Here is a 72,089-nt window from a genome sequence, read left to right on the forward strand (position 1 = left end):
AGGGATAAGTTGTGGTAGTAGAATAATATTGTGTGTGATTAAAAGCTCTTGTTATGCAACAAAACCTTACACGGTGTTATCCCTTTATAACCCCTCGTGAAAAAGAAGAAGCGAAAGTCATGAAAATAACTCCAATTAATTGCAAGACCTTGAGAAAAACGGGATCTTTCTTCTTTGAAGAAGCTTCCAAAAGTCGTTTTCTTCTGACCAAGCATTATGTTGTTCAATTCATCCATCCACTTTGTAAAACAAAACTATTTCTTGGTTACAAACGAAGGCATGAATATTGAATATGAATGCATGATGCTCATGTCATCTTCATATGTCATACTATACTTCCGGACGCTGCATTTAATTTATGGATCTCCTAAAGTCATCACCCAATATTTAATCGAGAAAATCTTAGTTTATCTTTATAATAATAAATAAAAGTCATTTATCTAGTGGCATTTCTGTAACTAACTCAACAAAATATCTCAGTCAGGTTATTATTTTCGTAAATAAATCAATATATATGGTACCCGATTTTAATAAAAGTTGTTGATTTAATTATAAAAATATTACTAGATCAACATTTTTTTTTTGTTAACCGTGAAGATAAACTTCTCTATTAAATCAAATGGTCATATAGACCATTCATATAATCGTATTATTCATGAGTTTGTGATCCCTTTTTTCAACTTTTCCACTCTTCATTGTCATGTGATCGTGTGATCAACTCTAGTTCATTAATTTTGATTTAAATTAGATTATTCATTAATTGTTACCACCTATAATAAATGGTTTATTTGTAGTCAAAATTCTAGATGCTAGTATGTCACGCCTCACGCTAACAATTTCACTAGGTAGTTGATAATCAATTCATGAAAAAAATTAGTTGCACAACTAAACTCTTACAATTGATTTTACTACAAATAGTAAGTGTTTGCCAAACAACACTTAAACTAGTAATTAAACACACAATTTGTAATAACCAACACCACATATTTTGATTGTAAAAAAATAAATAAATAAATAAAACACGTATTTACAACTGGGAATTTAGTTCCAAATAAATCATGACTTTAGCTAGCACATACAAGTATTACTATACAAGTTTTGAGTTAATTAGAGTGTTCAAAGTAATTTTTTTTTTTTTTTTTGAGAGAGTTCAAAGTAATATCTGGTATAATAATATTTGAACTCAAAACTAATAGTCCTTATAAAATAAGGAATAATAAATAAATATGATAAATTATACAATTATAGTCCTCAATTTGTCATTGATGACGTAAATGGTTAAAACAAATAAACTTTGACAAAACTATATAACTATAATTACATTGATATGATTTCTCCTACTTCCCAACTACAAAAATGAAAAAAAAAGGAAATTTCTTTAGAAGTAACATTGATCAATATAGGTAGCGTGTTTCATGCCCAAATAGAATTATTCAAATAAGGAAAGCAATAAAGTCAAAATCATGAATGTCATTTATAAAATTACCATTAATTATTACGTTTAAAAGGAAAAAAAAAAATATTAGGTGGGGTGGTGAAGTTACCAATATGGCAGATTGGCAATACATCCTTATAAATAAATAAATAAATAAATAGGGTGAGAACAAATCTAATTTCTATGTTCATTCTTTACTGCTTCCATATAGTATACTAGTATATACGTTCATTCTATACTGTTGACCAGTTATTAAGTCTTCAATTGTTGGCTTTCACGGAACTTTCCTGTGCCAGTTTTCTTTTCTTTTTGTTTTTTATTATTAAGTCAAGAAATTTTTCATTATTGGAAAAGGCAAAAATGACTAATTTTGGCAATTTCACTATAAGTTTATAAAATTTATACTCGTATTATTTTGATATGAATCTCTTGTTATTACAATTTATATATCTGTTATCTTTTAATAAGTACATGTTTTAAAATATACTTGTGTTCCTGCTGATTTCTGCTTCCGTTGATGTCCGAGGGCTGGTAATGGTTTACCGTCCAATTGCTCACCTACACAGCCAATACAGAATAGCTAACCCGGGGGTTATCCGGGAATAACCTCTCCGATGTTAAAGTCAGTACCTTTGTGAGAAGAAAGTGAAAGAAGAGAGAGAAAGTGTTTTTGAGAGAGAGAGAGAGATTCTACCCCTGAAGTGAGGATTTGCTTGGGTATTTATAGAAACACAACCAAGCAGGTGCCACCTATACAGATAGGTGGCACACCGACCTTGTAAATAGCAGGTGCCTACGCGGCACCAAACAGCTCTCCACGTGTCAGAGGGACATGCCACGTTCCGAGAAGCAGCTCTCCAAGTGACAGAGACTGATGCCGGTAAGGACATGAATTATTCAATGATTAACGAGGGCTTTAAACTGCACGACACTCTTTTACCGGCATATTGTAAATTCTACCGGTATATCCCGTACAACTAGCCCCCCAAGTGAGGACGTTAGTAAAACTGACGTGCTCACTTGCAATCGAACACGGTGCTGGTACACAATATACCATACAAGAATGATTAGAAAACGAAAAGATCCACGATTTTGGCCCTTAAGTGAGCAAATTGACGATAGGACTGTGCTCAATGTAAGACGAAGAAAATCTACGATTTGCCCCCCAAGTGAGCAAATTTGCCGATAGGACTTTGGTCAATGTAAGACGAAGAAAATCTACGATTTGCCCCCCAAGTGAGCAAATTTGCCGATAGGACTTTGCTCAATTTAAACTAAAACCGAAAATATTAGTGAATATGGTTTCACTTTATTTGAATTTTGCCCCCAGGATTTGGCGGGAAACTTAATAAAATAATGGGGCACGTGTCAGTCATCAAAGTAGGGTGTTTTTGAAAAGGCGTTTTATTACAGCCGTTGGATTGCATGCAGTAAATGTCACATCAACCGCTTCATTTGGACAGTATAAAATAGTGAATTTCGTACTTTTGACCCTTCATTTCTTTCGCTAAAAAAAAAATTTGAAAAATTTCTACTTCATTGCGCTCGTAGTACGCACATATTTCTGCGATTCAGGGGTCGATTTGTCAAGGGTTTGTTCAGTTGTGTTGTGATCGGTGGTTGTAAACGGAGGACACTTAATTCCCGAGTTACGCTTTCAAGAGTTGAGTTCAAAAGAGGTAAAAAACCCTAACTTTGTTTTCGATTTCTCACTAGTTTGTGGTTAAGTAAATTTTGCGTTTATTTCATTATTTTTGAATGTCTAGTTTTGGAATGCGTGCAAATACGGGTAAAGCCAATGAGGCTGAACTCTGTACACCCTTAACTTCTATAGAAGAAAGAGAAGCTTATTACCGCCATAAGTTTCTGGCTGACGCCGAGAAGGCTTTGCGTCCTACCAACCCCGATATTCCGGAGGACACAAAGATTGCCGGTGTTGAGCCTATTAGCGTTCATTATCATTTGAGGTCAAATTTGGATTTATTTAATCAATACGGCACTAATATTGACAGGATGCCGAGAACAAAACACACCAGTTACCAACCTGAGGTTGGTGAGAGCAGTAGACGCTCTAGTGGGGGAGAAGATGATGATCCTAGGCATGAAGCTTCGGATATCAGAGAAGAAGATATCCTGTCAGTAGAGGAAAGTCTGGAACGACAGGGAAGTAGGGGTGAAAGCATTGGCGATGAGGAAGAAGAAGAGCAATCAGAAAGGCTTGGGGAGGGAGAAGATGATGACGAAGAAGACGAGACCGACGAGGATGTTCGGGCCGACTTCAATCTTGCTGCTCAAATTGCTGAAGAGGAGCGGCTCGACGAGGAATACGACTCAGATCAAGATGATCCGAAGTATCTAGAACCCCAAGAAATTCCCAACAGCTATGAGATAACTGAGTCAGATGTGGATCCGGTATGGTTGCAGACAGCCACCGAGAAAGACTATTGCCAACATGGCAAACGCTTCTACCGTCTTCCTGACGGCTATGAACTGAGACTACCAAGCGAAGGTCAAACGGCTTTGGATTTCCCTGCCGGTCACATTGTCGTGTATGCAAAGCATTTAGAATTTGGTTTACGGTTTCCACTCCATCATTATATCGAAAAAATATTCAGGGCTTGGAATGTTTCAATTGCACAGTTAACGCCTCCAACCATCCGAAACATAGTGTCTCTTGTCTGGGTTATGATATTTATGGACTTTCCCCTTAACCTGAACTTGTTTCATAGATTGCACTGGATCAAGAGAGATAGCCAGTCACCCGGATGGTGGTCCTTTTTACCGCTCCCGGTAAATGCACTGTGTGGCCAAAATTGACCAGTTGCAAGAATTGGAAGAATGAATTTTATTTTATGAGTGTTCCCGACGATTTTACTGTCCGTAGGACATTTCACCATCCATACAGCATGTTCGAGACCATACGGTCGAGAGCGTTAGGAAAGATGGAGAAAAAAGCTTTTAAGTGGTTTAATTGTACATATGTTAGGGCTGGTAAGAAGAATAAAGTTGTTCCGGGGGTGTGGCTTCCCCATTGTAATTATATACTAGGCAACGCCCCTCTTTCTCATGTCGGTCTCTGCCATACCGATGCTTTTGGTATGGAAACATTTATAAATTATATATATTTATTTATATTTATCTTTACTGTACTTGCACTTTGCATTTGGCAATAAATTGACAAGTGCTTTGCCTGCTTATTTTCTTACCTGCCTGCGTATATCTTACTTAAACTTGTTTCTTGTTTTTTTTTGTTGCTTTGTTTACAAAACGCTTATGTTTACCTTTATGATGTTTGTTTCTGATGTTTCCACCGCCAGGTATTGACAAACTTGACTTCAACCGGCTAGGGTTGTATTCTGACGGGCGAGTTAAGCAACAGTGCCCAGATCGGCCAAAGAAGTCATACGACACCCTTCTTGTCTTTGCCACCAGAGCCTCTAAAAGAAAAAGAACGAGGCAACAAGATATGGCTCCTACCGAACGTGTTACCAAACCCCGAACTCTAGCTGTGAAAAGGGGTGGAGGGAATGCGTCTAAGAGGACATCTGAGTCCTCCGACCGAGAGCAACAGAAAAAGCAAAAAAAAACATGATGGTGATGCGGCACCCCTCGAAAAGGATGCACAAGGGGCCTGGCCGGAAGGGGTCGTTAATTTGGAGGACGAGACCGAAGCCAATCCGCCGAAAAAGTTGACGGTCACCTTAAGGGAGCCGAATGTTCCTGGGGCCGGCAGTAGCGGGGCCAAAACCGACCAGCTGGCCAACATCGACAAGCCTCCAAACAAGGAGACTCCAGCGGTCCTCTCGACGCGCTCTGGCGGTCCCAGCAAGAGCGCTTTCATCCCTGCTCTTGTCGGTGACTTCATCGAGATTCCGCATGTTAGGATCCCGGAAGAGGTCGCCGAGGAGTTGGTTGTACCTTTCGGTGCTGCCAGTGACCCATGGCATCCCCGAATCAACGTTAATCGCGGGGAGTCCGTTCTCAGTGACGACCCTAGCACTGGCGGGAGCATGGGGTGGAGGATGCTCAAGGACTTGGCAACTCCAGCCGACAGGCCCGCCAATCGCGTTGCTGCTCCCTGCGGCCAACTTATGAACAATATGCTCCAGGTAAGGCAGTGCTCTTACCTGTAATATTAATTTTATAGATACGTATTTATTTCTATTTTACATTCTCTGTATTATTTATATGTCGACATATATTATTATATTTTTTTATTTATTTTATTAACGACAATATCTGTTCATCGTAAACTAGACCGTCAATTCTGCTGTTGAAGTGGTACACATGTACCAGCATTATCAGCGCGCCGCCGATAAAGCTGAGACCAAGCTAAAGAAGGCCGACGACGCTTGTAAGCTCGTCATCAAGGAGCCCGATAAGGTTAAATTTGACATGAAGACCTTGCAAAAGCAAGTGTCTGAGCTAAAAAAGAAGTTGACAGACCAGGAGCAGTTAAAAAAGAAGGTTGCCAACCTCGAGCAGAGTCTGAAGGACGAGAGGGAGGCTAAGGCAAAGCTGGCCGGCAAAGTTGAGGAAATGGAGCGTGATAAGTCGGGAATCAGGTGCCGAGCTGTTAATCGGTTCCTGCAGACCGACCTTTATGCCAACTTGCTGGTTGACCGGTACACTTCCGATTGGGTCTCTGCGCATCGCTGTGTGTGCAAAGCTGAGGGGTGGGACTCGACGAAATGGCAGGCCGTCGGGAAGGCTTTTAATGAAGAAATGAACCACTCTCCTACCAGCTATGAGAGTGAATACTTTGACGAGCTCCCACCGCATGCTGTGATAACAAACTTAGACCCACGCGAATTGCCAGAAGTAGAGTTTGATGACGGCCTTATAAGTAGCCCTGTTACCACTCATGCTGGTAAAGATGGGTCTGCCGGTCCCTCCAACAAAGATACTGTGAAAGAGCCCGTTAACGCGGCTGAAACAACAAAGGAGGCCGACAAGAATTAATCAAGGAAGGCAGTCATCGTTGGGCTTTTATGTTTATGTTTGTCTGTATCTGTTTCTGTGCTCAAACAATTATATTTGTCTGTACTATGCAACCTTATCTGTGTATGTCTGTATTTAAAACAATTATTTCTGAGTAATTAGTTTATTTACTTCTTTACCATAATTCTTACTGTCGTGCATATTTTGTTTATGCGATGGTTGTTACTTACCTTTTAACTAACACTTAATGATTGCATTCCTTGAATCGTTTTTTAGTTATTCTCTCGGTTTTTAACACGAATTTACGTTTTTTCGGCATTTTAAAGTTACACTCTTCGGTATTGTATTTGTAAATAAAATTTTGGAAAACCAAATAATGCCTGCATTCAGCTTTGTTATCGGTATTTTCAAGTTACACCTTACCAATAATACTTTGTTATCGGTATTTTCAAGTTATACCTTACCAATAATACTCCCCGAGTTTTTCGACAAAATTTATTCGTAAACAAATTTTGGGAAAACTCCGTAATGCCTGTCTTGAGTATCGGATGTGAAACATACCGAGATAAAGTATCCAACCTTTGTCAGGCTGAGCAAAGGCAGTGGATCAAACCGCACTTTCAACTCCCCTTGAGGTCCATTATTATTTTATTTCATTATTTTTCCCTCACTTGAACGACCGAGTCAGCTAGCTAGGTTGTGATCAGATCGTATCGAAAGTAGTTAGAGTGATTGTATTTCATAAGTATTGAAATAGGTTACAATGCTAGTAAACGCCATAAACATACGTATGACAACATGTCATTAAAATTTATACTACATAAAATAGAACACATTTAAACTTCACATGAAATACTTCTTTAACACACTAGCGTTCCAAACATTCTTCAGGGGTACTCCTTCAAGGGTCATTAGCCGATAAGACCCTTGACGAAGTGTTTCATATATTTGGTAAGGCCCCTCCCAGGTTGCACTAAATTTACCCTCTGCGTTCCCTTTGCCGGTTGCGGCCGTTCTACGCAGAAGTAAATCACCATCTTTCATGGGCCGATAATTGACGCGCCGATTATAAGCGTGGCTCATTCGGTTTTTGTATGCCACAGATTTTATGGCTGCCGTCAGCCTCACTTCCGGTAGAAAATCCAATTGCTGTCGAAGCAACAAATCATTTTGACTTTCGCAGAAGTGTTGTACCCGAAAAGTAGGTAGTCCCACTTCCGCCGGAACCACTGCCTCTGAGCCGAAAGCGAGGTTGAAAGGAGATTCCCCCGTAGTTTCTCTTGTTATCGTACGGTTCGCCCACAAAATCTCAGGTATCGGATCCGCCCACAAGCCTTTGGCGTCTTCTACTTTTTTCTTAACTGCCCCTATTATCTGCTTGTTAGCGGCCTCAGCCTGGCCGTTTGACTGTGGGTGACATACCGCCGCATACGCAAACTTCACTTTGTATATGCTTAGCAAGTTCTTTACCGGGCTACAGTCAAATTGTGATCCGTGATCAAACACCATTGCTGTCGGAAATCCGAACCGTGTAAAGATGCTTTTCCAGATGAACTTTTTTACCTCATTCGCTGTAATCTTTGCTACCGGTTCTGCCTCTATCCATTTGGTGAAGTAGTCTATCCCCACAATTAAAAACTTACGGCCACCTGTTGCCGATGTAAACGGGCCGATAATGTCCATTCCCCACTGAGCAAATGGAATTGGGTTAAGAATAGGTGTTAAATCATTTGGAGGTTGATTAATCACCGGTCCGTACTTCTGACATTTATCACATCTTTTAACGTATTCCATGGTATCTGCATTCATTGTCGGCCAATAGTAGCCCCGCTTCATTGCTTCCAAGGACATTAACCGACCCCCCGCATGATTACCGCAATCACCCTCGTGTATTTCTTCTATTAATCTTGCCGAGTCATAAGCTGTTATACACCTTCGCAACGGTAACGAAAACCCCCGTTTATACAACAAACCTCGGAACATGAAAAACTAGACGCTATCTTTCTGGACCTTTCTTGCCTCCGTATTATTGGCAGGAAGGACATTATATACCTTGTAAGCCAAGATATTGTCATACCATTCCCATCCCGCAGTTGTACAATATATATCCTTAAGAGGTTGTTCATCAATACTTCTTTCTTTAAAAACCTCTACCATAACCGTCCTCTCTAAGTCGTTGAAGCTTGAACTTGCGAGTTTAGCCAATGCGTCTGCCTGCGTGTTCATTGCTCGAGGAACCAACTTGATTTCGAAATATTCCAGACTAGATCTAACACTCTTAGTTTTGCCAAATATGCCGTCATGCTCGGCTCTCGAGTTTCGTAAGTGCCATTGAACTGATTTGCTACTAGTTGAGAGTCAGTTGTCATCTCAATACGCTTTGCTTCCGCAGATATGCATAGTTGTATCCCTGCCAACGCTGCTTCATATTCTGCCTCATTATTCGAGGCTTTGAACTTGAACTTGACAGCATACTCGAACACATCTCCCTGGGAAGAGATCATAATTACTCCTTCCCCTGAGCCGGTTGAAGCAGACGAGCCGTCAACTGATATCTTCCATGTGCCGGTACCATCCTCCTCTTCACAATAAGACGTTTCTACAATGAAGTCAGACAAGGCCTGGGCTTTGATTGATACCCTTGGTTTATACGCAATAACATATTCAGACAATTCAACCGCCCAAAACGGCCAGACGTTTCCATCTTCTGCAAAGACTTCTCTAACGGCTGATTCGTTAAGATATCAATTGCATGTGCATCGAAATAAGGACGCAACTTTCGTGCGGCCACAACTACTGCGTACGCGATCTTTTCTACTAATGGGTACCGTCTCTCGGCAGCATTTAAAAAGTGGCTCACAAAGTAGATTGGCAGTTGGGTTTTTTGTCGTTCCACTAGGAGCACCGCTGCCACCGTCTTTGCTGACGCGGAAATATAAATCTGCAATGTTTCTCCCTGTTCCGTCCTTGCGACGGTGGATAAGGACCTCAAGTGATTTTTCACAGCCTGGAAAGCCTTGGATTGGTCCTTCCCCCATTCAAACAGCTTGTTTTGAAGCAAGATCGCGAAGAATGGTAAGGCTTTGTCAGCTGACTTGCTGATGAATCTCGTTAATGCAGCCATTCGACTAGTGAGTTTTTGTACATCTTTTATGCACTTTGGTTCTGGTAAACTAAGAATCGCCACAATCTTATCGGGGTTAGCGTCTATCCCCCCTTTCGCTCACCATGAACCCGAGAAACTTTCCTGACCGGACGCCGAACACACACTTCTCCGGGTTTAACTTCATCCGGTAGCGTCGAAGAGTTTCAAAAGTTTCTCTCAAATCAGTGACGTGATCTGTAGCCAAACGGCTTTTCACAATTGAATCATCCGCATACACTTCCACATTCCTTCCTTTCTGATTCGCAAACACCTTGTCGACTAGCTTCTGATACGTAGCCCCTGCATTTCTCAATCCAAATGGCATAGCCCTGTAACAAAAAACTCCAGAATCGGTAATGAATGCCGCCTTGGTTCGATTTGGCTCATATAGGCTGACCTGATGATACCCGGAGAAAGCGTCCATAAAACTCAATAGCGCGTGACCGGAAGTTGAATCTACCAATCTATCTATCCTCGGCAAGGGATAGCAATCTTTCGGGCAGGCTCTATTCAAGTCCGTAAAGTCCACGCACATTCTCCATTTCCCTGGCGGATTTTTTTACCATAACCACATTTGCTAACCATTCTGGGTATGTGCAGGGTTTGATAAACCCTGCCGCTAGCAACTTATTCACCTCTGACTGAATAGCCTCCATTTTCTCTGTTGAGAAGTTCCTCTTCTTCTGTCGAACAGGTCTCGCTCTCCTGTCGACATTTAACTTATGCACAATGACGTCGGGATGTATCCCGGGCATCTCGTCTGCCGAGAAAGCAAACACATCAGCACTTTCTCGTAACAATTCCATCAAATGGCAATGCGTGTCGACATCCATATCGGACCTAACACGCACTACCCTCCCGGGAACCCCGGGCTATAATTCAATCTCTACGGTCTCGCCTCGTGGGGAAGGACGTGGCGCAGTTACCGGCCGAGTATCGAAATTTTCCATGGCCAAATCGTGCGCGGAGGGAACTCGTTCTCGCTTGGATGGTGTCTGTTCACAAGTTGGCTGTCGGCTAGACTGCTTTAGTGCTGAAACATAACACTCTCTTTCCATAGTTTGACTTCCTCGTACGCACTCTGTCGTTCCCGCGTTGGACACATATACCATTGTTAAATGGTACGTTGAGACCACAGCTTGTATGTCATGAATTAAAGGCCTACCGACAATGGCGTTGTAGGCGGATGGCACATCAATCACCAAAAACTCCGCCATAACATCTCTCACTGTCGGCCCCTCTCCCATTCGAACCTGAAGAATTATACTACCCTCAGGTCTTACCGTTGTCCCGTTGAAGCCTATCACGGGATAGGACACTGGCGTTAAGTATTTTCGGCCAATTCTCATGGCGTTTAAAGCTCTAGCAAATAGGATATTGGCGGAACTACCGCCATCAACGAGAGCCCGCTTGATATCTGCTCCATTTACCGTCAATATCAGCACCAACGGATCATCATGAGGGAAGACTATTCCCTTAGCATCCTCCACCGAGAAAGATATAGAAAACATAGGAGAAGGTCGAGGTCGTTCCTCCACGCTCAATGCATTCACTAGATGCCGGTATTCCGACAAACTTTTCTTCGCCCCACTTACAGAACACCCGTATACCGGTCCTCCCGAAATGACATCGATTGTTATTTTCTGTCCTGTCGGATTACCTCCCTGTCTGGATGTTTCCGCATGATTCTGTCTGTAGGCGTCATCTTGCATTGATGAATCTCCCTGCTTTCGGTACTCGGTTGGCCTGGGCTGTTGTAGACACCCATTTGTGTCTCCCCAAAACCAAACCCAGTGATGAGTACCTTTCACGTCGAATCATAATCGAATGAAATGAAAGTGTGGAAAGGTCTAGTGTTGCGGAAAGTTTTATTTCTTTTCTCTTCTCTCTGTTTTTGAAAACTTTATTTTAAAGAAAACAGCCAATCCAGTTTGTTTGGTCCATGATATAGGTCCAATAGTGGTGTAGTTGGATGGGGCTTGCAAAGACCTTTCCAATGATATATTATAAGCCCAATTCTGATGAATATTGAGGAATTTATGGCCAATTTACTAAACTGGGCCTGGTTTGAGTTTTAAGTACGGCCCAATGATCTAGGGGAGGGCCAAATATAATTTATCATTCCTAATGTAATTAGGAATGGTTTTGGTCTTCTAGAACATTCTAGAAGGTTTTTTTATCATTCTTAATTCAATTAGGATTCTTCAGAGTTTTAATCAGATCAAATAGCATTTTCGACTGAATTTATATTATTTTATCTTCCAGTACGGGAATTTTATCAGAATTTCGAAAACGTGTTGAAACCCAAATTGGCGTCCAACCCCAGGCCTTGGCGTCTGGAATCAGGATTGGCGCTAGACGCCAGCCATTGGCGCCTGGCGCTAGCCACTGGTCCTGTCGCCAATGAGCCAGGGCTGGCGCCAAGTTAGTTTTGTGGTCTTCAGACTCTGTTTTGATAAATTATCTTTTTTGGCTGATTTTCTCTATAAATATCGTATCAAAAACTCCGTTTTGATTCACCAAGAGTCACCAATTCTCTTTATTCTTAAGTTTTCACCATCTATCAATTATCAATAATCAACTCTCTTCATTCACAAAATTATTCATCTATTAACGTTCATCGTCTTCATCTCTTTCATCAATAATTCTTAACATTCATTCATTCTTCCTTTAATGCTTTGGTTTTAATACAAAATTCCGTATTCACAAAAGATCTAGAAACACCTAGCCATATTCGAAGTTGCCTTCGCCCTAGACGTGAAAGGTTTTAATTTATGAGGGTTTGGTCCCAAATCTCTCTTTCAATTATTTAATTTAATTGTTTTGATTATTATTTTTCCTTGAAGTTACTAACGTGTGTATTTTGTAATTAGAAAGAGGTACGAGGCATCCAAGTAAGTGCTTTAATTGATTAATTGATATTATGATGTAGATATCATGCTTAGATTGTTATTATGATTCCTAGTATCATGTCTAGGGTATTTTTAATATCAAATATGATTGCTATGATGCCTTTTATTCTCTTCCTAATGTTTATGATTGTTAGTATCATGTTAGGGTTAAAGATTTGATTTTTATTGCTTAGTGACATGCTAAGGTTTGTTATTAATCTTGTTAGTATCATGCCTAGGATCTTGCTATGCTTTAACATGATTATGATTATCATTGATTATTATATTATGATTAATATTATTATTATTAATGATGTTGATTATTTATTATGTTGCTTGATATGTATTATATTTTATGTTGTTATTGCTTGATCACCTTTATTGAATGTTTAAAGGGAATTGGTACCTGCAATCGCGCTTGATAAGATAATTAATAATCTTGTTAGGTTAATTGTGATTATAAATTCAAGTGATCGTCAATAATAGTTTATTTGTGCATTAAATTCAACCAACATAGATTAAACAGGTTTAGGGTTAATCCTATTGATTGTATGTTAGTCAGAAAGCGCACATGAATACGAGCAGAATAAAGTAAAGGCCTATTATTAGGGCAGGTTCAATTTCTTTTAGGTTGGATTTGTACCATCATCCCCGAACCCTTATTTGGTTCATGACCTTATGGAGTTGACGATCTCTTGGATCGTTAAGGGGTGTAACCTTCACCTCGTGAACGGTTTACAAGTTCCTTAAAAACTTGTTGGCGACTCTTTTGCTCTATCTTCTTCCCTTTTGGACGCCACCGTACTTTAGTGTATGATCACAGTGGGGTTCAAGCTAGTGGGATTTTAAAGGCTTGAAACTATTCCCTACAGCTGTGCATTTTGCTGTCGGCTGGGACCTACTTGAGTACGATACTGGGACAATCGCCCCTTCCTTATGAGATCTTCAATGTTCTCCTTTAATTGGACACATTCTTTGGTGTAATGACCAACATCTCTATGAAACATGCAATATTTCTTCACGTCCCGGCCCTTCGTTATCATCGGTGTCGGTCGACTCCAATCTTCTCTATTCTGGTTTATTGAATAAATTGCAGCTCTCGGGGTGTTTAACTGTGTATAACTTCTATAACGGCCCAATCCCCTTGTCGATCTTCCAGATCTCTGCTGACCTTGCGGCAGTACCCTGCTTATCCCACCCATCTGGGCGTTTGGGCTATTATCACTTTGCCTTCTGGAGGGTTCTGCTGACGATATCTGACGGCTCGTTTTCAGCAGTTCCTCACTCTTTATGTATTCGTGAGCCTTGGAAAATGCTACCCCTAAGTTTGGGAAAGACTTCCGCGACATATATTTTTTGAAGTCGTTGTCACCCAGTCCATTCATCAACGCCATCACGGCAATTTCTTACTGCAATTTTGGTATGGTGTTAGCCTCGTTATTGAAGCGCCTAATGAAATCTCTGAGCGATTCCTCTTTTCGTTGCTGAATAGCCATGAGCTCGCCAGATGTCCTTTTTCTTGCACTGCTACTTATGTACTGACCTGTGAACAACTCCACCAGGGTCTCAAAGTAGTCGATTGATCCCGGCTCTAAATTGGAGAACCAATCCGAAGCTGCCCCGGTAAGAGTCGTAGGGAAAACTTTACACCACACAGCATCGGTGTCGGTATATAGCAACATGTGACTTTCGAAAGCGGCCACATACCGCTTAGGGCCCCCCTTACCGTCATACGCACAGGATGGCATTTTTATTTTCTCCATTTGTTGGTCAAGTACCTCCTGTGTGAACGGAGATATCCTGGGCCTGATGATCGCCCTGGCTGCCCGCCTTTCCAAGCCACTGAAAACATCATGCCGATAAAAACCTGAATCCCCCACCTGGGCGCCTTGCGCGATTTGGCGCTCAGCCGGTATAGTCTCTCGGCCCTGGCTCCTTGACGGTTGTTGTTGTCCCGCCTGATTGAACTGACTCTCCAGGTTCACTATTAGCGGCTTTGTTGGTACATCAGCCAGTACCTCCCCTGCCGCTAACTCGGCTTCCTTTCTTTTCTTAGACATGGCCCGCATGACCCTAGCCGTTATCTCTAGTTCCTCCGGGGTAAACCCCTCTAAGGGATCTGGGGTCACTGCTCTATTGCGGTCAGGCGTTAAGGGCATGTTCGTTGCGTTGCCGTGAAGGAGATGAGTTTCATCCTCGACCACGATTTCTGGTAGGCTGTTTATAGTTTTATTCGCGTTAGCATTTAAGATACTGGTGTCATACTGCCGGTAATCAACCTCCGGTACCGGTGCTACAGTTTCCTTACTTCCTTCCATAACTGTGAGAGGTTCTATTGGACGATAGAAGTCATTACTACCCCCTCCTTCTAGCGCCAATTGTTCCTGCTGATTTCTGCTTCCGTTGATGTCCGAGGGCTGGTAATGGTTTACCGTCCAATTGCTCACCTACACAGCCAATACAGATTAGCTAACCCGGGGGTTATCCGAGAATAACCTCTCCGATGCTAAAGTCAGTACCTTTGTGAGAAGAAAGTGAAAGAAGAGGGAGAAAGTGTTTTTGAGAGAGAGAGAGATTCTACCCTTGAAGTGAGGATTTGCTTGGGTATTTATAGAAACACAACCAAGCAAGTGCCACCTATACAGATAGGTGGCACACCGACCTTGTAAATAGCAGGTGCCTACGCGGCACCAAACAGCTCTTCACGTGTCAGAGGGACATGCCACGTTCCGAGAAGCAGCTCTCCACGTGGCAGAGACTGATGCCGGTAAGGACATGAATTATTCAATGATTAACGAGGGCTTTAAACTGCACGACACTCTTTTACCGGCATATTGTAAATTCTACCGGTATATCCCGTACAACTTGCTTGCTGTATTTTTATACATGTTGAAATAAATAAGTAAATAACATATTATCTTAGTAAAATAACACAAGGTTTAAGCAAAATAACATAAAGTTTAGATAGAGTAACTCAATCATAATTACTAAGGAGTATCATGATTTAGGAGTATATAATACTAACTCCAAAATTAGATGGTTCAAAATTAATCTGTATCGAAATTTCGTTATCGGACAATTTTTTTTGTTATCGGACTTAAACTTTGATATTAGGTTTGAGCCTCGAGTGTCTAAACAACACATATTACTCTGTACTTATACCTGGAAAACGAGTCGTTTGGGTCAGGTACTGGTCGGATTAGGTAAATTTCAGGTAAATCAATATTCGGGTCGGGTTTAGGTCATTTCGGGTTTTAAGTCAGTTTCGGGTCAACGGTAATTCGGGTCAGGTTGGGTATTGGATCAACACTTCGGGTCGATTGAGTTTGGTTTGGTTCGGTTCGGTTTATTTTGAGTCGGATCAGTCTTCAGGTCCAATTATCAGGTCAATCATCGTTTATGTCGATGTAGAAATTTGACAATAATATATTATAATAATTACCCATAAATATGTTTAACAATTGAATATTAATAATATATTTATTAGACAATTCCAACAATATTATATACACAAAATTGAATTGTATCATATATATATAATTACTATCATTGATTACTTGGTAAAAAAATTCAAATTAGATAAAGTGAATAGTGACAAAAATTCAATGTAAGAAACTATGAGTAATAGTAATAATAACAATGATAAGTGTTACTAATCAAATGACAAATAGAATTCTTTATGAATTACGAGTACTACTTACATTTAAACAATACTATACGTCTATACACACAACACTATGCTATTTAATTTAGGTTATTTTTCATAAGTATTTATTTGGGTAAGCCCTAAATCAATTAGGTCATTTTGAGTATTTATTAATTTTGGGTTGGGTCATTTCAAGTATAGTTCGGGTCACTTATGGTTTCGGGGCGTTTGGTTCAAAATCAAGTCGGGTCACTTCGGATTTCGGATTAATTTCGGATCGAGTCACTCGGGTCGAGTTAATTTGGATTGGGTTAATTCTGACATCAAATCAAGTTTGGGTCAACTCCACTTCAGATTGGATATGAGACTATGGGTCGACTTTGCGTTCAGGTCACATATCGGGTTATTCGGGTTGGGTTAGGAGACTTAGGACTGCCAGGTCTCCTATACTAATTATGAATTTATGATCCTTCACTTTTTTAAAAAAAAAAATAAAGTGAAAAAAAATTAAAGAAATAGTTGTAAAATTGACCTATTAAAGAAAACTTTTAAAGAGTATACTACGTAAAAGGAGTAATAAAAAGGCTAATATACATTGTCTTGTCAACCTCCAGTTTTGACCATGTAAAAACAAACGGTCGTGTAGCCAGCTCAGACTCTGGGTCCCACCTTTTCCCGGAAAAACCTTTTTATCTTTTATGGGTCCCACATTTTCCCACGTTTGATTAAGGGGTGTGATTCGGACACGTGGCTAAATCGAAGACGTCGAATAGATTCTACTCAACTGTCACCGACGTTGATCACCATTCAACAGCTGTCAAAGAAAGGGACGTGTATGGCCCCACCATTCCAACGTGGACACGTCAGTTTGACATGGTCACACGTGTCATTACGCGCCTCAGCCACGGTGACACGTGTCTGTCGTTTTCTCCGTTTTTGGTGGGACCATAGTCCGTTTCAACGGTTTCTCTTTCCGTTTTGTTGCTAGTTAGTGTATTTTCTTTATTTTTAGAGGTGGTTAATGGTTACTACGTGTTCCGTACGAAACATTAATACAATATACAAGTGGTGAAATACTATTTTATTTATTTATTTATTTATTTTTTGGACGGGGTGAAATACTATTGTTATGTACTACTCCATAGTAAGGCCCTGTTTGATTCACCTTAAAAAAATAATATTAAGTAAAAATAATTTTAGTTCAGTAAAAATAATTTCATTTCAGTAAAAATAATTTCAGTCCAGTAAAAATAAGTTCAGTTCAGTAAAATTCAGTTTTCTTAAAGAAGAATTATAATAGAAAATCAGTAAAAATAATTTCAGTTCAGTAAAATTAATTTAAGTTCAGTAAAAATAATTTCAGTTCAGTTCAGTAAAAATAAGTCCAGTTCAGTAAAAATAATTTCAGTTCAGCAAAATTAAGGTGAATCAAACAGGACCTAAGTTTAAAATTAATTAATAATTTAATACTACTCACTTCCATTTCTTTCAAAAATAAATAAAAATTCTACTCCTTCCATTTCCTTATTTAGTGACCTTTATTTTATTTTTGGGTAGTCAAAATTTATAGTTTGTTTCTATTTTAAATTTTAAATAGGGTTCTTTTTGACAAAATTAGAAAGATTCTTATATACACTTGAGTGCACCGTACACCCTTGAGTATGATATTCCCATTTATATGTTTGTTTTTTATTTAATTATCAAATAAAGAGCAAAAACTAATCTTGGGTTAGCTGGTGTACGGTGAAGCCGATTGTATATAACAAATTCCTTTATTTTTGTGAGTTGTCATCATTTTTCTTATATTTTTTTTATGTATTTTTATATTATTTTCCAACACTTTATCTCTTCTTCTTTTCAATAATTACCAACTACATCTTTGGAATCAACAACTCTCTTAATTCATATGAAAAAAATCCAAATAGATCACTAAGGGTCTGTTCTCATTGACTGAACTCAGCTGAACTGAACTGACTATTTTATAAGAGAAGGAATTAGGAGCTGAACTGAATATTTTATAAGAGAAGGAAATTAGGAGCTAAACTGAACTGAATTTCAACGTAAGAGAACATGCCCTAACTAAGGGGTAGAGAGAGCACGTATAATCAATAACAGAATTATATGTAAGTAGTTAGTCTAAAAACATTGTTACTCTGTAGATCAATACATAATAGCACTTGTCAATTAATTACAAATTGATTTAAAAATAATTTTCTAGTGGCCGGTTCACTTCAGCTTATTTTCAATTCAATTCAATTTCTAATTTTTTTCCTCTCATAAAATATTTAATTTAGCTCAGTTCAGTAAATTGAACCTAAAAGTTAACAAATTATATTATAAAAATTTAGGCTTGTTTCGTATAATTTTATGTGAACTTATTTTATCTCAATTATAGTCCTTGTTTAGACTTTATACTCTGTAACCAAATTCCTTAAGTTTTAAGTTTGGAGTCGAGGGAGTTAAGAAAAGAAAATAGAAATTGTGACATGCGAATACTTTTTTTTGCATGAATAATGTCATGCAAATTGCCTCATATTATGCTTGTTTTGGTCGAATATTCCAAACTTGTATTAATACATTTGTAACATCTTGAAGGTCTTGTTTGATTTTTCATACGCAATGTTAGTTGTCAAGTGAAACGCGACTATAAATACTAATATGAATATGTAATATAGCTAGAGTTATTAAGCCAGTCAATTAGTCATATACTCTTGTCTAAAAGCATAACTTTATGGTAATGGAAAGCGAGACAATTAGGTAATATAAAAATAATTACTTTATATTAGAGAACTGAGGAACTATATGTGTATAAGTTCGATCTAAACTTCCAATTTTCGAGTAGCATGCATGTAAATATGTTTGTGACAATGAACATAAACCCTCAAATAACCCTTTACCTTCTCCTTTACTTTGAAGTGTCTTACCGTAAATAGTGGACAAAAAAAAAAAAAAAAGATCCAGTGGGGGTCTTCTAATTACCATTAAAATATACAATAAAAAATGAAGAGTGACCCTTGAAGCAAAAACAGAAAATATGACAAGAAATAAATGGTGACAAGGCGACACCAACATAAGATCCTACTGCGCTTCAGAAGTATTCCACGAAGAACAATATTTTTATGATATTTAATGTTAATTCCACCCCCTTATTGGAGCCAATTTACATTTATTTGCTGCATGTGTGTGTTATTCCCTAAAACAATGCCACCAAAAGTTCACAAGGTTGTCTCCAACTACACACTCTTCAACCATACGACAAAAGTTGGAGAAGATGAACACAATAACTTCAATTAGTACGAGTATGATCAAGCTTGGTGAGGTTCGATTCGTTCGACCCCTAGCTTCGTTGTGGGAATTTGCTAGTGGTGAACTGCTCGTCTGCTCTAACCTTCTATTTCACACGTTATAACTTAAGGTCTGTTTTGATTTATTGAATTGATGAACCGAGCTAAACTGAACTGAATAGAGCTGAAATGGATTTTATGAGAGAAGGAAATTAGGAGCTGAAATGAACTGAACTGAAATTAAGCTGAAGAGAACATGCCCTTAGAGTGTGTTTTTGCAACATGAATCTAATTAAGTAGGTCTGATTTCGCCTCATATTTACACTTGATTGATTACGTCCAATTAGTCCTGATATAACTAGTCTAAATAGGTTTTTTCTTAAGCTGAACAAAACACGCCCCTTGTTATGATTAGTAAAAGTATACGTTCAATCCTATTTTCACAATAATCGAACCATCTAAAATAGGAAAAAATACGTACTATAGTGATTAGCATTAAATTAGACCTATAAAAAAGAGTATACGTACTACATACAACATACTTGAATTTGTATTGTGCATCTCAACCAAAGCATAGCCAACTAGCCAAGCATGATGAAGTCAACATCAAGAATTCAAGATCATGACATGCAATCTAAGCTCACCTAATAACTTCCATAGCTCCTAACACACTACCATTAACATAATCGCGATAAAATAGATCTTTCTAACAAACAAACCATAGCCATCAACTAGTCCAAAATGATACACAACACTCCGTATAAAACTAAACCTATACACAAAAGAGTGCGCATGTACAATGTACTTATGATCAAGTAGCGTATAATTTATACAACCTCAAATAAATAAAAACGTGTATATAAAAATACACTTTATATCACATCACATTAGATAATAATACAAACAAACATACGTAAATAATCTCTGTATTTCAGTTGGTGACAATGGTAGGTGGTTACTAATATTAAGGAAATTTATTCATTCATTTATTTATTTATTTGTATATATTTTCCCACGAAAACTATATTATAAAAATTAATTAATTAGAAAATTAAATTAGAAAATTTCCAAGTAATTGACTTGGTGACCACGACTTCACAACCTTCCAAAAACTCTTATATAAACCCATTCCCAAATTAGGATTTTCCTTCTTTTTTTCTTCTCTCTTTCTCTCTCCTATTTTTCTCTCTCCTCTGTACGTCTCCTCTGTATTTTCTCTGCTCCTGCTTTCTTCTCGTTCTCTGTGTTTGTCTCTCTAGGGTTCTTTCTCTATTTCTTTTCCTGCAATTTTTCAAACCCCTTTGACTATTATTTTCTTCCATTTATTGTCTACATTGCTCTCATTTCTCTTCCTACCAAGAATTTTCCAAGGTTTGTCCTTTTATTTCTCTGTATTTTGATTTTCCTTGCATTGTTTTATCTGATGAAATTTCTAATGGGTTCTTTGATTTTTGATATGGGTATTTATAATTTCTCCAAATTTTTGATTTTTGTTCAAGAACTTTTGATGGGTATTTTGTTTTTTTGTTCTGGGTTGTTGTTGTTTCTCTGTTTTATTGCTTGATTGTGTGAAAAATGGGGTTTTTTTCAGCTTGAATTTCATATTATGGGTGTGAAATTATGTACATTTTTGGTGGTATTTTTTATTTTTTATTTTTTTTAACGTTTGTTGAGTTTTAATTTCATAGTTTTGCCAGAAGAGAATGAAATTTAGAAAGGCAAATAGAAAGAAAATGACAACAGATGCTCAAATGGGGTTCACCTATGTAAAGATTGGTTCTTTTTTTGTCGAAATATTGAGACTAAAAAACAAGGCAAAACGGCCGTATTAGAACAAGGCCCACTTAATGTCTATTTCTTGGTTTCATTTGATTCCAACTTTCTATGTTTGTTTTTGTTCTTGATTTTTTCCCCTTTTAATTTCTCTCATTTTAGACCACTTGTTTAGAATTGCTAAGGAAAAACCTATGATAGTGACATGGATGAACGATTTCTTCATTCTAAAGACAATTGGTATCTAGTTGTTGTTATAATTTTGGTGCACGCGGGGTCACGAAATTATCCATGATGTAGATGAGATTCGATCTCAGGTTTTAGGGTACCTTAGGTGGGTTTGTGGGATTGATGTATGTTAAGGGTTTTTGTATTTATATAATTGGTTTTAGTTTGTAGGACCCCTTTCCCCTGCCCTTAAATGGTAGTTAAAATTGTTCCCAAAGGTCACTGATCTTTCACATGAACGAAAGAATGACCTACACTAATACACTATTATGACACCCTTTCCTTTTCTCCTCCTAAAATTCTTAAGGGGGTGTATATGTGATTATGTGGTGTGAATGAATCTTCCCAAATTTTGCATCTTTGATGTACAGTCATGATTCAATTTGGTAGGTCATATTAATGTATACCTAATGTGGGTGTGTTGATAATTGAAGTCTGCCCCGTTTAACGTCGATTTTTTTGGGCCATGTTTGTTTGGAAGCATTAGGCTTGTGTAGTTAGTTGTTAGTTGTTTCGTTGTTTGAGTTCGAGGAATGATAAATCAATCTCCGAGATTAGACAAACGCTCCTATTAACTGTGTTTAGCATAGTTTATTCCTGTTTACTGTTAATATTTGATTGAAATCAAGTTGGCATGGTTTGGTTATAAAAGTGATAGACAATCATTAGTATTATTGGGTGACAGATAGATTTAACAAATCCTTGTTAATTGATGAGTATTATTGATTAGTTATCATTAAGGGAAATGTGTGTATTTTTGGGGATATTCATCATGATTTTAACTGTATGTGGGAATGCTAGTTGGACCACGCTAAGGTTGAAGATCGTTATACTTTTAACTGTATGTTTGAATTGACTGCAGTCAAAGCAGCCATTAAATATAAACTATAAAGGTTTTTGGAATTCAGGGCATATTTTCCATTGCAAAGTCCTTAATGGTGTGGTCTTTGATTCTATTTCAATGACTATACTATGTAAGAATTTCGCTTTTCATTGTCTCTTTATTTCATTTAGCTTGTATTAAGTGGTATTTGCTGAGACGACTAGTCTTTTCCTTTGAATCCTGATTCTCGATGCCTCGTGTTCTCACATGTTCTTGTCTCATAGATTGCCTGATTCTGGCCTTTGATGCTGCTATATATATTCATTTGTTGTGATTATTTAAGTCGTCAATCATGATTGGATGCTTGAGTACAAAGCAGCACGGTGTTTTGTTCTTGAGCTAATTAGTACTCCGTAATATAGTTTTGCTTATTGTTCTGATCTTCTTTGGTGTAGATATTTTGAAAAGCTATATTACAAACAAGGTCACATTTCATTGAGCTTACAAGGATTTTTTTGAAATGAGGAGGTATGTGACCAAGGACTGACTGTTTACTATATTTCATTGAGCTTTGTTTGATTTGTCAATTTATTTTTCTTAATTTGCTAACTTGATTACAAAATAACCAGTTCCCAGGATTTCTATGCTTGATGGACTGCTTCCCCCCAAACATTGACAAGAAAACTTTGAAGAAGTGGTTTTTCATTGACAGAACAGTTGGATAAAGTGCTTGTTTGTTATCGTACAATTCGATCTTGATTCATAGCCATTTCTCTTCTTGAGATTTGAAGCCTAGCTCATTGAAGTATTGTTTATAGTTTCCCTAACACTGTGACTTCTGCTACGAAACTGGATCCTATGGACCTCAAAACTCCTGTTCTTGCTGACCCTGCACCTATCAAAAAATCTCGATTAAGTTTGCATTCTAGTCTTATGCCTTACTCACCTCATCCGCAACGAGCTCTCTTTGCTAATGGAATGCTCTTGTCAATCCCAAGGAAGAAAACCGGTGTTTTAGATGATGTCCGAGCTGCAGCTTGGCTGGATGCTATGAAATCCTCATCTCCTCCACCTAAGAAATTTCCTTATGATGCTAACCCTGAACAAGATTCATCAGATGATGATGTTGCTTATCGTGCATGGACAGTAAGTAGATCTCTCTCTTGTTTGATCTCTTGGGTTTCGGTATAAAACAAGTCCAAGATTACTTTATATTACATATTGATTTTTCTTTCATTTCGCAGCTTAATTATCCATCAGCAATCACAACATTTGAGCAAATCACACATTTTGCCAAGGGCAAGAGGCTTGCACTGTTTTTGGACTACGATGGAACCCTTTCACCCATTGTAGATAATCCTGCTATGGCTTTCATGTCTGATGATGTAAGTATTAATTGCTTTAACTATCCGTATTTTAACAATTTAGATTTTTGTCTTTTATTTTCTTTTGTTAGCCCTTCAATTGACTGTCTATGATATTTCCATAGATGCGTTCTGCTGTAAAAGATGTTGCTAAACTATTTCCAACAGCAATTATCAGTGGAAGAAGTCGTGATAAGGTATAATTTTTCACTTGTCCATGTATCTTGCTCAATTAACTTGACTGTGAAAATGTTATTAACCTTCTGTTGTTGTTCATGCAGGTTTATGACTTTGTTGGATTGACTGAACTATTTTATGCCGGTAGTCATGGGATGGACATTATGAGCCCTGTGAAAGGCTCTGCTGCCTTTAATGGGCACCCTAATTGTGTCAAATTAACTGGCAAGCAGGTATTGTATACAACCTTGTCAGATTACTCGGGGAAGAAAGATCATTGGGTGAAAATATAGCTGACTACTCGTTTTTACTTCGTTTCTTGTTTCTTTAGGGAAAGGAAGCTGTCCTTTTTCAGCCTGCTAGTGAATTTTTGCCTATGATTGAGGAGGTAATGCTACCTTTATTCTTAGTTAATATGTAATATTGCTATCTTTAAATCATGTTAAAGTTAAAAGTCATAATTTAACATTTTTAATAATCATGGTTTTTTCTATATGTTCTTTTTCCTGAGCAGGTTTATACATCCCTTATTGAGACTACTAAAGAAATTAAGGGTGCAATGGTTGAGGATAACAAGTTTTGTGTTTCTGTTCACTATCGCAATGTAGAAGAAAAGGTAAAACAGTTTTTTTTAGTGAAATGCACTTGCGTTCCTTGGCTTATTGTTTGTTTACTAGTGCTGATTGTGTTACACTTAAACGTTACAGAATTGGAAGACTATTGCTCTTCGTGTCCAAGCTATACTAAAAGATTACCCACGTCTTAAACTGAACCATGGGCGGAAGGTTTTAGAGATCCGTCCTGTGATTGATTGGAACAAGGGAAAGGCTGTTGAATTTTTGCTAGAGTCCCTCGGTGAGGATCTTTTGCTCGGAATTATTTTCTGATTTTATTATACAAAGAAAATAGGATCCTATACTTGTATAGGACATTCTCTGCAGTTTTATAACCTGATGTTGGAAACATGTTGCAGGGCTAAGTGACTCTGATGATGTGCTTCCAATATATGTCGGTGATGACAGGACTGATGAGGATGCTTTTAAGGTAAATATGTGCTTTAAATAAATGATGTATAAGCTGTTTTATTAAGTGAAAATCCTACTGAATCCATAAAACATTTTCGAGTGCAGTTCCTAAGAGAAGAAAATAGAGGATATGGTATTTTGGTGTCTTCTGTTCCCAAAGAAAGTAATGCATTCTACTCCCTGAAGAACCCATCAGAGGTATTGTACTTAATTCTATACGAACTCCTTTAAATTGAAGCTATGATAAATTACTCGTAGGGATCGGACTTTAGTCTTAACACCTGATATCAGACTGATGTAATCTCAGGGATGGTTTCAGAACAGTAATCTTATACTCTTGATATTTTGTGCAGGTTATGGAATTTCTCAAGGCACTTGTGATTTGGAAGTCGAGTTCACTCTAGATTAACCACAAACTAGAAAAAGTATATTCTAAGTTCTAACATTACATAAATGTGATCAGCCAAAAAAAGAAAAAAAAAACAAAATTTTTTACCATTACATAAATATATACAGTATGGGAAGGATCAAAGAAGAACTGCAACCAGTTTTGGTGCAAGGTTTGGCGCGTGCAGCGGAAGAAGCTTCATCATCTTTTCAGTAACAATTTTGTTTGTAAAAAACGTCTGCGATTTTGTAAATCCCTCTTCCTTTGTATATTGCTAGCCCTTGTATTAGAAGCAGTTGATTAAGGTGCTTAATTTTCCATTTAGAGTTTAGTACCTTTGCTTCCATGTGTAGGATACTTCTTTAATATGCCTAAAATAGTAAAATCCCATATATAGGCTATTATTAGGAGGTTAATTAGGTTGCAAATTCTTTTATTTGTGAAATGTGTATTGTTCACTCTCGGAAACAAAATATATATATATATATATATATATATATATATATATATATATATATATATATATATATATCTAGGAGATTTGAGAGAAAGGAGAGTAATTTTTTTGGAAGGGGAAAGAAAAATATTTGTTGTGTCGTCTCTTGGTTTTTTCAGGAGACTCATTTTGTTGGCAAGTTTTATTTTACGGATCTAAATGTTCATTGTGTGTATGGAACAATACACACAAGGGTAATTGTGTGTGTGTGTATGGAACAATCGTTTTGTGTAATTCTACGTGATTGTTAATAAAAATATACTGGTATTACTTATTGTTGTAATTGTTGAAATTGTCTCTTGAAATTGCTGAAAAGAGAGCATGCACGTCAGCATGTGGATGTATGTATGTGTTTGGCCTCGCATGTTTTTTTTTTTTTGATCCAAATGAGGAAAAATTCCAATAAAAAGAAAAAATAAAGTTAACAGGGGAAGCAAGCAACAAAATCAAAGAAAATAAAAAACAACTACAGCTACTGGAAATTAGGGAGGTACAAATCGAGGCAAGGAAACACCCCTTGCATCCTCCTCCAAAATCCTTCCTAAATCTATGGGAACAAAGGTAACAATATTAAAATTTGTGTCTTGAGAGACTCCGCGGTTGGCCTCGATTGTTACTAGTTCTTGTTGTTTATCTTTAAGATTTCAATACATTTATAACTCAATCATCATATCTATGTTTATTTTTAAAAATTCGTCCATACTCATTTGAGCTTGAAATGACTAAATAGAAATAATATTTGGAATCCAGTAGCTTTACTTTCTCTTTGTACTTTCCATGCTAGAATAATAAAATGCCCTCATCACTTAAATTGATCATTATTCGTACTTTACATAAGTATGATCTTATTCTTTGGTAAGCTAATGCGTTGAATGATTAGTCAAAAACAATCATTAAGGCCCAGCTCATGCGGAAAAGTCCTTAAGGCCCAGCCAAAATCAGTCATGCACCATTTTTTTTTTTCAATTTTTTTTGGGGGGCTTTCAGGTAATTACCATTAAAACTATGAAATATGAAATTAATTTCTAAAATTGCCTTTTTTTTTTAAAAAAAAAAAAAACAAAATCTAAAATTGCAAATAAAAGAATTAAAAAAAAAAAAATTGCAAATCCCCGCCTTATAAAAAGTTAACCAAACTCTTATGAATATAGTGCATGAACATTTATATCTCTAAAAATATTCTTTTATATATTTGATCCCATTGATTTCAAAAGCCATCTTTTACTCTCTCTATTTCTTTTTGTTTTTCCGATTTGGAATTTGATCATTGTTTCATACAAAGTATTAAAGAGATTCTAAATTAATTTTAATATATATGGAGTACAAGAATTATATAATTGTATGATGTCTTGTTTAATTTATTTAATTAATCTGAATAAGTACTCAAAATTTGTTAGACATTTATATTTCTATAACTCAATATTTTTAGCATTCTTTCGCTAAATCAAAGTAACTCTACTGAAATTTCGATCATTGCACAACTATACAAGTAGCACAACATCCAACACATTTATCGTCTATATACAAATAGTTATAATAAAATATCATGTAAATAAGCATAAGGCATAAAAGGTCACCAGTATCAATTCTTCTTAAAGAGCTAGACATACCGAGTGCATCCCGTGCTTTAAAATCCCTAGTAAAAATGAAAATTGGACTTGTGTAATACTTTCATGTGACATAATTCTCATGAAAAGCTTGATTAGTAAATCGGTATATGAAATTAGAACACGTATGGCTTGAAGTTAACATTTCCCATGATTTTGAAAAGAAAGCATAGTTGGTCACTTGATCTTCATGATTTCATTTCACGGCCTTCTATCTTCAACATTATGCCTTTTTCACTCCATCCATAAATGATTTATAGTATTTGTCTTTCAATCATCTACGACCATTTAAAATGCGACAGTTAATTCACTACACGATGATAATGTATTAATTTTAATTAATTCAATTTTGAATAAACTCATGTCTTTGTGGTATAGGGTATTAATCGTATTATATTAGATAATTTTCTTGATTATAATGATTTACGAAGTATTTCTTCCAATTTCTTTTACTTGCAACACTTCCCTAAAAAGGAAATGTCACAATACTTGCAACACACTATAAAAGGAAAGTTACTTTAGGGAAAAACTATACTATTTTCCCTTATTTAAAGCACATAACCCACTAAATTACACTCCTAACAACCACTCATCCCATTTAAAGTGTATTATATCATGTGAACCCCGCATTTTTTAAATACCGTGAAAAAGTGTGTGTTGCATCTAAAAGAAAACGGAGGAAGAATAAATTATGAAATAAGAATATTATTAAACAAATTGAGTAGAATATAAGGATTGAGGTCTATTAATAAGTTTAGATAAGTTCAGATCAGGTTTAATAAGTTCTAATAAGGGTTATTCATACACAAATTATAATTAAAGTAAGTTTTAATAAGATCAGATAAGTTGAGATTAGTAAAAATCAAGTGAATAGAATACACCCTAAGTCAAGACACTTGTTGGCTCATCCCCTGTGTTCCAACATTGATTAGCTTTATAAATCATTTTCATTTTTATTTTGTTTTTCTTCCTATGGTAAAGTTTTCCAATTCAGTGTTTGTCGAAATGTGTCGCTCCTTTATACTTCGGGCATGTTCTCATCGACTGAAATGAGTTGTACAAAATTGAACTGAACTGAATTGAAATGAATATTTATGAAAGAAGAAAATTAGGAGCTGAACTTAACTAAGCTTATTAGAGCTGAATTGAAAATAATCTGATGAAAACAGAGCCTTCATCTTTTTCAATGTAATTGCTTCATTATTTCTTTGGTGGAAATGTCATAGTAATTGCATCATTTACATTTTACATATCTATTAGGTAGGTCTTTACGCATATTATTATGTATGACAATAAACAAACTATATTGTCCCTTATTTTTTCATTTCATGTCCTATTGACCTCATTCCTATGAATTCTATCTCTCTTCTTGTCCTTCAAAGAATAGTATTGTTGCATTGCCTTTTTAACACTCATTCTTCTTTCTTTTTTTAATGTTTTTATATAATAACGAAGAAAGTACTTGCTTTGACATTTTGACAACATAAAATATTGTCATGACAAAGTCTTTTTTTGGCTTGATAAATATGCCAATTGAACAAAGTAAATATAGCAAAATTAAATTTTAACAGGAAATAATAACATAAATTAACACTTAGACTTTTCCTAAATACTTCACACATGATAACATGTAGACCAATAGAAGTAGAAGTAGTTGTTAATAGTCAATTATGAGAGTCAAAATCAAACAAGAAATATGAAAAAAACAACATACATAATAATCATAAAATTAGGAAGAATTAAAATTTTAAAAAATCATTAAACCACCCACATGTGGAAGTAGTATTGGTATTTTATCTTCAAGATTTTAGGATTATTAGTGGACCACATGATATTGATGCATCCACATTATCTAGAAGAAATGAATACAACTTACAAGTATACAACATTACAACTCATTAGTATCAACTGAATCCAAAGAGCTTATCCGTTATACATTCCAAAAAAAAATTTATGACAATATAGAGTATATTTTTTTTTGTAATTATTCTAATGGGCATTAGATTTCATTAAAAGCAAAACTAAATTTGTCGCAATTACATTCGAAGTAGCATTCGGTAACTCATACTCTTATGTCCTGGTCTAGTCTGTTGGTTGTAAATGGGACATAATATGAGTCGCTACATTGGCTTTAACAATTAATCAACATTAATGACGAAAATAGGTAATTAAATATTTTAAGAGACATAATTGTCTCAATACTATTTATAATAGTGTGGTCATACTTTTAAAAAGAAATAAATACGTAAATAAACATTTTTAGGGACATAATCGTCTCACCATTATTCATAAGAGTTAATTCATACTTTATAAAAAGTAGGTATATAGAACGCGTTTTGATTGATAATCATAACAATAAAATATACCACAATTATGAAGCATCATTTGAGATTGATCAACAAACTCATTGATAAAATATTGTTGAATGTTGATGTAATTAATTCATTTTATGTAGTATAATCACTATTTCATTAAAGGCGGATTTGGTGAGTGATATATAATAGAAGTACATAATACATATCATTACTCCATATCTTTTGAATATCTATATAACCGAGTAGAAATAACAAAATGTCCCTCGCCTAGGGTTTTGTGGTTTTTTTCTTGTGCTTTCTCAAGCAATTTTAATCTCTTTCTCAAGCTTTTTGATTACTGCTCTCAATCCCGTATGCTATGGAATCGAAGCTACTGGATGATTTGGAGAAATTAAGCCTAACTGAAGAAGAAAATAAGGTCATCGGTGAAGACTATTCAGCCAGTGATGATGATGATGATACCAAAACCAAAATTTCATTGACATTGGTCGGGAAACTCTTAACGGGGAGACCTTTTAATGTCGAGGCTATGAAACAAACCCTTCCCAATGTATGGAAGGTTAGGGATTCTGTACCAATTAGAATGGTGGAAACAAATTTATTCGTCTTTCAATTTTTCAGTGAAGAAGACAAACAGAGGGTAATTGATGGTTGCCCTTGGTTCTTTGACAAGAAACTACTTCTCCTTACAGAAATATTTGGGGATGAACAACCTTCTGAAGTGCGTTTCTCAGAGACTCCTTTTTGGACTCGGATTAGGGATGTCCCTTTTAACAAGCGTCAACATGTCGAATATGGTCCTTGGCTAGGAGCTTCCCCGAAAAAACCACCCAAGCCTAATCCCCTGGAACGTGAAAACGAGAAATCTTGGCTGTCTCGTCTCAAGGGTCACAACACAGCAAAACTCCCTGGTTATTATGACTCTAATGTGATCCGTAAAAGACCCCCAGGGGTTGCTCGCAAGCTATTCTCATCTCCTACTCTGCTACCGAAAGAGACCTTAGTTGATGAACAGAGTAAGGGGCAGAATGTTGAGAACTCTATATCTGCTTCTGATAATATCCATCAACAGACTGATATGCCTCAAAATACTCATATTCCCCTAATCACTGATCAAAGGCTGACTGATTTTTCTCCACTAAAAGGGATTAATTCCCTTGGGGTTTCCCAGTCTGACAATCTGCTAGCTGCCAATAAAGAAAAAGGGGATAAAGGGGAACAATATCTTTTCTGAAGTTTTTGGAGAGGCTAATAGTACAAGGAAAAAATGGAAGAGGTACGACAGAGACGTGGATAGTTCGATGTCTGAACAAGCTGCTATGACAGGGAAGCGGAAACAGAAGGAAGATCAAGTTACTGAATTTGCGGAAGTGAGCAAGGCACTGGTTGGGAAGAGGTTGACATGGATCAATCCCACCATGTCCAATGAGTACTCTTTGCTGGAACTGCCGGGGGTTTGCTAGCCCTCTTGCAGTTCGAGCACTACGTAAGTGGTGCACTACTTTAGTTCCGGATATCCTGTTTTTGTCTGAAACTAAAATTAATAAAAAATATTGCTGAAAATAATAAAGTTAGTTTTGGTTTTTCGTATGCTTTCGGTGTTAGTAGTATTGGTAGAGCCGGTGGTTTGTGTATTTATTGGAAGGACAATGTTGATTTCACCTTAGTTTCTTACTCCCAAATCATATTTATGGCGATGTTAAACTGAATTCGAATATACACTGGCGTTTTGTTGGAATATATGGATGGCCTGAAATAGGAAATAAACACAAAACCTTTACTCTAATTCGTCAGTTATGTTCTGATTTTGATGGTCCGATCTTAATTGGGGGTGATTTCAAGGAGATTTTGAGATACGATGAGAAAGAAGGGGTTGATAATGAAAGACGTGCTCTTCCTGAATTTTGGGAAACTTTGCAGGACTGTGATCTTAGAGACCTGGGTTTCGAAGGTCAATGGTACACTTGGGAGAAGGGTTTGTCTATTCAAACCATAATCCGTGAGAGACTTGATAGGTTTGTGGCAAATGGCTCTTGGTTCAATCTTCACTTGTAACCCTCCGTGGAAAATCTGGTTCGTTTCAAGTCTGATCACTCACCAATTTTTCTTAAATTTGGTGAACATAGGAAGAGAAAAAATAAGAAAAAGAAGAAAGGGTTTCGCTTTGAGACTGCTTGGCTTTTCGATAACGAGTGAAAAGAGGTGTTCGGAGTTCTTGGTGTGATTATGATGGAAGTAGGGATGGCAACGGGTCGTATCTAGAGCAGGTCCGATGGACCCGGATCCAGATCCGTTTTTGTATATAGGATCCAGATCCGACCCGGATCCGTCGGGTCTAGAAAATGAAGACCCGAATCCGGATCCATCGGGTCCAACGGATCCGGGTCCAATATATTTTGCCTAATTTTTTGCAATAAATGTAATGTTCGGGTCAAAAAATTTATTTCAAACTTACGTTGTTGGTTATTAAGTTCAACCCCAAATTAAACAACTTATACACTCATATTTTGAATTAAAATTATAAACAACAAAAAAAAATATGATGTTACATATGAGCTAGTGAAAAAACAACGATGATGTGTATAATATGAGTATCCAAAATTCATCTCTTGAAAAGGTTAAGCTTTATAATTACTAACATTATCAACATTTTTAATAAAGAAAAAACAATTTTAGTTTTTTTTTTAATAGGAAAAATAAAAACAGGGTCCACGGATCTGGATACGGGTCTAGGGTCCAGACCCAGATCCAGATCCGTTTTTGTCAGCAGGACCCGGATCCGACCTGGATCCGTCGGGTCCAAAATTTTAAGACCCAGATCTGTGAAAAACGGATCTGGATCCACAGATCCGGGTCGGGTCCAGATCCATTGCCATCCCTAGATGGAAGAGTGACAGATAGAGTTAAAACTGTAGAAGGCAACCTCAAGATTTGGAGCAGCCGTAAGTTTGAGAAACTGGGGTAGAAAATTGAAGATACAGAGAAGGCTTTGAAGAAGGCACAATGCGATGATCTTTCCGAGGATTCAATTGCTAGATGTGCGAAACCGGAGAAAAAATTGGATGATTTGCTTGGTAAACAAGAGGCTTATTGGTTCTTGCGTTTGAGAGTATCGGAGCTAAAGGATGGTGATCATAACACCAAATACTTTCACCATAAAGCATCACAACGCAAACAACGCAATGAAATTTTGGGCCTTTTTGATGATAATGGTATCTGTCAGGAAGGTGAAGAAAAATTAGAAGGAATTGTCCAACATTTTTATCAGAATATTTTCACCTCCGGAATGCCATCCAATGAAGCATGTGATCTAGTTCTAGATGCGGTCCCTTCGAAGATCACTCCGGATATTAATGAAGCTCTTCTGCGCCCTTACTCCAAGGATGAAATTTTTGCCGCTCTGAGTCAATGCATCCCTGCAAAGCCCTTGGTCCGGACGGTATGCACGCAATTTTCTTCCAAAAATTTTGGCATATTGTTGGTGATGATGTCACTCGCCTTGTTAGTAATATTTTACAGGGTAATGACTCTTTTAGCTCTGTTAATAATACTAACATTGTTCTTATTCTAAAAGTCAAATCTCCTTCTTAGATGGCGGAATTCAGGCCAATTGCATTATGTAATGTTCTATACAAAATTGCTTCTAAAGCTATTGTTATGAGGTTAAAAGACATTCTTCCAGGAATCGTCTCTGAAAATCAAAGTGCCTTTGTCCCGGAAAGGCTAATCACAGATAATGCTTTAGTAGCTCTGGAACTTTTTCACACTAAAAAACAAGGTGTAAAGGCAAGAAAGGGTTGGTCTCGATGAAATTGGATATGAGCAAGGCGTATGATAGGGTAGAATGGTTCTTTTTGGAGAAGCTTCTACTGAAAATGGGTTTTGCTGATAGATGGGTGGCTATGATTATAGATTGTGTCCAATCTGTCACTTACTCTTTCATTGTGAATGGTGGTATTTGTGGCTCGGTCACCCCATCCCAGGGTCTCCAACAAGGGGATCCTCTCTCCCTCTATTTGTTTATTCTTGTTACTGATGCTTTTTCAGGTCTACTGCGGAAAGCCATGGAAGATGGAGCCCTCCATGGGGCTAGAACTAGCAGGAATGGACCGAAAATTTCCCATCTCTTTTTTGCGGATGATAGCTTACTCTTTGCAAGAGCCAAACGAAGAGAATGCTAAAAAAATGTTGAAATTCTTAACACATATGAAGCAGCTTCCAGACAGAAATTTAATTATGAAAAATCGGAGGTTTCTTTTAGCAAAGGGGTGAATTTTGCTACGCAAGAGGAGTTATTGGGAATCTTAGCTATGAAATGGGTTGACAAGCATGGGAAGTATTTGGGTATACCAACGATCATTGGTAGATATAAGAGGATGGTGTTCGAGGCACTCAAGGATGGAATCTGGAAGAAATTGAACGGATGGAAGGAGAAATTGTTATCTAGAGTAGGCAAAGAAGTCCTTCTCAAGTCAGTAATTCAAGCAATTCCGACTTATCTTATGGGAGTGTATAAATTTCCAGCAGGAATTATTAATGATATCCATAGCATGATGGCTCGATTTTTGTGGGGCAATAATGATGGGTCAAGGAGAGTACATTGGAAAAGTTGGAGTGATATATGAACTCCAAAGTGTCTTGGGGGCTTGGGTCTTCGTGATCTTCATGTTTTTAACGATGCATTTCTTGGTAGATAAGCATGGCGATTGGTTAGTCATCCTAACTCCCTCCTGAGTAAAGTTTTTCAAGCAAAGTACTATGCTAAAGGCTGCTTTCTGGATGCAAACCTGGGATGGTCAAGCAGCTTCTCTTGGAGAAGCATTTGGTCATCTAAATCTTTGATTAAGGAAGGGCTTTTGTGGAGAATTGGGGATGGGACTAATGTCAAGATTTGTCAAGACCCTTGGCTTGTCAATGGAGATAGTAGGTTCATGACTTCACCTCCATTTGATGAAGTGCAGCGTGTTAGTGATTTGATTGTGGGAGATTGATCGTATCATGGCCTTATTTAATGAGCAGGACTCTCGCAGCATTCTTTCGATCCCTTTGAGTTCAAGAAGCATCCCCGACATCACTGGTACGCTTCTTGTTAAGGCGTATTTGAAATTCCGTCACATGACAGAAGATGAAGACTGCCCTTGGTGTGTTGGCTGCCCTGAAACGGTCCACCACACGTTTTTTGAGTGCCACACAGTGAAGGAGCTATGGGAGGAATGTGACTGCAACGTTCTAGCTTCGTGGCCACAAGACATGAGCTTCATTGATTTCTTCGAATCGTGGAGTAAGCACAAGTCTCAATTGCAATGCAGGGGTGCTATTCTTCTTTGGTACATCTGGAACAGGAGGAATGACAAGGTTTTTAAGGGCCTGACACTTACCACCCTTCGATGATTGAGAAGGTAAAGCGTCTGGAAGATGACTGCTTGTCCTACGCAAAGAAAATCTATGGTCTTGCCACCAGAAAGCAAAGAAGCAGCCCCAAAACTTGGTCAGCCCCCCCCCCCCCCATCAGGTACTATAAAAATCAATTGCGATGCTTCGGTTAAAGATGATGGATGGGTTGGGTTAGGTGGCGAGGGACTGCCATGGAGATGTTATCTTTGTAGCATCTAGAAGGGTCTGCGCTTTCTGGCCTCCCTTGATCGCCGAGTGTAAGGCTGTAGCTATGGCTTTGAGACTAGCTAAACGTTATGGTATGACAAATGTTATGCTGGAATCTAATTGTCAAGTTCTCATTGGAAGGCTGTGCAAGGGAACAATTTTCTTTGCTGATATGGATGCTCTGCTCGAAGGCATTATTAAGTCTAGTTCTCATTTCGATTCTATTTCTTGGTGCCATATTAAGCGGGAGGGCAATACTGTAGCTCATTATTTAGCCCGTATTATGCCTTTTGGTGTTGAACAAGTATGGGAGAACCATAGTCCATGTGAGGTTGCTCCATACATTCTTATGGATGAATTAATAATATAGGGCACCATCCGATTTTTCTCAAAATATAACTGACACTACTAGAAATGGGTCAATTTCCGACCGAATCATGCCGACGGACATGATTTTCCGTCGCAAATCCTATCATCAACGACGGATTTAAGGTTGACGTTAATTTCGTTCGGAAAATATAGTTTCCGACGGAAAATTCCTCGCAAATTTTCCGACGGAATTAAATTCGGTCGGAAAACGTAGTTTCCGACCGAATTTAATTCCGTCGGAAAATTAATTAGACAAAAGTCAAGGGTTTGGTTTTTGGTGTCCATTTGCTACGAATTCGAAAGAAAGAGAGAGGAACGAAAGAAAGAAGAAAGAGGAGATCCGCCGCCGTCGAAGAGGAAACCCTTTGCCGTTCGCCGCAGCCGGAGATCCGTCTTTCGTTGGTCGGCCGCCGGTAAGTGTAGTTTTTGTTTTTTTTAAAAAAAAAATATAAACACGCCTCCACTACAATTAACCACCGTCTGCAACAGCCTCCACTGCGCCGGTCAGAGGTCCAGCGTCGCCCAACCACGCTGTTCTCCGCCGCTGGTAAGTGTTGTTTTGTGTTTTTTTTTTACTTTTATTTTTAAATTTTAGTCTGAAAATGCTTTGAACAGCCACCACCGCCGGTTCCTCCTCCAATATTGTCCTCGCTCCGACCAGAACCACCACCATCTTTACCACCCCCCGTTCTACAGCCGGTAATTGTACATTTGTTATATATATATTTTATTTTTTAAAAAATAATTGTACCTTTATTATAAAAATTGACATATTAATTTTTACTATTTGTAGGATTTGAACATTTACTTGCTTTGAATCTCAATAAATAGTGCAGATCTTGAGGTTAGTGACATGACATTTTTAAAAATTCTTAGTTTAGTTTATTTTGTGATAATTTTAAGTTACTTTAGTTTGGTTTATTTTATTATAATAATGGTTGATATGTTAGTTTAATTTGGCTTATCATAATAATGTAAGACATGACATGTGAAATTGCTTTGATTTAGTATAATAATGTATGACATGATATGTTAGTTTAGGTTGATATTTTATTATAATAATGTACGAGATTATATGTTAGTTTATATTGGTTTTGTTTAGTATAAAGATGTATGTTAGCTTAGTTTAATTTGTGATAATTTTATAATGTATATTAGTTTTGTTTTATGTAATGTAATGTTCACTAGTTTTGTTTAGTTAATGTGATGATTAATAATTTTTTGTATCAATTTAATTATGAATATAAATTGTTTACATATGATTATTTATATTAATTAAATGATGATTATGATATATTTGGTTTACTTATAATTATTAATTTAATTTAATTAATTGTGTTCTTTACTTTATAATGGTTGTGTTATTTGCTTGACATATTTTAAAATGAGCGTGTTATAATGATGGATGTGTTATAATGAATGTGTTATAACAATGGATGTGTTTTTGGCTTTATATACTTTTGAATGAATCATTTGCATAATCATTTGCCTAGATACCCGTTCAAGTCATACTCATTAGGAGTATGTCTTGAATAGTCCCCGGTTGGGACTGTCCTTAGACGTTTATTCTCACTTAGGTGGTGAATGTATGCCTTGTTATTGATTCTAGGGATTATCCTGCTTTGTCATTTCTCTACAATGTTCTCTGGGTACACATGACGGGTTATCTAATACCCTTGATCGTGTACTTGGAGAACTTAAGGGAAATGCTGCCGGATTTTCCATAGAATTGAAAACCTGGCATACATTCGCTAGTGAGATTAAATGTCCAAGGATGGGTTAGGTTGGAGTGATAAGGACCTTTGGACATCATCTATAATCTTATTTTCATATTCATAACATTTTTATGGATAATGAATATTCAATACGCATTGTGACTAATGTAATTATACATATTCGTGAGTTGTGTAGAAGTTGTAATCATAAAACGAACATAACGTAGCTGGATGTATGAAAGGAAGGTTGGACATTCTATTAATCCGGATTTTGTGAAAGGGGTAGATGAATTCCTTAAATACGTGGAAGATCATCCCGAGAGCAGCAACCCGAATGAAGTTAGGTGTCCATGTTTTAAATGTAAGAACAAGCGGCTATGGGATGCGGAAACGGTTAAAATTCATTTGTACCGCAAGGGTTTTGTGCCTAATTACTATGAGTGGATGTGTCATGGGGAAAGGTTTCTGGGAGTTCCTGAAGGGCCGTCAAATGAATACCGTGAAATGGTTTTCGATGCTTTTGGTCATAATGAAGATCAAGGGCATTCTGAAGAGGCAAAGGAGGAGCCTAATGCACAAGCTAAGCATTTCTTGGATTTGTTAAAAGCTTCCGAACAACCATTATACGAAGGGAGTTCGTTGTCTGTCTTAGAGATGGCTGCCCGAATTACTAGTCTTAAGTGCGAGTATAATTTGCCCCATAGGTGTGTTGATGGGTTTGCTTCTTTGGTCAATGAGGCTATTCCTAACAACAACCATATGGCCGATACATTCTATGAGGTGAAGAAGGTTGTAAAGGGGCTGGAGTTTCCTCATGAAAAGATTCATGCATGCCCGAAAGGATGTATGCTATTTTGGAAGGATGATGTTCAGCTATCTTCATGTCGGGTGTGTGGTAGCGACCGATACAAGAAGACTTCCAAAGGTAGCTTAGTGCCTTTGAATGTTTTAATTTACTTTCCGATCACACCGAGATTGCAAAGGCTCTATGCAACCAAGAATATTTCGGAGGAAATGACATGGCATTCGAAAAATCCTCGAGTTCAAGGCACAATGGCGCACCCTAGTGATAGTGAAGCTTGGAAACACCTCGACAATTGCTTCCCAGAATTTTCCAATGAGCCTCGTAATGTTCGACTTGTCTTGTGTACAGATGGTTTTGCTCCTCATGGTAAGTTTGGGGGACAATATTCTTGTTGGCCTGTCATATTGACCCCTTATAACTTGCCTCCCTCAATGTGTATGAAAAGACAATTCATCTTTCTTTCATTGCTTGTTCCTGGTCCTAGGAACCCTAAGGGCAATTTGGATGTGTATATGCAACCTCTGGTAGAAGAGTTGAAGCATTTATGGGAAGTTGGCAAATACTTATGACATTTCAAGGAAACAAAATTTTAATCTTCGAGCAGCCATCCTGTGGACCATTAGTGACTTCCCAGCTTACGGTATGTTGTCTGGTTGGACCACAGCGGGTAAGAAGGCTTGTCCTTATTGTATGGATAAAAGCAAAGCATTTTGGCTTGAACATGGTGGCAAAGTTTCTTGGTTTGATTGCCATCGCCAATTCCTTCCAACAGAACACCCTTTTCGAAAAAGCAAAACTGCATTTTGTAAAAACAAAATCGAAAAAGGTTCACCGCCACACATCATGTCAGGTGAGGAATTGTGGGAATGTGTGAGACACCTTCCAAAGGCAACTGATGGACCGGAGGCATTGAAACACCTAAAAAAAGCAAAAAAGGGGTGGTTCAAGCAAAGCTTGTTGTGGGAACTTCCTTATTGGAAGCATTTGCTCATCCGTCACAACTTGGATGTCATGCACATTGAAAAGAACTTCTTTTATCAGCTAATCCACACCATAATGGATGTGAAAAAGAATACATGTGACACGCCATCGGCTCGAAATGACATTGCCAAATATTGTAAACGGCCACAACTTCATATGGATGAAGATGATAGAGGAAAAGAGTTTATGCCAAAAGCCCCATTCGCTCTTGACGAGGCTCAAAGAAAAGTGTTGTGTGAATGGGTTAAACAGTTGCGGTTTCCAGATGGATATGCCTCCAATTTGAGCAGATGCGTAGATTTACAAGCCTGTAAGCTTCATGGAATGAAAAGCCACGACTGTCACGTGTTCATGGAGAGGTTTTTGCCCACTGCTTTGAGGGAATTGTTCCCTACCCATATTTGGAATGCGGTTACAGAGATCAGTCAATTCTTCCGTGATTTGTGTTGTTACACAATCACAGTTAGTGACATGGAGCGATTAGAGAAAAACATAGCTGAAATCCTTTGCAAGCTTGAGAAGGTTTTCCCTCCTGCATTCTTCAACTCTATGGAGCATTTACCTATTCACTTGCCATATGAGGGCAAGTTATGTGGTCCTGTTCAATATAGATGGATGTATCCCTTCGAAAGGTAAATCAAAGTCCCATTAATTTCTTTCATACAAACCCTTCATAGTCATGACCTATTTACGCAATTAATTATACTATTTTAAATGCAGGTTCCTTAATCACTTGAAATGTAAAATTGGGAACAAGGCACGAGTTGAAGGTTCAATATGCAATGCTTATCTCACCGAAGAGATAGCAAACTTTTGCTCAAATTACTTCCAAGCGTCAGTTGACACAAAAACTCGGGATCTTGGTCGAAATGTGAATGTAGACGTGGAATCCACATTGGAGAACGCTGACTTACCGGAGTTGTTCTCGGAGGATAGCGGTCGTGTCTCATCTGAGGGTAAAACTCGGTACTTAGATGAAAAGGAACTCAAGTGTGCTCATTTATTCGTTTTACGAAACTGCGGCATTCTTGGTGAATACGAAAGGTATACGTGGTCAGGATTGAAATTTTTTCATAGTTTTGAAGAATTAAATAGGTTGAAGTACTAAATTTATCTCGTGTCATTGACCTAATAGGAAGTTTGAGGACTACGTTCTTAGTACCCGGCCTTTTTTGCGTAGAGAGGAAGTCATGGAGAAATGTGACGTCGAATTCTCTGATTGGTTTCACCATAAGGTGATAGAATTGTTCTATCTGTTTTTTCAATATGACTTTTAGATATTGCAATTCTCTGTAATTAATTATTCTATTCTGACGTAAATAGGTGGTTGAAGAGAAACCAAATTCGGATGTCCTCCAAGCTTTGTGCATGCGTCCTTTCAAGCGTGTTCGAACTTGGAAGCGGATTTTTGTTGGTGGATTGAATTTCCATACACATTCCTATGGTAAACACAAGTCTACGATGAATTACGGTGTTTGTGTGTCTAGTGAGGACGGTGGAGAGTACTTTGGCATTCTAGACGATATAATTGAACTTGTCTACACAAGTCCAATTAAAGAGTATAAGACTATTCTCTTTAAGTGTAGTTGGATGGATTGTGGTAGGGGTATGAACATACATGAACAGTATAAGCTTGTTGAAGTGAATCATACTAAGAAATACCCCAAATATGATCCCTTCGTATTATCTTATCAAGTGACCCAAGTGTACTACACATCCTACCCTAGCCTAAAACGGGATCGAGTTCAATGGTGGTCTGTGTTTAAAACACAAGCAAGGTCAGTGGTTGATGCTCCAGTAGACCTTGAGTTTTTGCAGGCACCGTCCCCATAAGTATATGCAACGCTTTGTCCACCGAATGACATTCCTGACTACGACCCACTTGAGGATGACGACGAAGATGATGATGACGACTTAATAATCTCAAGTGAATCAGATGATGAATACAGCGTCGACTCTAGTGACAGTGACGAGGATAATGACATCGATGTGTTTTTAGATGATAGTAGTGATAATACCAGTAGTGATAGTAGCGATGAAAGCCACGAGTAGGAAAATGTGGTTGTTATTGTAAAATAAATAGGATGCATTTGCTTGTACTTTGAATGTAATTGTCGGTTTAATTTGATTGTTATTGTAAAACCAATTATGGAGTTGGTCGTTCAATTTTATTACTTTTACATCTCATTGTACTACTAATTTTTGTAATGTTAATAATATCATAGCATGTTACTAACGTTTTTTTCAGGTTGCAATGGTGGGAGGGAAAAAAGGAGAAACGTCGAAGAGTAGAAAGGGAAAGGAGAAAAGACAGGTTTTGATATATGATGATGATGAGGAAATGGAGGATGCGGAGGACACGGAAGATTTGGGTGACGACGAGGATCCTCAAACACAGATGTAGATTGAGCATCATGAGCAACAGCTTCAGGCGCAAGAGCTTCAGGGGCAACATGCCTCGCAGTCTTCTGAGAGGGTGGTACTAGACCTTGCCACGTGCTGGTATATATTTAGTTGTTATTTCAATCCCTTTGTATCCATATTTTATATCATGACCTATGGAATACTCTAACATGAACTACTTATTTTCTTTTTGATCTTGATGTACGTTAAAATAGGTTTGATGATAAAGCCGTGGTAAAGGCCATCTCCGGTACCCTAACAGGCTACTATCGAAAGCCTTGGAGGAATTACGGAGAAGTTGATGCTAAAACAAAGGAGCATTGGTGGAACTTGTTTTGTGTATGTCATTTTATACTTACAACTTTGTATTACTAATTGCGAAGTTTGAGATTTGGTTGTTAACTTTAACTGTTTGTCAATTGCAGAAGCAATGCACATGGGCACCCGAGTTGGAGGACCATGTGAAGACAACCTTCGAATCCAAGTTCGCATATCGGTTGAAGGACATGTTTCACACAATCACACACAAGATGAAAGGTCAGAAGCCAGGCTGGCTTATTGATGAAGTCCACCGGAAGATGATGAACATTGTTGCCAATGATGATACGTACAAGAAACGGTCCGAACAAAATAAGAAGAATAGAAGAGGCGGATCGATGGACAATGTGGTTGAACCAACCCACTACCAGGGTTCAATTTCAGCTGTACAACATGCAAAAAGGATGGTTAGTTTCTTTAGAAGGCATGTAAATAGGTAACAATTGTGGTTCACATTGGAATGACAAGTTTTATTTGTTTTTGTGCATGTACATTCAAAGGCGGCGAAAAACAAAGGGCAGTTACCTACTGCACATGAGCTTTTCATGAAGACGCACTTCAAGGAGGTCCCTGGGAAAGGAATGGTGCCTGCCAATGTCAAATCCAAAAACATAGCGGTAACAATTTTAATATAATTTTGTATGGTTTACTTATTATGTTGGCTTAAACTTAGAAATATGCTTCTTTATTATGATTTAAACCCATAATATGTTATAAGTATGTAAATATGAGATGGCATGACAAAGAATGAGTTAAAAAGTTAAGAAATGTTGGAAATAGGCATGTAAGAAGCCATAAAGGCTAGAAATGACTTCATTTTGAGGATAAAGACCCTTAAACTTAGAAATATGCTTCTTTATTGTGATTTTAACCCATAATATGTTATAAGTATGTAAATATGAGATGGTTTGACAAAGAATGAGTTAAAAAGTAAAGAAATATAGAAAATAGGCATGTAAGAGGCTTGAAATGGCTTCATTTTGAGGATAAAGACCCTTAAACTTAGAAATATGCTTCTTTATTGTGATTTTAACCCATAATATGTTATAAGTATGTAAATATGAGATGGTTTGACAAAGAGTGAGTTAAAAAGTAAAGAAATATAGAAAATAGGCATGTAAGAAGCCATAAAGGCTTGAAATGGCTTCATTTTGAGGATAAAGACCCTTAAACTTAGAAATATGCTTCTTTTATTGTTTATTGATTCCATTTTCACTTATATGTTTCTTTACTTGTAACTGATGTTGTTGGTAAATTATTAAAACCATATATATTGTATAATGTATTTCTTGTAGGAGTCCTACCATAAGAAGGTTGAAGAAGCCACCACCCAAGGGATTAAAAAGAGTCCCAATGAGTTGTATTGGGAGACTGTGGGTGGTCGCAACAAGAAGAGTTGAGTGGGGGGACTTGGCGAAAGCGCATCGCTGTACTATGGCGAACGGATGGGTCGGGTGTCTAGGTCTTCACAACAGTACACACCATCCGTTGTTTCTCAGATGCAGGATCAGATGGAGCATAGGGTCGAGGCTCTTCGTAGTGAGATCCGCAGTGAACTCCGGAGTGAAATGGATGTTGAGATGCAAGCTCAAATTCGAGCTGAAGTGGCCCAAATGGAGAGGAGAGCCGAGGAGAGGTGGAATGACTTCATAAGTCGATTCGGCAACAACACCGACACATGTTCCACCATTCAGCCTCAGCGTCGAGACCCTAGGGATGATTCGGGTAATGGAGGAGCAAGCCAGGGTACCCCTGCAGTTTTTTAGCTTAGCTTAGGTTTGTGTAGTATGGACAAGCACTTAATTTGATCGATTTTATGTAGCGTTTGATTATGTTCCCGCTTTTGTAAAACTTACTATATATTATGTAGCTTTTGGATATATATAGCTTTTGAGAAAATAATATTTATTAATATTTTCGCAATTTGATAATAGTTTTAATTATCACAGGTATTAGGTGCAGGAACATACGAAATTATAATAATATTTGTTAATATTTTTGTTCGAAAGGAAAAGCAATTTCCGACGGAATTATATTGGTCGGAAGCACTAAATTTGCGACGGAAAACTGGAGTTAAATCCGTCGGAACTCACCACCCTTTCCGACGGAAAGTCCTGTCGTAAACCAGCGACGGAATAATGTTCGTCGCAAATTACACTACCAGCGACGAAAATATTCGGTCGTAAAATGTTGTTTGCGACGGACAATTTCGGTCGGAAATTAACGTTTGCGACGGAAATATCCGTCGTTGTAGACAGCACAACGACGGAAAATTTCGTCGCAAATTAGCGACGGAATAAACCAAAAAGTCAATATGTTCTGCGACGGATAAAATTCGGTCGTAAAATCCGTCGGAATACACCTTTCCGACGGAATATTCCTCGAAAATTCATGAATTTCCTAACAAAGGTTTTACGACGGATACCAACGACGGAATTCCGTCGCAAACATGATTTACGACGGATTTAGAGCCTTCAGCGACGGAAAATTTCGGTCGGAAACAGGCCATTTTCTTGTTGTGTGAGTACAAGTCTCTACAACACTCCATTTCATAGCAAATGGAGATGGGTTTCAACCTTCCAACAACTTTCCAAATTAAGTAACGGAATGTCATTCAAACGCAACTCTCTCTATATTGTAATGTTTGAATGACAATTGGGAAGTGTCAAATTTCATTTTTTATGCATGTTATCTTCAAATTAAAACAACTAATTAGTTGCCAAATAATGAAATATGTGCCCATATAAATCATCTTAATTTATTAGAAAATCATCGCCTGCCTAACCTTGTTTGTACAAGTTTTTTTTTATTATTATTATTTATTTTATTTTATTTTATTATTTTTATTTTATTTTATTTTTTATTTTTTTTTGGCAGCTGTTGTTTGTACAAGTTACAACAAGTACTCTTACTGAATAATTAGTTGGTTAATCTACCATTGTTATTCTTTGTTATACTTGCTTCCATATCGGAAATGATTGTTTTGGCTGATCTTCTATTTCATTTACTACCTCCGGTCCAAATTACTCGCAACTTTGGAATATTTTATATCTCACAAATAATACCCCAAAGTTGCGAGTAATTTGGACCAGAAGTAGTATAAATAATAACATTTTTTTATTATATCAAAAATAAAATTTAATCTTTACTCCAATACAGAGTAGTAACTAGTCTTACTACAAGTCTACGATACTACGTCTTGTGTACGTAATAAAAGTACTCCTTCATCCCTTTTTTACATTTCTGTTTGTAAAATTACACGAGAATTAAGGAACTAAGAATAAAACAAGTAAGAATAAAACAAATAACAATGGGAAGTACAAAACATTAAATGATGTCTTTGAGTAAAACAAAGATAAATTAATATTTAATGATGTCATGTCATCAATCCTTTGTAAAAAAAAAAAGGACCAATAACATGCTCCTATTAGAAAATCAAGAACCAATCATATTCATCTAAATTTAGGATTGAGAATGAGAAAGTAAGAGTGAGAAAATAAGAGTGATCATTAATTACATAACAGAACAAGAGGAATAATTTGGGATATTTGGAAAAAAAAAACTTACTAAAAAAGGAAAGGAGGAATGTAATTTTAGAATACCCAAAAAGGAAAGCAGAAATGTAAAAAAAGGACGGAGAGAGTAGTATAGTAGTCCGTTAATTATTAAAGAGTAATGCTATACGTAGCCCTAAAAGTTATATATAAGCATTAAATATATTTTTGAAAATTGTGTTAAATTAGAAATTTATGATAAAAACACGCGTAAATTAGTGTAATTAGTGTTTATATGTGTGTGTGTGTGTATATATATATATATATATATATATATATATATATATATATATATATATATATATATATATATATATATATATATATAACTTTATAGGATTTTCTAGTGTAAAATTTAATACTTATGGCCATGTTTGGTAATTGGCTTTTTAATGGCTTTTTGGTTAGCTTTTGGTTTTGGCTTTTTAGGTGGTCAGACAACAAAAAAAAAATGTGTTTGATTTTTTTTTTTTTTTTGAAATAACAAAAAAATGTGTTTGATAATTGGCTTTTTAGTCAGCGAAAAAGCTGGTTTTTAAGCCAAAATGAAAAAGCTGCTTTGAGTAGCTTTTTTGTTGGCTTTTGGCTTGTTGGCCCACAAATTATCTAATAAACAACCAACAACCAACAATTAATTTACCAAACACTTTTATAAACAACCAGCTTAAACAGCCAATTTCAAAAGCTATTATAAACAGGCAAACATTACAGCTGGTCAAACAAGCTAAGTGAACCAGCCAACAGCCAACCGCCAACAACCATTTGTCAAAAAAGGCCTATATATAGCCCTTAAGGCTATGTACATTATTAAATTAATCAATTATATGAGAGAGGGTGAGACCTTCTATAATTCAATTCACACATGGCCAAATGGATGAATAGATTGAGATATGGCCCCACATCAACCTTGGGACAATTCAATTAAATTTCATTTCATTCATCACATCAACAACAATTCTTCTACATAATTGGAGGTGAAGGGATCTTCTTCTTTTATTCTTTGTCTTCTTGATCTTCCTTTTTTTTTTTTTTTTTTTTTTTTTTGAAACATGTCTTGATCTTCCATGTATTATTGTTTTAAATATTACAGAATTATTAATTCAATAATACTCCTTTAATTTCATTATTTTAATTTACATTCCTTCTCCTTCATTGTCTTTTACTGTATGATTTATCTAATATGTTAATAAAAATATAAATCATTTAGATTTTGTTTAGATTTGTCATGACAAAATATAGTTGAGCTTGTATAGTTGTATATTGAAAACATTAAAGTCAAATTATGAGAACCAAATTAGTAACGGTGTAATAGCAACATTTTTCTTATTAAAAAATCGTTAGAAAATACGGAGTAGTAAATTCACTTTTTCATTATAATATAGCTAAAAAGTTTCTCTACCTAATCTCATGATTACGTGAATCTATTCTATATCTCAATCTCACAACTATTAAAACACTATACATATGTCAATTTTGTGATTATTAAGAACCAAATAAATATCACTAATTACCTCATTTTTTTTTATTTACGATTACTCAAATACAAAACGAGTTGAACTTTTAGAAATAGCAGTAATATCATTTATGTCGAAAAAATAATATTTTGGAAGAGATTTGTAGGAAGGAGGTTGTCTACGACGGTTAAGAAGTGGTGCTCAAGTGAAGGAAACGATTGTAGAGTGGTGTGGCGGGCATGAGTGATGGCAATTGCAATTTAGCCTAGGTGTTGCAACAAATTAACAACTTTTTCAAACGGATTTTAGTAACAAACTAACAATTAATTAGGATAGTTAATTCATCACATTACAAATACGTTGTTCATTATAAGTGGAGATTAAAACAGTTAAAGTTCAGATTCCATATCAAGAGCGAGTGTGAATTAAATCAATTGCCATCTCACTCATATTTCACAACCATACAAAAAAACTCGTAAACATAGATTAATTATTCTAGATTATCATCATAAAAATCAATCTATCTAAGTGAACCGCTAAACCACGCCCCGATACTCTAACACAGAATCACAATAGATCTTTTTGATCCCCTTTTGGAACATACTCTGGGATCTCCCTAACAAATCCAGTCTTGACAACTCCACCACTAACCCTCCTCTCTTCTCCTCCTATTTAAACAACTCTCTCTCCTCTTTTTCTTAATTAATCCCACTTTCTCTCTCCTCCATCTTTCTCTCTCTAAAACCAGACTAATTATAATGGATGCTCTCCACTCTCCTCCAAATGACCTGGAAACCAACCAACCCCTCCTCCAACCCACCCAAAACCGACCCGAACCCGAATCCCCAATCCACAAACCCATCAAAGGCCTCGCAGTAATCAGCCTCTCATGTATGCTAATCCTCTCTCTAATGGCGATCATTTTCAACGGCCAGAACACCCACCTGCCATTGTCGTCGGAAAACCGCCGTACTCCGTCGCCGGAGAAGGTGATTCCGGCGGTAACTTCTAGAGGAAAAATGGAAGGTGTATCAGAAAAAGTTTTCCGATTAGAAGAATCTGAAGAAGGAGTTTCGTTTCCATGGACGAATGATATGCTGATGTGGCAAAGAAGTGGCTACCATTTTCAGCCGGAAAAAAATTGGATGAATGGTTAGTCAATCTTTTGTTTCGTCTTTGACTTTTTTTTTTTTAAAACGATAATTTTGTAAGTTAAGATAATTATTGGAGAAATGCTAATTAATTTTTTTTAATTTGTTTTTTTTTTTGGGTGATGTGGAATTATTGATGGCGTACGTAATTCAGATCCTAATGGTGAGTTTTTATTCTCTTTGAACAAGTTATTTGCTTACATTACTAATTATTTTTGGTGACATAAATAATTAAATATTGGGTTTAATTTAATTTTTTTGGGTGTATTGATATCCACATATTTGTCAAAGTACTCCAATGTACAGTATATCAATGTGATAAACATGTGAAATGGAATAGGATTACAATGTAGGAAATGATCTACAGAGTAAAAAATTTATTGACCTATTAATCTCTATATTTGTTTGTTATTTCATATTTATTTTTCTACAAGAATGATTTACGTAACTCATTTAAAGTGTAGTAAAATACGTAATTATGTCCTTATAGTTCATTTAGATTTGGCCAAAGTAGGCATTTAACTAGCTAACGGTTATCTAATTAGGGTTTTGAAGATGCTTGTCGTTTATGGATGTAGTACGTAATTTGTATCTAGTACGCGTATATGTTATGGTTTTATTATTCTTCCACGTTTATACAAAGTAAACAATAAAAATAAATGATATATATATATATATATATATATATATATATATATATATATATATAATTTTCCTTATTGGTTGAATTAGGACAAAAAAGCTACATTTTCACTTATAAATAAGGTCATCAACGGCGTGGTTAAAAAAATATACTTCCTATATATATCTTATTAGTCAAGTAATCAAGGATAATTAGGCAAGTGTATAAAGTCATTTAGGATGTTAATAATGGGTAAAACTTTTACATAAGAACTATTTACAATAAAAAATATTTAAGAACTGTACTTAGCTAGTACATCAAGGGGTTATGATCATACACTCATACTAGTCAGTTCAATTGAAAATAGACTTGAACTGTAAAAAAATCACTTTATGTTTAATCACATGTCCCACGACCTAAGTAGTAGTTTACTAGCCAATTAATAAGCCATAAGATTCACATGATTAAAATTCACCTAATCTTACCCACTATTATTAGTTTTTATTACTAGTATTATTTTTCTATTGTACAGTGTTCTTCCATCAAATCAAAAAAAAAAAAAAAAAAAAAAAAAGTGTGGTTCCAAACACATCACTATTCTTCCATAACATGATTTGGCCCAATTATTAAAGCTCTTTTCCACAAGTAAGCTTAGATTTATTATGATAATTTACGTGGAAAATTAGACAAAACATCTAATCATGATGTACTAATCCTAGCGATCTTTGTACTATTAGCAAGTGTATCTTTTCGTTTTATAGTAATTAAATTGGAATCTTGTCATTATTTTTTTATTTTTTTTTTTAATTTAAGTTCAACTTTGAGTAAAATATACTGTTAGTTTATAGGTCATTTTAAATATATTTTTGGGGACCATTATATAGCAAACTTATTAGCAATATGGATCCTCTATGTTTTTTTATTGCTAATACAAATTGAGAATAAAAACACTTCAATTTTATGTTTGTATCAAATATTTCTCAAACCTACAATAGTTTAGTCATCAATGACTATAAAAATGGTTGTCGATAAAAAGTTGTGCTTGGTAATAAGATGATAATATTTAAAGACAATTTAAACCAGCAAGCATGATTATAGTCATTGATAACTTGCAGTATTATAGGTTGAAATTTTCTCGATCAAATGTGCACGTATTAACATAGAAAATTATACAAATAGTAAAACACTTTAGAACAGCAGATGTGAAACTAAACTTAAAAGAAAATTAGAAGTAATTAATAGAATACTCTAAACATACAAATTAACATGAGACATTATTTATAAAGAATACATGATGTAGTGTGGAAACATCATCATAATGGCTTTTTGGCATGATTCATGTTTATAATGTAGGGCTAAGATCCAATTATAACTTTCTTGACTTAAGTTGTAATGCCAAATAAATAGGCATAAAGTGCAAATCTATCACAAAAGAAATACAATCAAGGGTTAAGTACACTCTCTACTGATTTTTTAATTTTTTTTAAGGTTAAATAACTTTGTGTCTTTTTTTATTTATATTTTTTTGCTATTAAAGTTGTGGACCAATAAAAAAAAAATTAAAAAAATGTGATGGTTAGCTTATTTAATTTTTTCTGCTAAAAGTTAGGAGGTTTGGGACCCTACTTGTTTTCCTTACCAGTTGGTTGGACTGGATTTAATGATCATAGAATGGAGAACACTAGAACTCTGCATTATACATTACCACATAGTCACATACATATATATTTTTTTTTTCCTTTTATATATATAAATTATATACTGCAAAAAAACTAAAATTTAAAGATTAGATTAGAAAAAAGGGGATATAATTATAATCCGATATATCCATGCTATTATATTAGTTAGGAATTAGATTGTGTAGATAACCTAATTTCATCTACTACACGGTACGCATTAATTTCTCTTTGCTATTTCCATATTTCTTAAATAAGCACTTTGATTGACATGGAGAGAAAAAACAATAAGTATTTAAGGAGTATTTGGTATTTAGATTTTATATTTTTGTGACAATACATATCTCTTGACTATTGTTTGGCATAATCTTATGTTTGTGAAATATTATTATTACTTCTCTCTTATAATCTTCATGGTATATGTTAGTACATGGATATGTTATGTGGTAACTAGAGGACATAGCATTGAATTATCAGTAATAGAAACTTATCACTGATCTTACTACAGATATAAAATGAAAGGGACAGAACTTCACAACTTTGAAATGTTATTCACATGGCTTAATTTCCCTGCCATAGATTCTATAATCATCAATAATTTTGACTTCTAATAATTGCCATCTACTCCTTGTATTATTAATTTTATAATTATGTGATTCATGCATAGCATGTTTAATTTAATAAAAGTCTCAAAAGGAGCACAGGAAAAAAAAAAATTACTACTATGTATGCGTTTAGTTAGCAAATTGCGTTTCTTAGGAAAGAAATTGTTTGCCTAGATTCATTACAGAAGTGAAATTTCTTCTATCAATCTAATAACTTTTTTACGACATTTTATTATCCTATATTACTCTGTACTACGTGGCTTTTTGTTAGCAAATTGCGTATCTCAAGAAAGAAATTGTTTGTCTAGATTCTTTACGTAAGTGAAATTTCTTTTGTCAATCAAACAACGTTATTACGACATCCTATTATCATATACTAAAACGAACAACCCGTATCATGTATTTCAGGTCCATTGTATCACAAAGGATACTACCATCTATTTTACCAATACAATCCAGATTCAGCTGTTTGGGGCAACATTACATGGGGACATGCAGTTTCAACAGACCTGATTCACTGGAAATACCTCCCAATTTCCATGGTACCTGATCAATGGTATGACATCAACGGTGTATGGACAGGTTCAGCTACATTTTTGCCAGATGGCAACATCATGATGCTTTACACTGGTGATACTGATCAATTTGTGCAAGTCCAAAATCTAGCCTACCCTGCCAACTTATCTGATCCCCTTCTCCTTGATTGGGTCAAATATTCTGGGAATCCTGTTTTGACCCCGCCCGAGGGTATTGGGGCTAAGGACTTTAGGGACCCGACTACTGCGTGGTTGGGACCCAATGGAGTATGGAGGTTCATAATTGGGTCGAAAAAGGGTAAAACCGGTATTTCACTAGTTTATAAGACTAAGGATTTTAAGTCTTATGAACTTGAGGGTAACCTACATGGGGTGCCGGATACGGGTATGTGGGAATGTGTTGATTTTTTCCCGGTGTCGACCACGGGCCAAAACGGGCTTGATACCTCGGCTTATGGGCCGGGTTTGAAGCATTTTTTAAAGGCTAGTTTGGATGATAATAAGCAGGATTATTATGCATTGGGTACATATGATATGGATACTCAAACTTGGACACCCGATAACCCGGAAATGGATGTGGGTCGTGGATTGAGATTGGATTATGGGAAGTATTATGCATCAAAGTCATTCTTTGACCAGAAGATGCAGAGGAGGATTTTGTGGGGTTGGGTTGGAGAGACTGATACTGAGGCTGATGATTTGTTGAAGGGATGGGCTTCTTTGCAGGTACCACACTTACTACTCCTTTATCTTGCATGTGCTCTTGCCATATGCATATTTACATGATCATTTTAGATACTCGTGTCCGATTATCTTACCTATCTATGTTCGACTTTTTATATAACTTTATTCATTCTGAATTGAAATCGATACACCTAAATACTCCGCATTATATATTGACTAATGTATAAAAGGATTGTATATTTCATGAGTAGCTAATGAATACGAAGTAATTAATAAGTTTGAATATAGTCTGAATAGACCTAATTAAAACCAACTAAATGACTCATTATCATATTTAAAATAACCTAACTATCACCTCTTGAGAAATACACTTAATAATATGTGGAAAATAATGCATATTAATATTTGTAGCAAAAGTTGTTGAACCTAACCCTTTCAAATATAACTGCAATCACATTTATTAGATTTTGATTATGGAGGATCATGTATTTTAGACCTACTTTTGTTTACTCATGATTCATGTGAGCAATAGTAGTATTATGTAAAGCAAATTAAATGTACAGCTGTGATGCTTATCAAGCAAAGAAATGAAACAGTAAAGCCAATGTCACTGTGGTGACATAGGCAACCCCTGTTACTCTATCACACAAAAATTCCACCCTTCTTTTATTATACTTCTACAATATATTTGAACATTTAAAATTTTACGCTTGACAAGGTATAATCGTTAACATTTTGTTAGTCGTTAAAATTTTAAATCATAATATTATACTTAGATTTATGATAAGTTTATAATTATATTGAAAATGATAGATTTTCTTTGAAGTAATTCTTATGAAATATACTTCCTCTATTTCCGAAAGTTTGACTAGAATCCTACACTTATTTGAAAAATTTTCAGACAGTTCCAAGGGTTGTAACCTATGATTCAAAGACTGGAACCAACATTATTCAATGGCCAGTAAAGGAAATAGAATCCTTGAGAACAGACGACACAGTGTATGATAACCTTGTGTTACAACCAGGATCTACCATTAACCTTAACATAACCTCTGCTGCACAGGTACATTTCTTCTTGTACAATGTTACTTACATTATTTTTCTCAACTGTAATTATAACATCGAAAACTCGAAACCTTTGATCAAAGATGGAAACTTTAACTAACTTTGAGCAACCCTTGTTTTTGATGATGATGATAGTTGGATGTAAGTGCTGAATTTTTGGTAGATCAAGAGGCTTTGAAATCAACAGTAGGAAATGATGTGATCAACAACTGCAGTGCTGCAGCTGTTAGACAGGCTTTGGGTCCATTTGGGCTTTTGGTTTTGGCTGATGAATCTCTTTCTGAGTTCACTCCTGTTTACTTCTACATTGCTAAGGCTTCTGATGGATCTGTTAAGAATTGGTTCTGCACTGATCAATCAAGGTACGTACGTATCTTCTTATTAGGCGCGTTTTATTTACCTGAGTTTATTAGGTGCACTTAAAAGCATGTGCTCGATGTATATACGGATTGAAATCATGTCAAATTTCTCATGCTACACCAAATACAACTGCTCATGTAATTTAACAATCAATTCATTAATTTTATTACTATCATTTCGCGGTGTAGGTCATCTAAGGCTTCCGGTGTAGACAAGCAGATCTATGGAGGGTCGGTACCAGTTCTAGAGGGTGAAAAATACAGCATGCGATTACTTGTAAGTTGACCTCTTCCTACTTAAACTTGGTAAACTTATAAGGTGGTTATACGACATTGAAATCGCGTTTATAATATTGAATAAGGCCATGAATTACATGGTGGTTTTGAACTATCTAATTGTTTTAAATTATATTGTTAGGTTGATCATTCAATAGTAGAAGCCTTTGGGCAAGGAGGGAGGACATGTATAGCCTCTAGAATATACCCAACAAAGGCAATCAACGGGATGGCACGAGTTTTCGTCTTCAACAATGCTACTGATTCGAGTGTTACGACTTCTATCAAGATTTGGAAACTAAAATCAGCCAATATTGGTCCTTACAAATTTTGATCATTGAATATAATGTATGAATATGATGATCCAGTTTTTTTGTATCAATTTATATCACATTTTGCCAAGGGAGGAAGCTAGAGTAAGGGAAAGTTGTCTTGAGTTGTGGGGAAGTGTTGTATTGATTAAGTTACATCATAATGTATGGTTCTTAATTCATGAGGCAAAATGTAAACTTTGTTGGATAAAAGCAGTAAAAGCAATTGAAATCATGAGAAATTCCCCACTATGACAATTATTACATCATAGCTTTAACGAGTGTATGAGTTCTAAATTTTAATCAAATATTTTCGAATGTCTGGTTAGTGTATATTTTGGATTGAAAACGGATTTAATTTAACCGATATCGTTATTGTGTGTTTGGTTTGAATGAATGGTAACAATTATTTAGGTAATGGTTACCCCTCATTTGTTACCTCTTAAAAACTTGGAGTAACAAATACCCTTACCCTTCTCTTAACAAATACTCTTATCATGGTTAAACCAAACAAATGAAAAGGTAATAGCTTTTACCCTCTTATTTATTTCCTTTCCACTCCTTTTCCATTTTTCGAACCAAACGCCCCCTAAAATTCTATTATAATTTTTATACGAAATGTGCTTCCGTTTCCTACTCGGTGTTAAATATGGTATATATTAGTAATTAGAACATGATTTGTTACTTTAAATCATTAGTTAGAAAAGCCTAAAAAAAAAAAAAAAAACAAAACAAAAATCCTTAGTTAGAAATAACATCACACCTAGTTCAAAATTAATATACTACTTTCAAATTTTATAACTCTGTAATATAATTTGACATTAATTTGAGTCGAGCTATACGTTGTGCCAAATTATGTTGAATGCTATCAAGGCAATGACTATGAGACAGCCGCTCATATCAAACATGTGAGCGTCACATAGCCGGATGTCACTTTATGTCATTTGAAACAAAGCTCGGTGTGCATGTCTACTTGTTCTCTGTGCGGATTTTCAAATTTGACCTGATCTACTTCACCTCTCCAATAATGGGCATATGAAGTTTAAGCAGTTTATTACAATGTGATGGAATAAAACCTTTTGTGTCTCGCAAAACCTTTTGTGTAAAAAAGCTTCACGCCTTCACCCCATTGCCCAACAAGGCAACAATTATAGAGCCTATAAACAAATGAAATTTATTATGTGATGCAGTTTAACATAGAGTTGAAAGTTATGTAATAAAAAATTAAATTGGTAATATTTATAATCTAAATTCACTTTAATAATAGTAAAATAAAAATAATAAAAAAAATAATCCAAGCTTTGGGGGTGTCTCAGTCTATTAGGCCAAACTGACCTGCTACTTGTTGTTCAGGTAACTTTTTTTTTTTTTTTAATTTTAAATTTTTTTTAACAAAAAAAAAGATTTTAAGCAAAAACAGAAAATAATAATAATAATAATAAAATCAACCACCAACCACCCGGCCACGACCCACCTTCCCCCAGCCACCCCCACTCCTTCCCCTCCCCCTGCCAGCATCCCCCTTTCCGACGACCGACCACGTCGGAACCAACATGGAGTCGGCGAAACCATTCCATCCCACGATCCCACCCAGAATCCTTTTTCCCATCCCGACGAACCCCTCCATGGCCCACGAATTTCAGGATGGAGGTCTTAGGGTGGTCGAATTTTTTAGAGAGGGGGTTAGGGTGGTCGAATTTTAAAAGGGATCGGCTATGGGTGGTCGGATTTTGGAGGGGAGGGGCTATGGGTGGTCGGCTTTATGAGGGGAGGGGTAATGATGGTCGGATTTTATAGGCAAAGGTTGAATAATTTTGAGAATTGGAGACAAAATGACAAGTTAATAATTAATTTACTTAGGCAAAGGTGATGTAATTTAATTATATAAGAATATTAAAGCAAAAGAAAATAAGAACAATGGTGAAGGAAGGATGGCTTACGAAAGAAGCTAATCTTGATTTGCAGCCCTTTATGTGCCCGGTCAGCCGCCCGACTGGGCGCAAGAGGGTGTATCTGAAAACCTTCTCAGCCGCCCGGGCCGATCGGGCATCCACCGCCCGATAGGGCGCGAGAACAATGATGCAAATTGCTGGGTTTCTCGCTCGATCGGGCCACCACCGCCCGATAGGGCGCGAGAGCAACCCATTTCCGTCACTCCAATCCGCCCGATCGAGCGGCAGCAGCCCGATCGAGCGCATGTGTAGGCTGGTTGTTCAATGACGGTTATTTGTAATCGTTGATGGCAGTTTTTCTTTGTGGCTTTTGGTTTCTTTTGTTTTGATATAAATATGTTCATAGGAACATATGTGTCAGTATCTTTTTGAAGAGGAAAAGTTGTTTTCTTTACTTTTCTTTCTTGAGAAAAACAATTGCAATATTTTTATCATCATCATAAATCCAAAAGCTTTTATACATTGAATTGTAATCATCCTACTTGTGATTGCAATTGTTCTTCGTTGTATCTCCTAAGTAAATTTCCGTGAAACCCGGTTGTAGTATAGGGTTGAAATTATACTTTTGGGAAAGTGATCCCGTTCACGCCTCGAAAATCCGGTTGTAGTATAGGGTTGAAATTATACTTTTGGGAAAGTGATCTCGTTCACGCCTCGAAAATCCGGTTGTAGTATAGGGTTGTAGTATAGGGTTGAAATTATACTTGTGATTTCATTTGCTTTCTTTGTGACCCTTGTTAAACACAAAATCCCCAACAATCCAAAAGTATAATTTCTACAAAGATGGCAAATGTGAAGGGTATGATGACGAATTTCCAGAAATTGAACAAGTTCGAGGGTGAAGATCTTGGTATGGAGATGGAAACGAAGATGGTGATATTTCTTGTGGAATTACAAAGAAAATGGTTTGATGGAAGGTTTTCTCTAGTCAGTTATATGATTAAAGTCACTCCATTCAAGTAAGAGGTTTCTTATTTGTGATTAATATATATTTATATGTTTGATTATTTATCTCTATGGTTAATTCTTGACATGTTTAATTAATCTAAGTTTATAGATTATGTCTTGATTATTATTAGAGATATGTTGTCTTGTAATTATACCCATTAAAAATGATTGTTAAAATCATGATGGTTGGTTAAAACCATGTAATTTGACATTGTTAATGGATGAACTAAGTATTATTATAGTTCATGAAATGGGTGTGAATTACTGTTTATTTTTACATTGATAATAAAATACTTAAGATGTTTTTCTGGGTATTGTTAATATATTTGCTAGTAGGTTAATTCTTGCTATAGATGGACGGTTTAATAGCCATGATTATTTGTTATACAAAGTATGTATTATTTCATCTTGTTACATGGGTGATGGGTTGTCAATTGATGGTTTGTACTTTGTATGGCCTAAATGATGTTGTTTCATTTATGGCAATTATTTATAGCAGTTACTCATGTATGATGAATAATGTATGGTCTAATAATGTGTTACTCATGGTACTTATTCATGAAAGGTTGAATGGCCTTGTTTTCGGTTTTGTGATTGTATGTTTACATGCATGAATTAAATCAAGTAGTCATTTAATTATTGACAAAGGTATATGTCACTTTGTGATGTGATGGTATTGTATATCATGGCAAGTATAGTCTTGTGATTAATATGTTATAATTATTAGGTTTATTAATGCCTTGTTGTCTTGATATAAAAGTTAATGACATATGTTAAATTAATGATTAATTTGATTCAAGTTATTATTCTATGGTATAATAGAATAATGAAACTGCAATGATAAATTGTGTTGTAGTTATAGTGAATTAATCATGAATATATAATACCTTGTTTTAGAGGGTTATGAGTTATATGTTAAGAATGGTTGATTAATTAATAATAATGAATTTTCTATGGTGAAATAGAATAAAGGTATGCAATAAGTGTCATGGTCTATGACATGGGGAATTTGTTTTGAAATTATTGTAATTGATTATATCAATGTTTAATTTAATTATTGATGTTATTTTATGCCTCTATGGTGATAGCAGTACAATTAAGTGTTTGTTGATATTGTTTGTGAAATTTATTCAAGTTATATGGATAATGATAATCTCTTTGTGATTATGAGTTTATACTCTTGGTTACAAAAGGGTATATATGCATGTATCAAACAAAAACTATGTAAGTGGGCGAATATCGCTTATGTGATTGGTCAATTGAATAGGCTCACTAGAGAATGCTATGTTATTGCTATGTTGGCAAACGGTTTATTGTTTGTTGTAGTACTTGTTGAAAATCATGGATTATGGCTTGTGGTTTAATGGGTATCCTTCGGTCATTGAAGGATATTCGGATGCAAGTTGGATCTCAAATAGTGATTGTTCATTCACAAGTGGATGGGTATTTCCATATGGGGGAGGTGTCATGTAATGGGCATCAAAGAAGCAAATTAACTTGCATTGTGCTTTGTATAAGACATTGGAGCTCATTGCATTACATTCCGCTGGTAAAGAAGTAGAATGGTTGAGGGTTTTAATGCATGATGAGATTTCTTTGTTGCAAAAGCCAATATCACTAATAGTGATGGATTGTGAAAACAATGTAATTTTTGGCTAAGGCATATAGCCAAGTCTATAATATGGTGAGTTAAGAAATATTGGTGTAAGGTATTATTACATTCAAGGACTTAATAAGGATAGTGTAAAAACTATTGTTTATTTTCGTACGAAGTTTTATCTCGCTAGTTGCTTTAAAAAGCATGGGTTAGAGATGTTAATAAAAGGATGACAATCATTTTAGATTGGAGCCCCATTGTAATCACAATTAGGAGAATCTCAACTTAACGCCCAATAAGACGTTGGGTCTTAAGTTCAATGAGATCAATTCTCTTATTTGATGATTGGGAACTTGTTTATTCATCCAAGGTTAAGTTCCGGTTTTACTGTGATGAAAAGAGGTTGTTTTAACTTAATAGAATTCCTGATATATTGCTCGGCACAGGAGCATGTTTGGAAGTCTACCTATATAAGTACGAAGTTTAGCCGCTTCAAGAAGCTATTAGGGCATAGCTTTGATGTACTTATGAATAGATATGGACACATGGCTTATAGTGTCAAGCTAATATGTATTTAAGTAATTAATCTTGTGTGTGTAATATCTTCAAGTTTCCAAATGTGTTGCTTTTGGTTCAAACGTTTTACGATACCAAATGGATACGGATTCTTGAATTGTATATTGCACTAAGTGAGAGTTCAAGTCTATGTACACTTTCATTTATGCATAAGATTGTTTTGTGATGATGATGTTTTTGCAATGAGTCTAGTTTAATTCTCAAAATGGGGGAGGATTGTTGAATAATTTTGAGAATTGGAGACAAAATGACAAGTTAATAATTAATTTACTTAGGCAAAGGTGATGTAATTTAATTATATAAGAATATTAAAGCAAAAGAAAATAAGAACAATGGTGAAGGAAGGATGGCTTACGAAAGAAGCTAAGCTTGATTTGCAGCCCTCAATGTGCCCGGTCAGTCGCCCGACCGGGCGCAAGAGGGTGTATCTGAAAACCTTCTCAGCCGCCCGGGCCGATCGGGCAGCCACCGCCCGATAGGGCGCGAGAACAGTGATGCAAATTGCTGGGTTTCTCGCTCGATCGAGCCACCACCGCCTGATAGGGCGCGAGAGCAACCCATTTCCGTCACTCCAATCCGCCCGATCGAGCGGCAGCAGCTCGATCGGGCGCGTGTGTAGGCTGGTTGTTCAATGACGGTTATTTGTAATCGTTGATGGCAGTTTTTCTTTGTGGCTTTTGGTTTCTTTTGTTTTGATATAAATATGTTCATAGGAACATATGTGTCAGTATCTTTTTGAAGAGGAAAAGTTGTTTTCTTTACTTTTCTTTCTTGAGAAAATCAATTGCAATATTTTTATCATCATCATAAATCCAAAAGCTTTTATACATTGAATTGTAATCATCCTACTTGTGATTGCAATTGTTCTTTGTTGTATCTCCTAAGTAAATTTCCGTGAAACCCGGTTGTAGTATAGGGTTGGAATTATACTTTTGGGAAAGTGATCCCGTTCATGCCTCGAAGATTTTACCAGTTTATTTCATTTGTTTTCTTTGTGACCCTTGTTAAACACAAAATCCCCAACAAAGGGATGGGGTGGTCAGATTTCTGAGGGGAAGGTGTGGTGGTCGGTTTTTGGAGGGGAGGGAGTGGTGGTGGTGGTTGGATTTTTTAGGGGAAGGGGTGGTGGTGCTGCATTCTTGGAGGTTGGAACTTGGAAGGGAGGAAGAAGAAAGGAAAAAAAAATTGTAAAAAAAAAATAATTATAAAAAATCAGACAAATAGAAATTCAACATGTGGCAGATGACCTACAATTTTAGGTCAAGTAACCAGTTTGTCCTAATAGACTAAGACATCCCCAAACCTTGGATTATTGAGGAAAATCGAAAAGTCGGATTAATAAAATAAGACCATGCGCAAAGGTTGGATTATTAGAATCAAATTTTCCAAAAAAAATAATGAATATATTTGTACCGAGTATATATTTGTTTTATAAAATAGTAAAAAGTTAAATTATACATGTAATTTGAGGCTTGGGATGTGGTAAAGTATTGAATTAAATTTGTTTTATATAAGTTACAAAATTATAAAAATTGAGAAACATATAAATCAAAAAACTTTTTTCCCACCAAATATCTACTTAAACAAATTGAGAAATGATGTTTTTGAATATCCTACCTTCCTCCGGTGAATCTACCGCTACGCCTTCCGAATATTGATCAACCATTCTTTGAATTTTCATTCACTTGCTTCTCAACAAAGAATTGCAAAAATTGGAGTTAACACCACCGGTACATTTCTTTTTTTCAACGTCACAGTAAATGCCCAAAATTAAAGGCAAATAGTGAACATGATTTTAAATCCGTCATCAAAATTTTTATTTTTAGTGATACCATTACATTTCATCTTTATTTTTTATTAATTCTTTGGTGGCATGATATTACTGTTGTTTGAGTCTCATTTATTGGGTGATTAACTCATATCATTTAATACACGGTGCACCTTTTACGAGACTAATATAATATAATATTATGAATGAGGTAATAATTTACTTATTATTTAAATGAGCGTTAAAGTAAAAGAGAAATAAAAATAATTTAAATTGGGTTTAAAGTTAAGAGGAAAATGATAAAATAATCTAAATGGGATTTAATAGAATAGTGGAATGATAGAATTTAAAAAAAACTCCACCGTTTACTAATTATCACCACCCGTCATTCCGTCAAAATCGAAGTCATCAACTATCAGGGTATTCAATTGCAATTCATTATTTTTTGGTTTCTTATCGATCATGTTGTTTTCGTGTCGTCATTTATGGTACTGTAATCAGCTTACACTCAGTTTATTTGTAATGATTTCATAAATTTCTTTATAAAGTGTATAACAATGTGTTTGATGGGGACTTACTTACACATATTATCTAATTTGTAAGAGCTCAAGTCTTTCACCACCTTATAGAACCTTTAATTTCTATCAATAATATATGGAGTTTTTTTTTATTTATAGTACTTGTTCCCTTTATCTAGATTAATTTACATTTGTTTAATAAGAGTATTACATAATTCTAGATATCTTTATATCACACATCTTTGATATTTTAGAAAATCATTATTGATACAACATCTCTTGAGTTTTCTACTACATTCAAGATTTTTCTAGAATGTATATAGTAAATTTTTCATTAAACATCTAAGAACTTGTTCTCTTCAGCTTAATTTCTGTTCATTTCAGTTCAACTCAATTTATAAATCAAAACAGGTCTTAATTTTTTTTAGATTAGCCTCTAATATTTATTATTAGTTTTATCATTTTTTTTTAAATTTTATTTAATGTTTTTTCTAGTTTTCCGATAGGAAATTATATGGCAGTTTATGCGATACAAATTAGAAAGTTTAAAAAATTATGTTGTTAAAATGTGTTTGAGATGTAAGATCAAACAAATTTTAATTTTACAAGTGTATGAACTCTGATCTAAATTCAATAGTACGAAGTATTTTTTATTAACCAATTTAAACGACTCCTAACTAAGATACTCTAATAATTTCTATGAGAAATTGTTGATTATATGCTTCCGTTTACGTGCTAAGTATGGTGTGTATTAGGAATAAGAACATAGTTCAAAATTAATAGTACAATACTTATAAATTTTATGACCCCTAATAAAAGTTGGCATTGCATCATGTTGAGAAATTTTAAAGGGAGAAATGTTATGTATTTGTAAATACATAATAGTGATTAAAATATTCTAAAAACACATGATAGTGAGAGAAAAGAGGAGAGAGATAGGAAGAGAGTTATGTAGATGAACCCCGCCTATTTTTTGGTCAGATTGTCTCACGTAATGGGGGAACATATGTTGATTGTTCCACTCAGTGGCAATTCCAGTATGGGTTCAGTGGGTTCAGCTGAACCCATACCGGATCCGGAAAATTCTGATAAGTTTTCTTTGCAAATAAGTTGAGATAAATAAAATATAATGTACTAATATGTGTTGAACTTCTAACGCCCCGAGTTCGCCTGGCACTATATTGTGATTTTCCTTTTTCTTTTTTCCTTTAATTTTAGGTTTATTTCTTTCTCTTTCTTGTTTTTTTTTTGGGCTTTTATTTTGTTTCTTTGACTTTTCCATGCTTAATACCCCAATTACCCATTATCCAAAATACCTTAACCATAAAATATGATTACATTGAAGATTCAATTTTTTTTCTAGTTCAGATTTGTAGATATTATAGATATATAATCGTTCCAAAATTTAGAGAATTTTCAAGTTTAATTATAAATTTTTATTATTTTGCACTTGTATTACAAATGTGCACACCCAAATTATCAATTGTAATGTATTTTAAATTATGTTATTTGAATTCATTCACATACGAAATATGTGTTTAACAATTTCGAACCCATAACAAAAAATTTCTGGAATCGCCACTGCTTCCACTATAAACTTATATTGAATCTTCAGTGATACTAATTATACATAAATTTAGTAAAATTGAACGCATATATAACACTATATGCATATATACTATTACCGTATGTTTAGTGATATTATATGATCATCCAATGATATCACTCTCGTACTTATATGTAATTACATGAATAATCCTTGTTATGCATTTCTACGTGCATAACATCCCTCATTACCCCTTCCCCTGTCGGGTTGAGCTATACCTTGTGATATGTCATGTTGAATGCCAACGAGGCATTGACTACGAGTCTGTCACCTGTACCGAACAGGCAAGCACCACATGGCCCTTGTGTCATTTGAAACAAGCTCTTGCTAGGACTCGGTGTCCGATTTCGAAAATTAACCCGACCTATTTCACCTCTTCAGATAATGGGCCTATCAAGTTTAAGCAATTTGTTACAATAAAACAATGATTAATGGGCTTTGGCTTTCACCCCATTTAATGTCTAGCAAGATCTTTTGCGTTAAAGCTTCAACCCATTGCCCAGCAATTATAGAGCCTGAAAACAAATGAAAAACATTAAAGTATACCGTAGAGGTACATCCTCTGCTTTTAAATACTTGTTTCACTTTTCTTTTTCGATTATTTTTAAAATACTTGTTTCATTTCTTTATTTGAGATTTTTTTTATAATACTTAATTTAATTATCTCGACCCAACATAAATCATATGTTACTAATTTCATATTATCTCTCTTTCAATTCTCTCAACTACTTTTGCTTTTTACATTTTTTTATTCTTTCCCTACCCTACTACCTTCCTATTTTATTAATTTTGTCAATTTCTTCTAAAACTCCGCGCATAGAAAAATGGAGCAAGTATATAAAAACGGAGGAAGTATAACATCTTGAAGAGCTAAAGATTATGTCCGATTTTTGTTGTTACACTGTACGGCGTATCAAGTAATCACTAATTTTTATTTTATTTTTTATTTTTTTTGAAAAAAGTAATCACTTAAGTTAACACAATGAATAACAGTATGCATATTTAAAAAAAAAAGAAAAGAAAAGAAAAGAAATCAACCATAAATTGTTAATTACAATTTCTAAAGAGGTGATGCATTTTCAAAACTTCTTAAAAAACGTTGTTGGATACTAAAGTAAGAAAAATCAAGAAAGGAGAAGAATAAGTAAAAACCCAACTATATTTGTTCACAATTAGAAATAAGTCACTAGGCTTTTCTAAGAAAGTCACTTCCATCATTTTGTTTAAATATAGTAATGATGATTAATGCATACCTACCAATTTGAAGAGCATTACCTATCTTAAAGAATAAATTACTAGTGCAGTAATTTAGTTTTCAATTAGTAAACCACTATATATAAAGCTTAGGTGCACAACTAAAGATGAATATTATGACTATGTGCATAATGGTTGCTCCATTAATCAATAATCTAGTAGCTATTTGTCTATTTGACAATTGACATATTCTCATAGAAACACCTTCTATTAATGGGTGACTTGTAACGGGAATAGGTTCACATTTATCGTAGTGATCCGCATTTACCACTAAACCACAACACTTTTACTAACATTTAATAGCAACAATTCCTTTAAGAGGTACTAACTTGAGGCCCTAAGTAGTTTTGGATCATGTGTTGTTGCAAGTTGCACCACCTCCTTAGAGCCAGACCTGATTTTGGATACTGTAAATATTAGAATCGATTCCAGAATTACCTGGAACCCAAGGGAGAGCTCGAACCAATTGAGCTATCCCAACCCTCACTCTCAAATCGAGCATGCCTATATATATTTGGGAAAATAAATTGTTTGGTTTTATGAGTTGGGCAAATTTGATTGATGAGTTACTTGCATTGACTAGGGCAAAATTCGAGTTTATTGTTAATTCATAGCAGTCATTCGCTCATACAAGTATATACGAGTATTAATAGATTAGATCATATAGGTCATGTTGTATAGAGTTATTTAGGCAAGTTTTCTTAAGCTTCATAGAAGTTGTAGTAAAGACTCCAATCTAAACTTTGCTATGTTGCAAGCTTGCAAATTTCAAAGATCCCATTTTCATTAAGCTTATAGCTAGTAAAGTAACAACTCCCTTAACCGGCCTTAACCTACTTCAGAAGGTAGTTAAGGTACATAAAACCTACTTGTATAATATAAACCCACTACTAATGGTAGTGTTAGTAATAAAGTGATACTAATAATTTGATGTAACACGGAATGTTGCAAATAATAGAATCACACAATTAAATATTTGATATAGACACATATAAAAAAAAAAAGTCACCAAATCCTCAACTACTGCTAAAGTACTAATGCATTATTAAATGTGTTGGTTTCTGATAGCTACATTTTGTTATAGATGCTTCTAAGATTAAGGTTAATTAATTAGTTGAATAATGAATTATATCTAATTTGACTCATTTGAGACACAATAGTCTTTTGGCAGGACATTAGTGGAGCCAATTGCTGCTAGAATTAAGGGAGTTTTAGAGTTGTACACCATGTTAGCTTCTTAATTTAATAACATGGGAATTAGCATGTAAAATATATAGTATGAGATTTTCTAGGAAGGAAAATCTACTTGAGAAAAACAAAGGATTTGTTAAACTCTTAGAATCGTTGTGTTTAGAACGGATAAATGAAACTATGCATCGTTGCTCGAGATACTTGTTTTGTTCATGGATAACTATTATTAGGAACAATCAATATATAATGCTTCTTGTCGGCTTGTGTAGTTGTGTGTAGTTCTTGCGTGTGTACTGCTAGTCTACTAAGCACATGTACCTTACAATCTCACATGTTAGTGTAGCACTTGTGTGCTTAAACTCGTGATCTTTTTATCACGCTGACTCTTGATAACTTATTAAATGTTTAACTCAATCAAAAATTTAAAATGATAGTTAACGTATGATAAAATCATGTTTCAACAAAGTTAATAATTTAACCTTATTGTTTACATAGAATTAAAACGACTTAACATTATACCAAATCTTGTTCATCCACCTTTAATTAATTTCATGTAATTGTTCTCCTAATTATGCTTAGAGTCTTAGAGACAGCTGGAGTACTAAGATTGTTTAAAGTGGTTTAAATACTTCGGGTTTTTTTTAATCACCAATCGGTTGATTTCAGAGGATTACAACTATGCAAATGGTGTCAAATTGTAAACAAACAATATGTTTGTACAAAATACAAATTTAAATTGTGGATTTGTGGGCCATAACTAGCAAATCACAACTCATTTAGCTCTCACAAGTACAATATGGGCCATAGTGTGGGCCACATTCAGCGCATCATGTGGAGAAACTAAAGATAAATCTCTCATGTGACGCTTTTCAGAAAATCTAATCAAACAGAATTTCTCCTGCAGATACCGGTCAATTCTCTTAAATAAATGACAAATTATGAGTAAATAACATTTAATCTCGAGTCATACTGTATTATTCTGATGATATTATTTTTTTTGATGCAATATTCTGACGATATTATAAAATATTACTCCATAGTAAAGTAACATACACAATAATAAATACGGAGTATAAATCTCTCATTTACTCGTAAATTGTCGATAAAGTTTCAACTTAATACTAAAAAAATAAAGGCCCTGTTTAGTAATAAGCTTATTAGGGGTATACTAGCTTATTTGACTAACTTTAGCTGATTGACTAGTGTCAAACAAGCTAATACAAGTGTTTGGTAGTAAGCTTATTGAAAGAACTTATTCCACTAAATAAGCTCTTTTTAAAAAAGCTCATTTTAGGAGCTTTTTCAATTAGCTTTTTCATTAATTATTGTGAAATGACACTTATAACCTCATTTAATTTAAAATCCTATCTAAACTACCTACCCCACAATTAGCTTATTGGTCATTTCACATACTCAATCACCTTTAAGCTACAGCTTATCAAACACTTTTATATAATCAGTTAATACAATAAGTTAGTCAAATAAGTTAATAAAATTAGCTAGTCAAAATAAGCTAACTCAATCAGTTTCATCTTTCAGCTTTCTCCCAAATAGGGCCAAGGTATTATGTATATTACATTTTTGTATAACATTATCCTTTATTAATTTGTGTTATTAATCGATATGCACGGTTAAGTGTATTATCATTCCTAATATCTAGTCATTATTCATTAGACTTTTGACTTAAGAGGATAAGTAATAATCAATGGTTCCTTAAAATGTTACTGTATGAGATAAGATTCATAATCTTTTATATATATCTTAATATTTGGGAGAATAATTGAAGTTCATTGAACTTTATGATGCCAATCATTTAAACGTACAACACTCTAATCTTTGTGATTCACTATTGTATAAGTATATAATCAAATTTGATTGTTCTCCTCATACATAAAATTTGGATATCAATTGATAGGGTGATAATGATGTGACGTCATCAAATGAGAAAAGTTGACTTCTCATACTTTCTCACTAAAATAAAATTTGATTTCTCACTTTCTCGATGAAAATAAAAACGAAGTAAGACCTAACTCCCTCAATAAAAAAAAAGCCTTTGCATTAATCAAGATTCACACCTCAAATTAAAGACTACATAAATCAACTTTGATTTCATACAATCCTCACTTTGATTTTATACCAAGGTTTTGAATTGAATCCACTTTGATTCCTTATCAAGGTTGGATCTCATATCTCTATCTCCCCTTGTTTTCTTTGCCAAAATACTCATCCTTCCTATAATTGATAAAAGATTAAAAGTTCCTTTCATTTGTTTAATGACACCATCAATACCTTTTTCTTTTTTTTTGAAGTGTACTCTAATCAAATAATCAATTACTTAAAATACGAGTTACTTTTCATTATTTTTATGCTTAACATACCTAACCAAAAAATGAAAGCCACGAGAGTTGTGGTCGGTTATATACTTATACGTGTACATTTTTGACATCTCATTTAATCGTATCACTACGTTTACAAGGAATTAATAAAAGAAACATATCAGCTGATCAAGCCACTAAAAGACGCGTTTTATAATATGGTAATTATCTCATATATGGTAAATAGATCATTCTGTTTTATTTCCTTAAAGAAGTGATTCAATGAAATCAAATAAACTAGAGGCGATTTGATTTGTAGTTGTGAATATCTTTGTAGTTGTCACATATTATTTTCTTCACTCTTTCAAAGAGGAACAAGAACAACCACACTAACAAACAAAGAGGAGGAGAGAGAAAAAGTAAACGTTGGAAATTTCACACAGAAAAAAGGGGAGCCGTTTTGTTTTTCTTCCTTCTGCCTTTCAATTTTCTTCCTCTCTCTAAAACAGCTTAACTCTCTCTCTCTTAATTCACCATGAAATAAATGCATCGTTGAATTATAAAGAGAAAGAAAGTGTTAGATTCTAAAAATCCCCATTTTCAGAGAGTGTGAGAAGTTCAAAAGAGTTCATCAATGGCGGCGATTTTGAAGCTAATTTTACTGGGTTTTGTGTGCTTTACTGGGTTAATCATAAGACCCTGTTTGGCTGGCGATCCTACGGTTACCTATAATTTTGTTTACTCTTTCAAAAACCTTTCTCCATTGGGTGTTTCTCAACAGGTTTTTTCCTTTTTAATCCAATCTCCATTTTTTCCTCTGTTTTGTTGTTTTGGGATTTTGATATGAATGTGGGTTTTTCTGGGTTTTATTTGATTTTCTTATTCATTTTTTATCCCCAAATTAATCGACTTTCATGGTGTTTTTGGTAGTATTTATTTAGGTTTTTATTTTGGGACTTGTTCTGTTTCTGGGGTATTTTTTATTTATTGGGTTTGTTTTTATATATTCTGAATAATTTTTAGGTTATTTTTTGTTTTCCTTGAATTTAGAAGGGTTTATTATTTCTCGGATTAATTTTTTTTTACTGAATCAGTTAGTGACAGTAGTACAATGTACATGGGTTTGATTGTTAATCTCAGAATATCAGGATGATTGTTAATTTGTTGAGATTTAGTATTGATTAGGATTTCAATTGTTGATGAATCAAACAAATGATTGATTTATGATGACTATGAATATTCAATTGATTTTGTACTTTAATTTAATGTATGTACTTTTGGTGGAATCTCTGATATGAATATTGTTAGGTGAATAATGAATAAATATGCTTGTAAACGCAGGTTATAGTGGTCAATGATCAGTTTCCGGGGCCTATAGTCGAAGCCGTGACCAATAACAATCTTGTTATTGATGTGAAAAATAAATTAGATGAAGATCTTCTGGTTAATTGGTAGGTTTTGTCTTAATAAGTTTTGAGATTTCTATTATTTATTGGTTGGTCCAACTAATGTATTTTCGGAATTTTGAACATTGGAGATAGAGAATCTATATTTATCCTTGCATCTAACACTTTACATTGCATTCTAAATGAGATGTTTTATGAGTTATTCCTTCAATGAATTAGCTTAGAAGTGAAAACTATTAGTGTATGAGATTTATGCTTGCCAAAGGAATGGGTTTTGAATAGGATAATTCTTGGCACGACGGAATGTGTGGAACAAGGTGTGTCATTCCTTACCTATCTGTTTCAGTTCCAGTGACCATTTGAATTTTATTAATAATCATGCCTAGGATTATCTCGAAAAGTATACAAGTATATATAATACGGTGTATAGTTTAATAAAAAAAGAAGATCATGTTGCATCTCGATATATTAGTTTGACAGTGAAAGCTAATAGTTTATGAGATTAATGGTTACTACAGGAATGGGATTCAAATGCGGGATAATCCTTGGCAAGATGGTGTGAGTGCAACAAACTGTCCTATTCCTCCCAAAGGGAATTTCACATACCAGTTCCAGGTCAAGGACCAGATTGGAAGCTTCTTTTACCACCCATCTACTCACTTTCAAAGGGCTTCTGGAGGGTTTGGCCCCTTTAAGATTGACAACAGGAGTGTCATTCCTCTACCTTTCCCTAAACCAGATGGCGATATTGTTCTCATGATTGGGGATTGGTATACCAGAGACTATAAGGTAGCTCTGGATTGTATTGCGGCTATTGCCATACAAAAGTTAATTTTAGTATGTATGCTAATGTATAGTTATTCATCTGCACTAGGAACTGAGGGAAGTCTTAAAAGCCGGAAAGGATTTGGGAATACCTGATGGGGTTCTTATCAATGGAAAAGGACCTTATCAATATAACACCACCCTTGTTCCTGGTGGTATTGAGTATGAGAACATTCCAGTTGAGCCAGGTATGGTCATGTAATGATGTCACTTTCTTGTCTTTCAGTGTAGGATATGTATACATCCTTGGGGAAAAATATCATTTAAGAGTTGCTCTTTAAATTTAATGTTTAGTAAATGTATGTTGGAGATGAACTGTTTTGTAGGCAACACTAGGATTATATGCTATGACTCATCCATGCACAGGTCGTTTGTTAATATCACTCTCTATATCTGCTGATTCTTAGTCGAAGTATTAAGTATACAATTGTTTAACTTTTGGCACTTTATTTTGAAGCATTAAGTATAAAATTGTTGAGTGTATGCAGGCAAAACGTACCGATTACGAGTACATAATATTGGAATCTCAACCAGTTTGAACTTCAGAATTCAAAATCACATTTTGAAGTTGGTTGAAACTGAAGGATATTACACAACGCAAACAAACTACAGCAACTTTGACATCCATGTTGGCCAGTCATATTCATTTCTTGTAACAATGGATCAGAATGCTAGCAGTGATTATTACATTGTAGCAAGTGCTAGGTTTCAGAATGAATCTCAATGGGAGCGAGTCACTGGTGTAGGAATTCTGCACTATTCCAATTCTCAAGGACAAGCTGCTGGCCCTCTCCCTGACCCCCCTAATGATTTTTACGACAAGACTTGGTCTATGAACCAGGCAAGATCTATCAGGTAAGTTCTCATCAATCATGATTCACCACTAGGCTGCAATATTTGCAAATTATAATGAACGAGAGATTTTCTTGTAGTATTGAATGTGTTTTTCTGTCGCATACTTATGAGCAGGCAAAATGGATCTGCGAGTGGAGCTCGTCCTAATCCACAAGGCTCTTTCCATTATGGGACCATCAATGTGACACAGACTTATATTTTTCAGAGTTTGCCACCAACAGTTATTGATGGAAAGAAATATGGTGCAACTCTTAATGGCATTTCTTTTCTGAAACCTGTCACTCCAATATTGCTGGCTGACTTGAAGGATTTGAAGGGCGACTACAAGCTTGATTTCCCCAGCAAGCCGCTGACAGGACATCATCGGTTAGACCACTCAATTATCAACGGCACATTTAAAGGATTTGCTGAAATTATATTTCAGAACAATGATACAGTGATGCAGACCTTTCATGTGGATGGATTTTCGTTCTATGTTGTTGGGTAAGATTTGTCTATTGCTGAGCCCTATTACATGAATGCTTAAAGAGACTTACTAGGTGTATTGCAGGATGGATTATGGTGTATGGACTGAGGACAGGCGTGGTAGCTATAACAATTGGGATGCTATTTATCGCTGCACTGTACAGGTTTGCAGAGATTATTCCTCCAATATCTTTTGTTTTGTTTACAAATTTTTTTTTCCCTGTATCTGGAAAACAATTTACTTCTTGATTTTGTAAGGTTGTATCTGGTTCAAAGGCTTCAAGAAAACATATTGAACTAAACTTTATATTCAATACAATGTAAAAAACATATTCTGTATAAATCAATAAGTATGTGGTTATTATATTTTGTTAAACAAAATGTTGGAGAGAAATGGGAAAATAGAAGGGGGAGAGGAGGAGGAGAAAGTGGAGGATAGAGAAGAACACGCCTCATTTTTATCCTTTCTGAAAAGGAAAATATTTCCACCCTTGGGATAAGTAGTTAAGTACTTTCAATCAAAGAAAATTATTACCACTCTTTTATTAGCTAAATGAAGAAATGCAGTGATATTAGTTAAAATGTGGAAAATGTTCGTCCTCCAACACAACACATTGTGACATTGATGATAGCTGTATATTTTGAAGTTGCAGGCATCGGTTTTTTTCTTCTTGCTGAGACTTCATCAAAATCTGTTTAATAAATATGATTATGATATCATTTTCTTGATATTTAATTTATAGAGTATTTGATACTAGCTGTATTTTCTTGGTCACAGGTCTATCCCGGG

General features: G+C 35.4%; 4 protein-coding genes and 1 long non-coding RNA gene across 6 annotated transcripts in view; 4 read left to right on the top strand and 1 right to left on the bottom strand.

Moving 5' to 3' along the window:
• Positions 1–20,445: 20,445 nt before the first annotated feature.
• On the top strand, positions 20,446–25,454 carry LOC110689370 (trehalose-phosphate phosphatase A-like). Of its 2 annotated transcripts, none has more exons than XM_021866149.1 (12): positions 20,446–20,713; positions 22,622–22,694; positions 22,796–23,312; positions 23,411–23,551; positions 23,656–23,727; positions 23,812–23,940; positions 24,039–24,095; positions 24,222–24,323; positions 24,415–24,562; positions 24,681–24,751; positions 24,838–24,930; positions 25,086–25,454. In XM_021866149.1, the coding sequence occupies exons 3-12, from the start codon at positions 23,025–23,027 to the stop codon at positions 25,134–25,136; spliced, it is 1,152 nt and encodes a 383-aa protein (XP_021721841.1). In that variant the 5' UTR covers positions 20,446–20,713; positions 22,622–22,694; positions 22,796–23,024; the 3' UTR covers positions 25,137–25,454. The 2 variants fall into 2 exon arrangements, with proteins under 2 accessions (XP_021721841.1, XP_021721842.1); XM_021866150.1 differs by lacking the exon at positions 20,446–20,713 and adding an exon at positions 20,779–22,317.
• An 8,394-nt stretch (positions 25,455–33,848) lies between these two features.
• On the top strand, positions 33,849–34,529 carry LOC110689521. The gene is made up of 3 exons (XM_021866302.1): positions 33,849–34,133; positions 34,232–34,247; positions 34,306–34,529. Exons 1-3 carry the CDS (start codon positions 33,849–33,851, stop codon positions 34,527–34,529), a joined length of 525 nt encoding a protein of 174 aa, XP_021721994.1.
• A 12,596-nt stretch (positions 34,530–47,125) lies between these two features.
• On the top strand, positions 47,126–54,323 carry LOC110689372 (acid beta-fructofuranosidase-like). The gene is made up of 7 exons (XM_021866151.1): positions 47,126–47,890; positions 48,044–48,052; positions 51,201–52,054; positions 52,914–53,075; positions 53,213–53,439; positions 53,626–53,713; positions 53,855–54,323. The coding sequence occupies exons 1-7, from the start codon at positions 47,497–47,499 to the stop codon at positions 54,044–54,046; spliced, it is 1,926 nt and encodes a 641-aa protein (XP_021721843.1). The 5' UTR covers positions 47,126–47,496; the 3' UTR covers positions 54,047–54,323.
• Positions 54,324–54,996: 673 nt separating this feature from the next.
• On the bottom strand, positions 54,997–57,074 carry LOC110689373. Its single transcript, XR_002504902.1, has 2 exons — positions 55,964–57,074; positions 54,997–55,180 (listed from the first exon to the last, which is right to left on the bottom strand). It is a non-coding gene; the product is annotated as an uncharacterized LOC110689373 (long non-coding RNA).
• An 11,004-nt stretch (positions 57,075–68,078) lies between these two features.
• LOC110689374 (monocopper oxidase-like protein SKS1) overlaps positions 68,079–72,089 on the top strand; it is a 4,659-nt gene continuing 648 nt past the window's right edge. Inside the window, exons 1-8 of the mRNA XM_021866152.1 lie at positions 68,079–68,529; positions 69,090–69,199; positions 69,673–69,943; positions 70,029–70,167; positions 70,468–70,834; positions 70,949–71,317; positions 71,385–71,463; positions 72,078–72,089. The exon at positions 72,078–72,089 is cut by the window's right edge and continues 188 nt beyond it. Coding sequence (XP_021721844.1) covers positions 68,383–68,529; positions 69,090–69,199; positions 69,673–69,943; positions 70,029–70,167; positions 70,468–70,834; positions 70,949–71,317; positions 71,385–71,463; positions 72,078–72,089 — 1,494 coding nt within the window. The 5' untranslated portion in view covers positions 68,079–68,382. The remainder of the gene's footprint in view (positions 68,530–69,089; positions 69,200–69,672; positions 69,944–70,028; positions 70,168–70,467; positions 70,835–70,948; positions 71,318–71,384; positions 71,464–72,077) is intronic.

Source organism: Chenopodium quinoa, unplaced genomic scaffold, assembly GCF_001683475.1.
Source record: "Chenopodium quinoa cultivar QQ74 unplaced genomic scaffold, ASM168347v1, whole genome shotgun sequence".
Taxonomy (NCBI): domain Eukaryota; kingdom Viridiplantae; phylum Streptophyta; class Magnoliopsida; order Caryophyllales; family Amaranthaceae; genus Chenopodium; species Chenopodium quinoa.

Excerpts from the sequence above, each read along its gene's own strand:
- LOC110689521 (XM_021866302.1), top strand. The coding sequence starts at position 33,849 with ATGAAATGGGTTGACAAGCATGGGAAGTATTTGGGTATACCAACGATC.
- LOC110689370 (XM_021866149.1), top strand. The coding sequence starts at position 23,025 with ATGGACCTCAAAACTCCTGTTCTTGCTGACCCTGCACCTATCAAAAAA. Across the intron at positions 23,728-23,811 it reads GTGGAAGAAGTCGTGATAAG|GTTTATGACTTTGTTGGATT; the intron begins GTATAATTTTTC and ends TTGTTCATGCAG. Across the intron at positions 24,563-24,680 it reads ATTTTTGCTAGAGTCCCTCG|GGCTAAGTGACTCTGATGAT; the intron begins GTGAGGATCTTT and ends AACATGTTGCAG.
- LOC110689372 (XM_021866151.1), top strand. The coding sequence starts at position 47,497 with ATGGATGCTCTCCACTCTCCTCCAAATGACCTGGAAACCAACCAACCC. Across the intron at positions 52,055-52,913 it reads AGGGATGGGCTTCTTTGCAG|ACAGTTCCAAGGGTTGTAAC; the intron begins GTACCACACTTA and ends AAAAATTTTCAG. Across the intron at positions 53,076-53,212 it reads ACATAACCTCTGCTGCACAG|TTGGATGTAAGTGCTGAATT; the intron begins GTACATTTCTTC and ends TGATGATGATAG.